The 72,089-nt window shown below is 40.8% G+C and overlaps 3 protein-coding genes across 7 annotated transcripts in view; all 3 read right to left on the bottom strand.

Moving 5' to 3' along the window:
• The window catches only part of LOC109933261 (myoneurin), a 41,553-nt gene extending 17,821 nt beyond the window's left edge, over positions 1 to 23,732 (bottom strand). The window contains exons 1-4 of one of the 2 annotated variants that reach the window (XM_020532235.2): positions 23,624 to 23,732; positions 21,483 to 21,782; positions 17,413 to 18,281; positions 8,294 to 8,453 (exon numbers count right to left, since the gene is read on the bottom strand). In XM_020532235.2, coding sequence (XP_020387824.1) covers positions 8,294 to 8,453; positions 17,413 to 18,281; positions 21,483 to 21,751 — 1,298 coding nt within the window. In that variant the 5' untranslated portion in view covers positions 21,752 to 21,782; positions 23,624 to 23,732. The remainder of the gene's footprint in view (positions 1 to 8,293; positions 8,454 to 17,412; positions 18,282 to 21,482; positions 21,783 to 23,623) is intronic. The other variant, XM_048604162.1, reaches the window with a different exon arrangement.
• Positions 23,733 to 34,768: 11,036 nt separating this feature from the next.
• LOC109933232 (mannan-binding lectin serine protease 1-like) lies at positions 34,769 to 60,675 on the bottom strand. 4 transcript variants are annotated; one of them, XM_048604165.1, is made up of 7 exons: positions 60,230 to 60,675; positions 53,897 to 53,972; positions 53,290 to 53,427; positions 47,941 to 48,054; positions 40,058 to 40,125; positions 36,174 to 36,273; positions 34,769 to 35,070 (listed from the first exon to the last, which is right to left on the bottom strand). In XM_048604165.1, exons 3-7 carry the CDS (start codon positions 53,333 to 53,335, stop codon positions 34,877 to 34,879), a joined length of 522 nt encoding a protein of 173 aa, XP_048460122.1. In that variant the 5' UTR covers positions 53,336 to 53,427; positions 53,897 to 53,972; positions 60,230 to 60,675; the 3' UTR covers positions 34,769 to 34,876. The 4 variants fall into 4 exon arrangements, with proteins under 4 accessions (XP_048460122.1, XP_048460123.1, XP_048460120.1 ...); XM_048604166.1 differs by lacking the exon at positions 53,897 to 53,972; XM_048604163.1 differs by lacking the exons at positions 53,897 to 53,972; positions 60,230 to 60,675 and having other exon boundaries at positions 53,290 to 53,728.
• An 8,136-nt stretch (positions 60,676 to 68,811) lies between these two features.
• masp1 (MBL associated serine protease 1) overlaps positions 68,812 to 72,089 on the bottom strand; it is a 97,121-nt gene continuing 93,843 nt past the window's right edge. The window contains exon 11 of the mRNA XM_048604548.1: positions 68,812 to 69,675. Within this exon, the coding sequence (XP_048460505.1) occupies positions 68,813 to 69,675 (863 nt within the window). The 3' untranslated portion in view covers position 68,812. The remainder of the gene's footprint in view (positions 69,676 to 72,089) is intronic.

Genomic DNA, 72,089 nt, shown 5'->3' with positions numbered 1-72,089 from the left:
CCAGTAAGGAGGGAATTTTAGGAGTTGACCCAGCAACAGTGAAGGAACGGCGATATATTTCCAAGTCAGGATGATGAGTGGCTTGGAGGGGAACTTTCAGTTGGTGGTATTGCCAGGCCCTTATACTTCTAGATGGAAGTGGTCACAGGTTTGAAAGATGTTGATCTTGCTGCCTAAGACTGTACCACAAGACCTGTGCCTTATGGATGGTAGACAGGCTTTGGGGAGACAGGAGGTGAGTCACTTGCTGTAGTATTGCTAGCCTCTGACATGCCCCTGAAGTCACTGTGTTTATGTGGCAAGTCCAGTTGAATTTCTGATCAATGGTAACTCCCAGGATGTTGACAGTGGGCGATTCAGTGATGATAACACCATTGAATGTTATGGGACAGCGGTACATTGTCTCTTATTGGTGATGGTCATAACCTGGCATTTGTGTGTCGTGAATGTTACTTGCCACTTGTTAGCAAAGCTGGGATATTGTGCAGAACTTGCTGCAGTTCACCATGGACTGCTTCAGTATCTGAGGAATTGTAAATGGTACCGAACATTGTGCAATCATTGGTGAACTTGCTCAATTCTGACCTTATGTTGCAGGGAAAGCCTTTGATGAAGCAGCTGAAGATTGATACGCCTAGAACACTACCGTGAGGAACTCCTGCAGAGATAGCCTGAAGCTGAGATGACTGACCGCCAACAATCATAACCATCTATCGTGCCAGGTATGACTCCAACTGATTGCAGAGCTTAGATCTGATCCATTGGTTGTGGGATCACTTTGCTGTGTTTACCACTGGCTGCTTATTCTGTTTGGTAGCTTCACCAGGTTGACACCTCACTTTTAGGTATGCTCGTGCTGCTCCTGGCATGCCTTCCTGCACTCACCATTGAACCAGGGTATATCCCCTGGCTTGATGGTAATAATTGAGTGGGGATATGCCAATGCATGAGGCTGCAGGTTGCGCTGGAGCTCAATTTTTGCTGCTGTTTATGGCACACAGTGCCTCCTGGATGCCCTGTCTTGAGCTGTTGGATCTATTTGAAGTCCATCCCATTTGAGCTGTTGGATCTATTTGAAGTCCATCCCAGTGATAGTGCTGCACAACAGGATGCTGGGTACTCTCAACACGAAGGGGAGACTTCGTCTTCACAAGGACTGTGCAGTGGTCACTCTTAACAATGCTATCATGGACAGATGCATCTGCTGCCGGCAGATTGGTAAAAATTATGTCAACATGAAGAGTTTGAGCAGCCCTCGAGTCCCTTAGCACAGGACTTCATTAATTCCTTTGCAGGAAAAGGGATTATCTTCATTTTAGACCAAACACTTTCATATCTCTCATTTACCCTATGTACTTCTTCTGCACTCACAATATTTACCTCTGGTCTCTTAGTTGTAGTTAAAGCTACAACATCATTTGTGGCCTTTTGTTTTGGACACATTCTTACAAACTCTGATAAGACAGTGTGGAGTTGGAGGAACACAGCAGGCCAGGCAGCATTAGAGGAGCAGGAAAGCTGAAGTTTCAGGTCGGAACCCTTCTTCACAGAAAAAAAATTCCTGCTCCTCTGATGCTGCCTGGCCTGCTGTGTTCCTCCAGCTCCACACTGTGGTATCTCTGACTCCAGCATTGGCAGTTCTTACTATCTCTTCTTACAAACTCTGTTGCACCTCACTGCAACTTTGCCCAATTCATCTGTTTAGCCATTTTCACACACGACATTTTCCTCAAATTTTGGTAGGGCCTATGCAAACTTAAACATTTCCTTACTGGACTTTAAATTATGACTCACAATGATACCAACAACATTGACAGGAGTAGAAAGGGTGTTCTGCAGAAAGGTTTTGAATAGTTAAGAACTAAATTACAAATCAGAACTTCAAAAAAGTGACTAACCTCATGTATACTACCTGAGAAGGGTGAAACTGGCATATGGTAAATAAAGTGACAGCATTAAATGGCTCAAAGAGTGGTGTGTGTAGAATGGGTTTCAGTTTGTGGGACACTGGCACCAGTAGTGGGGTAGAAATATGAGCAGCATGGTGGCTCAGTGGTTACCACTGCTGTCTCACAGAGCCAGGGACCTGGGTTCAGTTCCAGTCTCGGGTGACTGTCTGTGTGGTTTTATGCTGGGTTTGCCTGTAGTTCAAAGATATGCAGGTTAGGTGGATTGGCCATGCTAAAGATTGTCTGCAGTGTCCAGGGATGTGCAATGGTAAATTCAGGGTTATGGAGACAGCATAGGGATCTGGTTGGGATGCTGTTCGAAGGTATGGCACGGACTTCTTGGGGCAAATGGCTTCTTTCCACACTGTAGGAATACGTGATTCTATGAAGTGAACTGTTCTGGTGGGATGGGCTTAATCGAATAACTCGGACTGTAGAGAGGGCTTTGAACTAATTGGGAGTGGAAGATTTAGGAAATGTGGACTTACAAAGCAAGGGAATAGGGCAGCATTTTCAGCCATTTAGATGATGACAGGAAGGGACAGAGTATACAAGCACGGTATAACAGCATAAGTAGAGTCAAACAGGGAAGAAGTGGTGAAGAGGCAAAATTAATGGCTCTTTATTTGGATGTGCATAGTATTCAGAACAAAAGAAATTAATTAATTACTCAATTACTGGTTATTGGATATGATCTTAGTCAGTACAGAGACATGATCACAAAGACATCAAAGCTGGGAATTAAACATTAAGATATTTGACTGCATGAAAGGACAGGCAGGAAGTGTGGTGGTAGCATTGTTAGTAAGGGATTAAGTATGGTAGCAAGAAATGATCTTGGTTTGTAAGTTTAGAATTTATATGGGTGGAAACACGAAATAAAAACAGGAAGATGGCACTGGTAGCAGAAGTCTATTAGGCACTCTATAAGTAGATATACGTTGGGGCAGAGAATATATCGGGAGATAATCAGGGCATTTAACAAAAGGCAGTACCTTGTTAATCATGGGTGACTTTAATCATTGTGCAGATTTGAATAGTTAGGTTGGCAGAGGTAGCCACGAGGAAAAAACTCATTGAGTGTATTTGGGACAGTTTCCTGGAACAATGTGTTGTGGATCCACCACAAGTCAGGCTCTTTTGGATCTGGTAATGTGTAATGAGGCAGTTGTCAGAGTAAAAGATCCCCTCAAGAACAGTGACCATAACTTGGCAGAATTTAGCATTCAGTTGAAAGGGAGGAGCTTGGATTGCGACAATTGTCTAAATGCAAACAGGGTAATTACAAATGAATGAGGGTAGACCTAGCTGGAGTGGACAGGGAAAGGAGCTAAGCAGCAAAGACTTTTGAGGAATAATACAGATGTTTATGAAAATGGTTCATGGCTCACAACAAAGGTGTGTCGCATTGAGAAAGAAAGATTTGAGGCACTGGGTAAGTCAACCATTGTTAACCAGGGAAGTTAAGGTTGGCATCAAATTGAAAGAAAAAACATACAATGTGGCAAAGATTAGTGGTATGCTAGAGAATTGGGAATGCTTTAGAAATCAACAGAAGATGACCAAAAAAAAAAGATACACTTTAAGGCAAGGTAAACTTGCAAGTAATATCAAGACAGACAGCAAGAGCTTCTTTTAAATATAAAGAGAGAGACACCAAAGTTAATACAGGCCCCTCAGAGAATGGAAATGGGGAAATAAAGTTGCTAGAAGATAGTGCCAGTGGATCCAGTGGTAGCAATCTTTTAAGAATCCTGAGATTGCCAGAGAACTGGAAAACTGCCAATGTAACACCATTGTTTAAAATAGAAGGAAAAAAAATGTAGGCCAAATCAGATTAAGAAAATGCTAGAGCCTATTATAATGGATACAATAGTACAGCTTTAAGAAATACAAAATATGATTAAGTAGAGTCAGTATAGCTTCACGCAGGGGAAATCATGCCTAACAAATTTATTACAATTCTTTGAGGTAATGAGCTGGATAGATAAAAGGAAAGCAGTGGATGTCATTTATTTGGAATTCCAAAAAGCATTCACTAAATACCATACATTAGGCTACTTAATAACTGCCCTTGGTGTTGGAAGTAGTATATTCATAGAATTGGCAAACTAAAAGAAGACAGAGTTGGAATAAGGCAGGCATTTTCAGGGTAGCAAGCTGTAGAGGAATGCCCCAGGGATCGCTGCTGGGGCCACAACCATTTAAAATGTATATTAATGCCATGGCTGAAGAAAGTGAATGTATTATATCCAAATTTGCAGATGACACAGAAATGGATTGGAAGGGAAGTGGTGAGGATGACGAGTAATTTCTTCTCCGAAAGGGTAGTGAATCTGTGGAATTCTTCAACACAGAGAGATGTACAGACTGGATGGTTAAATTCATTATATTCAAATATATTGAAGGCTGAAATAGGTACACTTTTAATCAGTAAGACAATCAAGGGATAAGGCAGGGAAGTAGCGGTGAGGATTAGAATTAGAATTAGATTTTATTGTCATGTGTACTCAAGTACAGGGATATAGGAATACAGTAAAAAGTGTACAAAGTCGCCATTTTCCAGCATCATTAACAGATGAGCCATAATATCATTTAATTACAAGCAAATTCTGCTCCTGTGTCTAATGGTCTAACAGTCTAACATATCAGAAAACTTGGGACTGCTTGTTTACAAAAAAGCTAAAAGATTTTGTGAGAAACACTTAAAAGAAAAATAAAAAACTGTTGAATGACTTTAGTTTCCAGACAGACAAACTGAGATTTGGAAGGGGTCTGGAGCTGAAATTTGCTAAGTCACAATCTGCAGATTGCTTCCTGTTTTGCTGTTGATGCGACAGTTGTTCAATTGTGGTGAGCACTGCTTCCTTGCAAGCCTATCTATCCCTCTGAGTAACAGTACAATCCTTAAAGAAAACCAAAGCAACTGAAGAAAATATTTCATGAGAATCACAGAAAGCTCCAGGAATCAATATCTCTGATCTCCTCAACCTCTGAAAGCTGAATTGTTAATTCAATAGTGAATATATGTTTTACTGACCTGCTACCCAAACTGAATGTCTTCCATTGTTCTGCAGCTGGGTGGGAAGGTAAGTGGTGAGGATGACAAGTAATTACTTCTCTCAAGACAGTAGTGAATCTGCGGAATTCTTTAACGCAGAGGGCAAACTGAAGAAACTGAGAGAAAGTCACCCCATTATACCTTGAGCTCTTGATCAACAGGGTTTAACAATACTGCTGAGTTGTGCATCTCATCCTAATTCTGCACCATAGTTTAGTTGATCACCTGTTTGGAGTATATTTGGGAAACCATGGGAGTTGCTTTCTTTAGCAGGAAGAACGAAAAGCAGAGTTTTATTAAACAAAAATGACTGCAGAACTCTTGGGTAGCAAGAGTTATAGACGTTAAGGTGCTTGAAAAGTTAGTATGTAGGTACAGCATGCAACCAAGAAGGGTAACGGGCGCAACCCTTTGATACAAGAATTGAACACATTATGCTTCAGTTATACAGGTATTGGTGAGGCCACATCTCTCACACAGGAACTGCAGTAGGTCATCATAGAAATTAAATGCTGAAGGCTATTTGGCCCTTCAGCCCTGTTCTGCCATTCAACATAATCATGGCTGATCTTCTCTCTCAAAGCCATATTAGCACTTTGTCCCCATCCCCTTGATGCCTTTAAAACCTTAACATTTATCTCTCTTTTGAATATATTCATTGACTTGATCTCCAGAGCTTTCTGTGATAGAGAATTCTACAACTTCACTACCCTTTGAGTGAAGAAATTGCTCCTCACCTCAGTCCGAAATGGTCTAACCTGTATCCTGAGTCTGTGTCCCCTAGTTCTAGACTCCCCAACTCAAGACTCCTAGACTTAAGAGAAGGCTCATGCTCTTGTGCAGACGATGCACTGCACTGTGCAGGAGGTACTACCTCAAGTGAGACATTAAACTTCGGCTCTACAAGCCTGTTCAACTGGATGTAAGAAGATTGCACAGCATTACAGAATTCAATTACAGAAATTGAACAAATCAGAAACTGAACTGGACCTACAAGAGATCAGATGCTAGGAATTCTATGAGTAACTCACCTCCTGACTCCCAAAAGCCCGTCCACCATTTACAAGGCTAAGTACAGAGTGTGATGGAATACTGCATGCTTGCTTGGATGAGTGCAGCTCCAACAACACATAAAAAGCTGCTTCAGGACAAAGCAGCTCATTTGATTGGCACCACATTCACAAATATCGACTCACTCCGTCACCGATATTCAGTTTCAGCAGTGTGCACCACTACAAAATACAATGTAATAACTCAGCAAGGCTCCTCCAACCGTACTTTTCAAACACACAACCACTTCCGTATAGAGGGTAAAGAAAGGGAAGCAGATTCATGGGAAAATCACCTCTGCAAAGCTCTCCTCCAAGTCACGCCATCCTGGCTTGAATATTTATTGTCATTCGTTCAATGTTGCTGGGTCAAAATTCTACAACTCCCTTGCCAAAAACATGGGTGAGCAAAGGTTCAAGAAGACAGCTCACCACCACCTTCTTCAGGACAACTAGGGATAGGCAATAACTGGTGGCTTGTCCAAAGACACCCACACCCGACAATTAAAGAAATCATTCTGAACAGGATCAGAGAAGTTCTTTCCAGTGCCCTGGTCAATAACTATTCCTCAAATATCACAAAAACAAACTATGGTCATTTCTCTATCACTGCGTCATTATCCTGGAGTTTGCTCTCTAACAGCACTGTGAATGTACCTACACCATAAGGATTACAATGTCTCAAGAACACACAAACTTCTCAAAGCTGCTTTGGAATGGGCAACAAATACATGTGAGCAACACTCAAACAAAAATAATTTTATAAGGGCAGATTTTAGGAACTAAAGCACTAGCACATACACAAATAGGAAGATAAAGCAGATGAATGGGTTGTTGGAGAAATGATGCAAAATAAAATTCTTTAGTACATAGTCTAAAAGATTTGGGACTAATATATACACATGAACAGACTACATTTAAACAGAAGTATAAACTCTGTCCTCATGGGCATGTTTCCTCCTACCTTTGGAAGGATTTAAACTAACTTAGCAGGGTTGGGAACCAAGATGTCGCATTTGAAAGAGGAAACAATATGCACAAAGGATTGTGGGAAACAATACGCACAAGGGATTATGGGAAACAAAGCGCATTAGAATAAGAAATAGTGAACTATTAGGTAGTGTCAGAGGAAGATGAAATATAATAAGGCCTAAATTAGGTTTACAGCATATCTACGTGAATACACAAAGTTACATAGGAATATCATGTTGTGGGAATAAGAGACTTCTCTCAAACAGCAGATCTTCTACTCTTAACTCACTCTTTCTCTTGTGGATTTAAAGTTTAATAATCTAAATAATAATAATCAAAAATACCCAACAACAATTTAAAGGAGATGAACATTTGGGAATTTTTAGCTGGCCCCTTAAGATGATCTAATTGCAGGAAGTTGATTTTATGTAAAAGGTCAGTAAGAGATCATTGCCAGTCAGCTACCAATTGCAATTGAATAAGTGGATTTATTTTGTGTTGAGGAGAGAGGATGGAAAGCTAGATGATGTGATTCAAATCAGTAATAATAATAATAACAATAATAAGTAGAAAGGCAGCTTATCCCTGCAGCAATTCACCAAGTCTTGATTGGCACCCCATGTACCACCTACAACATACTGTCTCTTCAGCAGTGTTGCACAGTGGTAGCAGTGTGCACCATCTACACGGTCACCATAGTATCTCACTAAAGATGCTTCAACAGTACCTTCCGAGAAGGACAAGGACAGCAGATGCATGCTAACACCAGCACCTCTAAATTCCCTTCAAACTACACACCACCCTGATATAGAACTATATTTGATATTCTTTTGTTGTTGGGTAATGTACTACACAACGTGGACTGCAGAGATTCAAGAAGGAAACTCACCACCAATTTCTTCAGGGTAATTAGAGATGAGCAATAAACGCTGGCCTGGCCAGTGATACCTGCATCCCATGTATGAACTTTTTAAAAAATTGGTGATGGACAACAAATTGTGGTCTAGCCAGTGGTAACCACATCCTATTTTTGAATTTAAAAAAAATGGAATGGACACAAAATTCTGGTCTAGCCAGTGATGTCTACAAATAAATGAATGAAACAAGCAAAAATCTCAGACATACTTTAATAAAGGAAAGTAAGTTGTTCAGGTGAACAGAAACAGCTTACTGGTTGTAAAATAGCAAATCTTACTCAATGGAGGACAGTGATGGAATGTGCTCAAGGACGGACTTGACACAATGTGTGGTTTGTACGTTACCTGGCATGAATTTTCAGGTTACTGGAAGTTGCAAACTGAAGGCTGCAGACGTCACAAGCATATGGCTTCTCCTCACCATGGTGCATGCGATTGTGGAAGACTAGCTGACATTTCTGGGCAAAGCTTTTATCGCACATGTCACACTGATAGGGCTTCTCACCTGCAACAGGTTACAGCAGTACATCAGCTTGCAGCAAAAGACTGAAAGTGCAACTGTAACTCAGAATGTCTAACTGAAATTAGAAAAAGAGAGGATCTGTCTTTATCCAAGAGATTTTGGTTGCTCCAGCACTTTAGAATGAAAGGATGCAGTGAACATACACAGCATGGAAAAATACAGTGGCTAAAGTTGGGGAATTGAAGGCAAAGCTTAAGCTGAAGGTTTTGAAAGCCAGGATGTAAGGTATATGGCTGTGGAAACTCAACAGACAATTTCAGAGGGCAGGGCTGCAATAATTTAATGGGCATGGCTAAAGAGGATAAATGGTGAGGGACAGATCAGTTATCAGGTGGTGTTGGCTGATGTTTAATAGATTAAAGGAGATGGACTAATAGATAGTGGATGTATTTGAAGTTATCTTTCAAAATTCTATAGATTCTGGAAAGGTAGCAGATGTGAAAGCAGCAAATGTAAACCCACTGTTTAAGAAGGGAGGAAGAATGGAGATCTACATACCTGTTAGCATGGCTCCAATAGTAGGGAAAATGTTAGAGTCTATTATAAAGGATTTAATAACTGGATATTAAGGAAAGAACAGTAAAGTTGGGCAGAGGCAACATGGATTTATGAAAGCAAAAATATGCTTGATAAACTTGCGTGTATTTTGAGGATTATGTAACATTAACAACAGAACAAATGGATGTGGTGCATTTTGATTTTCAGAAGCTTTTTGTTAAGGTCCCATCAAATACAAATCCGAACACATGGGTTGGCAAAATATACTATGAACTGAGAACTGTTTAACAGTCAGAGGAGTAAATGGATCATTCTCAGGACAGCAGGCTCTTAGCAGTGGGATACCATAAGAGTCAATGCTAGGGCACAACTGTTCACTATCTATACAAATGATACAGAAGTGGGAAGCAATTGTAACATTTTAAAATTTGCAGATAGCATCAATCTGAGTGGGAATGCAAGTTGACAGGAGGATACAAGGAGCCTTCAGGGGAGAGTCTTGGGTGGCAGTGGTAGTGTTCCTACTTCTGAGTCAAAAGGCATGGGTTCAAGTCCCTTATGTTCCACCTGGGTCATAATATATCTGAACAGGTTGATTAAAAATATCTACAAGGAAGTTTCAACAAGTCCCACTGTGCTGGAGGTGTGTCATAACAATTAGCAAGGCAAACAGTATGTTGGCATTCATCATAAGGGAATTTGACTGCAGGAGCAAGAATGTCTCACTACAGTTGTATAAAGCTTTGGCAACATTGCACCTGGAGTACTGTGCATAGCTCCTGTCCCCTTATCGAAACAAGCACATTCTTGCCATAGAGGAGGTACGCCAGATTGATGCCTAGGAATGGCAGGTGTGTCTTCTGAGGACAGAATTAGGAGACTGGTTCTGCATTCTCCAGAGTTTTAAAGAATGAGGGATGACCACATTGAAACTTACAACATTCTTACAGGGTGCCATAGGGTGGACACAGAGAAGGCATTTCCCTAGTGGTAAATCAAAAGCTGGGGACATAATCTCAGGATGAAAGGTAAGCCATTTAGGACCGGGGTAAGGAAAAATTCCTTCACTCAGAGGGTTGTGGATCTTTGAAATTCTCTTCTGCTTCCAACAACCTTCAGATTTATCTTTCAGCTTTATATATTTGATTCATGATTGGAAAATTATTTTTATGAAAATATTGTGCTCTTGATCCACAATATGACAACCCATTTCAATCTTATTGTAATTAATTTCTTCCTCATGAGGATATCAACGGAATTCACTGAAAGACAGGCAGACCAGAAACTGATAGGAAAAACTGTAATTAAACAATAGATAGCATTTAAAGAAGAGACGTTTCAGTTACAAGCTAAGTACAACTGACAGGAGTGAAAGGCAGGGAACCCAAAACTAGAACTGCTCATATGATGAGGGAGATAGAGAATATGAAGAAACAGCAATGACAATAACAACAACAACAAAAAAAAAATGCCTGATGCATGGTGCTGAATTTTCAAGCGAGTAGGAGGCCAAATACTTTCCTTTTGGTTTCCATCAACTAATTGAGAGACTGGCAAAGACAGAATATGAGATTGGAACAGCAGCCAACATAAAAATGAACCCAGGAATAGCAAGTGGGTGGTAAGACATGGAGTGGATTATCTTCCAGATAAACAAGATAACATATGCTCTGAGATACACGGCAATGCTGGAATACTAAATGAGTACTTTTAACCCGTGTTTGCTAAGAGGATGCTGAGAAAATAACATCATGAACAAAAATGGTACATGTAAGATAGTTTGTACCCTAACAGGCAAATAGGGACAACTTAGTAGAGAGATCAGTCATGCCTATAGCAGATAAGTTACTTGGTCCAGATATCTTGCACCCCAGATTAAAGGAACTGGGGGTAGAGATAGCAAAAGGGCTTACCATAATCTCCCAAAAAAATTTCTCCTAAAACAATTCAGTGAATTTGTAGAGTTAAGCTGAACCTTTATAACGTTTTGTATAGGGTAGAACACAGTTAGTGTATGCAGTTCCAGTGACCACACTTAAAAGAATTAAAAGTTTGCAAAGGAATCAGAGAATCAGAAAATGGTTATAGCACAGGAGGAGGAGGAGGCCATTCAGCCCTGCATCTGTGCTGGCTGTCTGAAGTAGTGATTTATCAAGTAACATTCTGTGATTTCTCTGCATACTCTTCCTTTTCAAAACAATAATTCAAATTCTGCTTAACTGCCTCAACTGAACCTTTCTGTAACACACGCTCAGACAGTGCATTCCAGATTCAAAACTACACACTGCGGAAAACAAATTTTCTCATGTTGCCATTACCTCTTGAGTTAGTTGCTTAAATCTGTGTCTCCTCAACCTCAAGCATACTACCAACGTGAGGTTACTCCCTATCTACTTTGTGCAGACCTCCTCTCAGCCTTCCCTTCTGAAAGAACAGTTCCAACTTCTCAAATCTATCCATTAATTGAAGGTCTGTGCCCCAGAACTATTCTCAAATCTTTTCTGCAGCCTCTATAAATTTTTCACACCTTTTCAGAACAGAAACTTCAGGTTGGTGCTGTTCACACACATCGCTTGTCAACCTTCTAGATGGTAGATATCATGGGTCTAAAAAGTGCTGTCAGAGGAGTCTTGGTGACTTACCCGAAAGAATTCCTACAGTGATGTCCTTTGTCCTTTTTTTAAAAATCCAGTCATGGGAATGTTGGCACTGCTGGCTAAAACTTGAGAAGGTGTGGTGAGCTGCCTTTTTAAAACTGCTGTAGTCCCTTTGATATAAGTACACCTACAATGCTGTTAGGGAGGGAGTGCCACAAGTTTGATCCAGTGTCACAAAAGGAACAGCGATATATTCCCAAGCCAGGATTGTGATTGGTTTGAAGGGGAATAGGTGGTGTTCCCATGTATCTGTTGCCCTTGACCTTCGACATGTTAGCGGTCATGGTTGTGGAAGCTGATGTTTAAGGAGCCTTGGTGAATTTCTGCAGTGCATCTTGTAGATGGTATACACATCTGCTCCACAGTGATGGAGGGAGTGAATGGTTGCGGATGTGGTGCCAAGTGGTTCATTTCGGAAGGTGATTCATTTTGGAAAGAAAAACTTGAAAGCAGAATACAGGGTTAACGGAAAGATTCTTGGCAGCATAGAGGAGCAGAGGGATCTTAGGGTTCATGTCCACAGTTCCCTGAAAGCTGCCACCCAGGTGGATAGAGTTGTTAAAAAGGCGTATGGTGTGTTAGCTTTCATTAATAGAGGGATTGAGTTCAAGAGCCGTGAAGTTATGCTCCAGCTATACAAAAGCCTGGTTCGGCCACATCTGGAGTATTGTGTCCAGTTCTGGTCGCCTCATTACAGGAAAGATGTGGAAGCGTTGGAAAAGGTGCAGAGGAGATTTACCAGGATGTTGCCTGGAATGGAGGGAAGGTCTTATGAAGAAAGGTTGAGAGAGCTAGGGCTTTTCTCTTTAGAACGATGAAGGATGAGAGGTGACTTGATAGAGGTGTACAAAATGATCACAGGTATAGACAAAGTAGACAGTCAGAGTCTTTTTCCTGGGGTGGAGGTAGCGATTACGAGGGGGCATAGTTTTAAAGTGAGTGGAGGTAGATACAGGGAAGACGTCAGAGGTAGGTTCTTTACTCAGAGAGTGGTCGGGGCATGGAATGCATTGCCGGAGAGGGTAGTTTAGTCAGCCTCATTAGGGGCATTTAAGCAGCTATTAGATCGGCATATGGATGACAGTATAAGGTAGGGGTGTAGGTTAGATAGACCTTAGGATCATCATGGGCCGAAGGGCGTGTACTGCTGTACTATTCTATGTTCTATATGTTAAGTGGGCTGTTTTGTCCTGGATATTGTGACGCTTCTAGCATGTTTCTGGAGCTGAGCTCAGTGGAGAGTATTCCATCATACTCCTGACTTGTACCTTGTTGATGGTAGTCAAGCTTTGGGGAATCAGGAGCAAGTTACTCACTGAAAGATTCTGAGCCTCTGACCTACTTTTGTTGGCATTGTTTTTATGTGACTGGTCCAGTTCAGTTCAATTTTTGGGTCAATGGTAACCTCCAGGATGTTGATAATGGGAGATGAAGTTATGGTAACACCCACTGAATGTCAAGGGACAGTGGTTAGATCCCCTCTTGTTGGGGGTAGTCATTGCCTAGCATTTGTGAAGAACGAATGTTACTTGCAGCCTGTCAACCAGACTTGTATATTATCCAGGTGTTGCTGTATTTGGACTTGGACTACTTCAGAATCTGAGAAGTGACCAATGGTGCTGAACATTGTGCACTAGTCAGCAAGCATCTCCGCTTCTGGCCTTATGACGGAAGGACGGTCATTGATGAAGCAGCTAGATATAGCTGGATATGGGATACTGCCCTAAGAACTCCTAGAGTTATCCTGGAGCCGAGATGACTGACCTCAAACAGCCACAGCCATCTTCCATTGTGCCAGATCTCTAATCAGAGGAAAGATTGACTGAAGACTGGCACCCCATATGGTGAGGACCTCTGGAGGAGGTCGAGATGGATCATTCACTTGGCTCTTCTGGCTGAAGATTGTTGTAAATGCTTCAGCTTTATTGGCTGCATTGATGTGCTGGGCTCCTCCAATATCGAGGATTTGGATGTTTCTGGAGCTTCCACTTCACTGACTCAATTGTCCAGCACAACCGATGACTGGATGTGGCAGGACTGCAGAGCTTAGATTTGATCCATCCACTGACTGTGGAATCGTTTAGCTGTCTACCACTTGCTGCTTATGCTGTTTGGCTTGCAGGTTGTCTTGTTTTGTAGCTTCACCAGGTTGACACCTCTTTCTTAGGTTATGCCTGGTGCTGCTCCTGGCATGCCCTCCTGCACTCTTCACTGAGCCACGGTTGATCCCCTGGCTTAATGGTAATGGCAGAGCAGGGAATAAGCTGGACCATGAGGTTGTAGATTATATTGGAGTACAAGTCTGCTGCTGCTGCCACTGCCGCCGCCATCCCATAGCACCCTCTGGATGGCCGTCTGGTTCAAAATCCGTCCGATTTAACACAGTGATAATGCCACACAACACAAAGTAAAATATTTTCAATGTGAAGGAGGGACTTCACCTTCTTAAGGACTGCACAATAATCACTCTTACTGATACTATCATGGACAAATGCATCTGCAGCAGGCAGATTAGTGAAGATGAGGTTGAGTATGTTTCTCTTTCGTTAGTTCCTTCACTATTTGCTGCAGGCCCAGCTTAGTTGTAATATCCTTTAAGATTCAACCAGCCTGATCGGTAGCATTGCTGCCCAGCCAGCCATTCCTGGTAGGGGGCACTGAAATTCCCACCAAGAGAACCTTGCGCACCCTCAGTGTTTCCGTTAAGTGACATTCAACATACAGCAGTAGTGATTCATTAACTTCTTTTCGGCAGGGACGGCATGCGGTAACCAGTAGGTTCCCTTGCATACGTTTCACTCGATGCCATTCCACTTCGTGGGGTCCTGAGTCAATGTTGAGGACTGCCAGGCAAATCCCTCCCAATTGTATACCACTATGCTACCACCTTTGCTGGGTCTGTCTGCCACTGGGGTAGGACATATATAGGAATGGTGATGTTCATGTCTGGGACATTGAAAGTCAATCATCACATCCTTAATAAAAGATTCTAACATGTTCTCTGCTACTAACGTATAGCTAAGAGGTTCGTAGTTTCCTGTTTTCTCTATCACTCCCTTCTCAAATAGCGTGATGACATCTGCTTACTTACAATCTGCAGGAATCATCCTCACATCTATCGAATTTTGTTCGGTGATTACCAATGCACCAACATTCTCTATGGCCACCTCCTTCACCACTCTGGGATGAAGATTTATCAACTTCCAGTACCATTAATATAGAAGAATGTAGATTGGAGGCAGATGTTTGAGGGCAAATCAACATATGGTATGTGGGAGGCTTTCAAGTGTAAGTTGCTCAGAACTCACACACTCCTTTAAGGATGAAGGATAAGTATGGCAAGTTTAGGGAACCTTGGATAATGAGAGATATTGTGAGCCTAATCAAAAATAAAAAGGAAGCATTTATCAAGGCTAGGAGGCTGGGAATACATGAAGCAAGGGTGGAATACAAGGAAAGTTGAAAGAAACTTAAGCAGTGAGTCAGGATGGCTAGACGGAGTCATGAAAAGTCATTGGCCAACAGGATTAAGGAAAATCCCAAGGCTTTTTACACATATTTAAAGAGTAAGAGGGTAGCCAGGCAGAGGGTTGGCCCACTCAAGGACAGGGAAGGGAATTTATGTGTGGAGCCAGAGGAAATGGGCAAGGTATTAAATGAGTACTTTGCGTCAGTATTCATCATAGAGGAGGACTTGGTGGATGATGAGTCTGGGGAAGGGTGTGTAGATAGTTTGGGTCATGTTGAGATCAAAAGGGAGGAGGTATTGGGGGTCTTGAAAACATTAAGGTAGCAAGTCCCCAGGGCCTGATGGGATATACCCCAGAATACTGAGAGAGGTAAGGGAGGAAATTGCTGGGGCCTTGAGGGAACTCTTTGTATCCTCACTGGCCTCAGGGGAGGTCCCAGAGGAGTGGAGAATAGCCAATATTGTTCCTTTGTTTAATGAGATGGCAGATGGAGGTTAATCTGGAAAAATGTGAGGTAATGCATTTTGGAAGGTCTAATCCAGATGGAAAATAGACATAAATGGCAGAACGCTTAAGAGTACTGATAGGCAGAGGGATCTGGGTGTACAGGTACATAGGTCACTGAAAGTGGCAACGCAGGTGGAAAAGATAGTCAACAAGACATATGGCATGCTTGCCTTCATCGGCCAGAGCATTGAGTTTAAAAATTGGCAGGTAAGGTTGCAGCTTTATAGAACCTTGTTAGGCCGCATTTGGAATATTGTGTTCAATTCTGGTCGCCACACTACCAGAAAGGTGTGGTGGCTTTGGAGAGGGTACAGAAAAGATTTACCAGGATGTTGCCTAGTATGGAGGGCATTTGCTATGAGGAGAGGTTGGAGAAACTTGGGTGGTTCTCACTGGAACGACGGAAGTTGAGGGGGGACCTGATAGAGTTCTACAAGATTATGAAGGGCATGGATAGACTGGACAATCAGAAGCTTTTTCCCAGGGTGGAAGAGTCAGTTACTAGGGGCCATGGGTTTAAAGTGCGAGGGGCAAGGTTTAAAGGTGATGTACAAGGCAAGTTTTTTTTAAACACAGAGGGTGGTGGGTGCCTGGAACTCGCTGCCAGGAGAGGTAGTGGAAGGAGATACTATACGGACTTTTAAAGGGCGTCTTGACAAATATATGAATAGGATGGGAATAGAGGGATACGGTCCCCGGAAGGTAGGGGGTTTTAGTGGTGATGGGCAGCATGTTGGTGCAGGCTTGGAGGGCTGAAGGGCCTGTTCCTGTACTGTAATTTTCTTTGTTCTTTGTTCTTATTTAACTTCTCAGTACAGTACTTATTTCTCATTACCTAATACCAGATCTAAAATAGCCAGTTCTCCAGTTGGCTCAACATGCTGCTTTAGAAAGCCATCCTTAAGTCAGTTCATAACTTCATCCTTTACAGCTCATATGGTTTACCCAATCTATATCAGATTGAAGTCTTCCCTAAGGTCATGCTACAAGCTTCTCTCTCACCTCCTGATTTATATCACACCCCAAATTAACGCTATGTTTGGTAGCCAATAAATAACTCCAATATCTGCTGCCCCTCACTGTTTCTTAGCTCTATCTAAAAAATTGCATTCATTGTTTTTCTAATGTGAGATCCTATTACTAATGCACTGATGCCATCCCTTATCATCCCGTGCAACTCTACCTGCTTTCCAGTCTTGTCTGTCCTTCCTAAATGTGGAATGCCCTGGAATATTCAGTTACCAGTTCTGGTCACCAGTCATGGTTATGTAATGGCAATTGTGTCATAACAATTTACCTCTATTTTTGCATTTAAATCATTTAGCTTGCCACAAATGCTGTGTACATTCAGGCAGAGAGAGTGCTTAACATTATCTTTTTGACATCATTCTGCATTCGAGGCACACCTGATCAGTACTGTACCCCAGTGTAACACAGTGACAGACCTGTCCCCACCAATACTGTACTGTAGTGTAGTTATAAACTGACAGACCTGTCCCCACTGATGCTGTATTCCAGTATTATGACAACAGCACTTCCCCCACTAGTAAGGTACCTAAGTATTATTGCAGTGACAGGCCTGACCCAAACAGTACTGTACCTATCATACAGTGACAGGCATGTACTGGATCCCACCATTATATAGTGAGAGTAATGCAATTATCCCTATTCAGGTGGCTGCTCCTCTGTTCAAAATTTAGACAGTATAACATCTTTCACCATCCACCATTACACTTTCACCATAATCCCAGTGATAACATGGACAATAAATTAGGATTAGTCTCATTCGGTTGCTGTATTTGCAGATACCTGTGTGGGTCCTGATGTGTGTTTTTAGCTGGTTACACTGTGTGAAAGCCTTTGCACAAAGCTGGCAGACATAAGGTTTCAGTCCTTTGTGAATTCTCATGTGTCGGCGCAGGCTGCTAGCCTCTGAGAATACTTTGCCACAAATGTTACAAATTGGCTTCATCTTCAGCTGCTTCATGTCAGTATTTCCTGGCTCCACCAGTCTTACACCACTTCCTCCAGTTATCAGCTTTGATTTGCACCGTTCTGCTACAGATTCTTGCTGCTGAGAGCATCTCCGTCTCTGTTTCCCATTTGTTTTCTGAACAATCTTGTTCTCAGCCAAAGAAGTTTTATAGTTATTGAATAAAGCTGACTGAGAGTCTTTGTTAGGCTGGAGGTCAGTGCTGACTGTGTCTAACTGTGCTGTACTCTCACTGCATATTCTCCTCTCCATCCTTCTCACAGTGCAGCCACTCTTTCGTTTAATCTTAGTACACTTGAGCACGTTGTTGGGACTGATACCTCTCACTGGCAGCATAGAGTTGTGGTCAGCCTTTGGTTTCTGACCTCTGGTTCTTGACACGACGTTTATGTTTGCTGGCTGCGTTTGCAGTTTTTCCGATTTGAGATGAAGGCCAACATCTGGAGTATTAAGCAACTTTTCTTCACAGGTGACCATTCTTCCAGGTCCTTCCTGAACAATGTCGTTCTCTGTCTCTGAAGTGGTGAAGCAGCTACTCAGCTCTGTGTTCCCCTGTATTTCAGATGCTGCTTTCGGGACAGTGTTCAAATTAATTACAGGTGATTCCATTTTTGCTTTACATATTTTCACCACATCTTCCATCTGCAGGTAACCAGCAGCAGCCTCTATTGCAGCAACATTACATCTGTGGACATAACAGATCAGGTTATGACAGCAATAGTTACAATGACTATCTCATGCACCCAAATACAGGGGGCCTGACATTGTCTACTCAGGAAAATCTTTAATCTAGAACATCCAATTCAGTCACTGCTGTTGTTAAGTGGTTTTAGCCTTTCCAACTGGCTTGACAAAAAGCAATAGACGGAAACCAGAAATATCAAAGAACAGTGAGAACAGATAATATCCTGTTCTTGCAAAAAGTGTTTCAATTTGCAGTAACAAGGCAAAAACCATTAAACGAATTCCATCTAAACTGCCTTTCAAAATGATGGCCTTGGCACAAATACAAATTTTAACCCTGCTGAAAGTAAATCCCATGGAAAATTTCCAGCAATCATACCAGACACAGAGCACATTCAGACGGTTGAATGCAGCATATGGGATCATCAAAAAAATGATACTAGGCACTTTCTGGGAAATTGATGGATTCCATATATAACGCTCAATACATACCAAAATCAACACACAAATGTTTCAGCTAATATTAGGATAAGGTTGTGGTCAGTGGCAATGCCTTTATAACTCAACATCAATGCAAATAAATAAATGGTACATCAGTATTTACAGCAGAGGAAAAGATCAGCTTGCTTGATATTCTAAGAGGGCTAATGTTGAATTAGGCTTAAGGATTGACCAAAATTCATGAAACCAAAATAGCAGTTATAAAGAAAATAACAGAACAAACGAATGACAAATTCTGGACTAGATGACTTCCTACTTTTGGTTTTTAACAAAAATAGTGAGAAGATTGCAAATACTCTATAAACTTCAAAATTTCCCTCAAATGGAAAATTGTCCATTTCACTCTGCTTTTTATTAAAGGTGATAGAGGGAATCCAGGGACCTGTATTTCATTGGCCCAACATCTATTGTTGCAAAACTGCTGAAGTCCATAACTAACATCTGAAAATGCTCAGCTGAACCAGTGCCATTAATATTACTAACTAGGATGAGGGAAGTAATGTACTATCGCCAAGTTTGCAGATGGGGCAAAATTAGGTAAGGCAAAATGTAAGAGTAACACAAAGAGTCAGAGGAACATAGGCAAGTTAAGTGGGTGGGCAAAAATTTGGCAGATGGAACACAAAATGGGAAAATGCGAGGTTATGCACTTTGACAAGAAAAATAAAGAGCTGAATATAATTAAATGGGGAAAGACTACAGAAACTACAACACAAAAAGACTTATACATTTTTAAGGGTCCTGAGCCGAAACGTCAACTTTCCTGCTCCTCTGATGCTGCCTGGCCTGCTGTGTTCCTCCAGCTCCACACTGTTAAATCGACTCGAGCATCTGCAGTTCTTATTATTACACAAAAGAGTGAATTGGGTGCATGAATCATAAAAAGCTAATGTCCAAGTTTAGCTAGTAATAGGAAAAGCCAATACAATGTTGGCTTGTATTTCAATGGATATGGAATATAAAAATGGGGAGACAGGTTTTGTTAAAATTATACAAGGCAATAATCAGACCACAGCTGCAATAGAGAGAACAGTTTTGGTCCCGTACCTAAAGCAAGATATATTGGCAGTGGAGGCAGTCCAAAGGTTTACTAGCTTGATCCTAGGTATGAAAGCATTTTCTTATGAGAGGATGAGCAAGTTGGATTTGTACTTATTTGGTGTTTATTTAGATGAATGAGAACAGATCTTGTTGAAACATACAACATTGTTAGGGGGTTTGACAGGCTAGATGTTGTGAGGTTGTTTCCCCTTGTGCAAAAGTCTACGACCAAAGGATGTAACCTCACAGTCAGGGTCACCCACATAACTCATTGATAAAGATTTTTTTTTCTCTCAGAAAGTAGTGAATCTGTGAAATTCTTTACTGTAGAGGCTGAGATACACAAGCTTTAACCATTAAGGAAATCAAGGGTTAGCATAGAATCCCTACAGGAGGGAAGCAGGCCATTTGGCCCATCGAGTCCACACTGACCCTCTGAAGAACACCCCCCCACCCTATCCCTGTAACCCTGCACATCTCTGGACAGTGGGAGGAAACCTGAGCACTCAGGCAGACATACAGTTATGGGGGTAAGGCAGAAAAGTAGAGTTAACGGTCATCAGATTAGCCATAGTCTCACGAATGTTGGAGCAGTCTCGGTGGACCGAATGATTACTTCTGCTCCTATGAAGAATGGCCAGTGCGGCTATGTAAACAGTAGATGTTACCCGAGAATATGACTGAATGTTTATAAAACGCTGGCTAACATATTAGATAGGGAAATGTCTACCGAAGTTACTTAAATGGACTTCTAGAAGATATCTTCGTCAGAGTCTGTCAGCTAAAGCTGAAGTTAATGGAATTGAGGGCAAATTACTGATCTAATTAAGCAACTGGCTGCATGAGAGGAGACACAGCAGTGATAGTTGAGCTCTTTTACATAAACAGCAACTGATGCTTAGATCAATTGCTAAGCTTGTCAATCTCATTTAAAATTTTAAGGCAAGATATTAAGGATGCAACAAATACCGGTGCATGGAGTCAGGTCACAGATCAGCCAAACATGAAGTATAGGCTCAAGCAGAGAAATGATCTCCTGTTTCTAAACTGATGAATGAACACTCACCAGCTGTCTTCATGTGGGTATGAAGACCAAACATCATTCAGGGAGCTATTAGTTGAAATAGCAGACCAACAATTAAGTCTGGAATGTCCTGGCTCATTTAACCAATTGAAAATCTTCAGGTTCAACATTCCAACAATTTCTCCAGATCTCCAGGAATAATCACCCCACAGCCAAGATGGGAAACCACATCCCACACTCTCTTCACCAGACTTGGATATGCCTTGATCTTTTAAAGACCTGTTTGGATGTTAACTGGAGACTGATGTCAAATTTTGTCATGTAACTGACCTTCGCTTTGCTTTGTTTTCTAGAAGAAGCAGGTGAACAAAACATGGAAGTGAGATCCTCTTTCTATTAGACTCTTGGGACTGGAATAGTAGTGAACTGGGTCAGACTGGGGTGAAGGAATGGGTTGGAGGGAGGCAAAATTGTTCCTGAAAGTGGGGTGAAATGGGTCTGGGAAGGGGCAGTTGGTTACTAAAGAGTGCAGTGCTGAAGTGGCAGGTAGTAACTTGCATTCCATCACTGTTAGTCTGAAACTGAGTGAATAAATCTGCCTACAGCTAACAATTTAACAGAAAGACAAGTTCTCACCCATCAATATTAATGTTTCCAGTGTATACAAAATCCAGGATTTTTTGAAACCCATCAGAGCTGACATGGTTGTGATCAAGGAACACAACATTATTATCCAGACTGAGCCCGTAAACAGATCGGAAATAGTCACTGAACGCAGCTAAAACATTTCGGTGGGCTCGAAACTGCAACTGGCCAATGACAACAGTACAATCACACAAAAAGCCATCGAGGCGCTGCTGTTGGAGCTGGTCAAGGAGTTGCTTGCAGTGATGAACCTGCTGCATTCTGTGGCCGAAGGTGTTGGTCAGCTCTCAGCTGCAAATCATTGCAATAACACATTAGTGAAGGAAATCAAAGGTCATCTTAAAGTAACAGTAATCAGACTCAGTGAGATCCAGCTGACAGTTCAATCACCAAGCCCTTACACTTTCCCCAACTCTCTTCTTCCATCATCTGTGACCCTCTCCCCTCAACTCCCCATTTCTCTCCCCCTCCACCTCCCCGTGAGCCATTCTCTTCCCTCCTCCATTGCTGTCTCACTCTCCTCTCACCACCTCCCCACACCGTGTCTCTGTCTCTCTCTACCTCCCTCCCACCCCCCTCTATCTTTCTCCCTCTTCATGAGACCATAAAATATAGGAGCAGAATTGGGCCATTTCACTATCAAGTCTGCTCTGCCATTCGATCATGGGTGATATGTTTTCCAATCCCACTCTCCTGCCTTTTCCCTGTAACCCTTGATCCCCTGACTAACCAAGAACCAATTTATCTCTGCCTTACATACACCCAATGACTTGGCTCCACAGACCTCTGCAGCAATGAGTTCCACAGATTCACCACCCTCTGGCTGAAAAAATTCTTCATCTTAGTTCATAGGGTTGTCCCTTCACTTAGAGGCTGTGCCTTTGTGTCCTAGTCTCTCCTACTAGTGGAAGCATCATCTTCACGTCTACATGTGCAAAGTCCACACAGACAATTGCCCAAGGACGGAACTGAACCTGGGTCGCTGGTGCTGTGAAGAAGCAGTGCTAACCACTGCGATACCATGCTCTTCAACATCTGCAGTTCTTGCTATCTCCTTCTTCGTGTCCCCTCTATCCAGGCTTCTCAATATTCTGAAAGTTTCAATCAGATCCTCCCTCATCTTTCAAAACTCGATTGACTACAGACCCAGAGTCCTCAACGCTCCTTATATGACAAGCCCTTCATCCCAGGATCATTCTTGTAAACCTCCTCCAAGGCCAGCACATCCTTCCTTGCAGACAGGGCCAAAATTGCTCACAATATTCCAAATGCAATCTGACCACAGCCTTATACAGCCTCAGCAATACATCCATGATCTTGTATTCCAGCCCTCTCAAATTAAATGCATTTGCTTTCCTAACTGCCAGCTCAACTTGCACATTAACCTTAAGAGAATCCTGAACTAGGACTCCCAAATCCTTTTGTGCTTCAGATTTTCAAAGCCTCTCCACATTTAGAAAATAGTCTGCACCTCTGATCTTTCTACCAAAGTGCACAAGCTCACAGCTTCACATATTGAATTCCATCTGCCACTTCTTTGCCCACTTGCCTGACATGTCCAATTCCTCTGCAGCCTCCCACTTTCTCAGCACTACCTGTCCCTCCACCTGGCTTTGTGTGTCATCTACAAACTTGGCAACAACACCCTCAATTCTTTTGTCTGGATCTTTAATGTATAATGTAAATAGTTATGGTCCCAACACTGGGTCCTGCGGAACTCCATGAGTTACCTGGTTATCATTCCTGAAAAAGACCCCCTTTATCCCCACACTCTGTCATCTAACAGTCAGCCAATCCTCTATTGATACTAGTACCATGCCCACTAACACCATTGGCTCTTACCTTAGTTAGCAGCCTCCTGTGCAGCAGCTTGTCAAAGACCTTCTGGAAATCCAAATAGATCACGCCCACCGGCTCTCCCTAGTCTAACTTGCTCATTACCTTCTCGAAGAGTTCTAACTGATTTGTCAGGCATCCCTCCCCGTGCTGACTCAGTCCTATTTTTACCATCTCCGTAATCTTCTCTCTCTCGCCTTCCCCCTGTCTGTCCATCTCTCTCTCTCCACCTTGCTCCTCTTATCCCCTCTTCCCTTCTACCTCTTCCATCCTCTCTGATGTATTAGTATTTTTACCTGTTAATTTTCTCTCCCAATCGCTCGGCCGCCATCCCAGTGCCGTCACATCCGGTCACGTGCCTTCCGGGTCATAACCCGGAACCTCTTCCCACGGCTCATTACCCCGGTGACCGCCTTAACCAGAATAACCAGCTGTTTACCGAGTTAAGTGAGTTTCAGCGTCATTTGCTCGCAGTCGCGAAGTGGTTTGTTTGAGTTAGGATGCTTTGAAATAACTCCTACCCGCCACGTTCACCACTTCTCCAAAGCCCCTCCCCATGTCTCTGAACAACCTCCCGAATCTTTCGCCCCCAGCCCCATCCACACTCCGACATTCATCTGCAAGCGCTACCCATTCTCTGAACACCTTCATCCCTCAAACAATCCTCCATTCCTCCGTCCCTCCATCACCTACGCCTCTCAAACAACCCCACATTCACCCTCAAACACCTTTCGCATTCCCCAAATACTTCCTCCATTCAAACCCAAACACACCCATCCCTCAAACAACCCCACATTCACCCCCAAGCAATCCTCCATTCACCAAATACCCCTCATTCACCCCAAAACACTGCTGTCCCTCAAACACTACCCTGTTCACTGCGAAACACTATTCACTCGCACACGCTCTCCAATTTACTCCTAAACATACCCCAACCCTCAAACATTACCCCATTCACCCCCCGTCTCCTTATCCAATTTGCTCATTCCTTCCTCAAAGCATTTTAATAGATTTATCAGGTGTGACCTCCCCTTGATGAAGCTGTGCTGATTCTGCCCTATTTTACCGTGCACATCCAAGTATTCTGCAATCTCATCTTTAATAATGGACTCTTAATAATGGACTCCCTCCTTTCTTAAACAGGGGTGTAACGTTAGCCACTTTCCAGTCCTCTGGGACCCACCCTAGCTCGAGTTATTTGAGATCACCACCAATGCCGTTACAATCTTCTTCAGAACTCTGGGATGTAGTCCATCTGGTCTGGGTGATTTATCCACCTCCAAACCTTTCAATTTCCACAACAACTTCTCATTAGTGGTGGCCACTACGCTCACCATTGTCCCCAACTCTAGTGTAGTTCTGGTATTTTCCACTGTGAAAACTGATACAAATATCTATTCAGTTCCTCTGCTATTTCTTTGTTCCCTGTTACTACTTCTCCAGTGTTATTTCCAGCAATCAAGTGCCCACATTGCCTCTCTTATCCCTCAGATAACTGAAACAATTCTTGCATTTTTTGTATTACTAACTAGCTTACTCTCATACCCCAAACATTTCCCCATTCACCCCCAAACTCTGCCAGTCACCCCCAAACATCTGCAACTCTACCTGGAAAAACCCCAGAAACACCTCATATGTCTACTGCTTTACAATGACAGTCTTCAGGCAATGCACATAATTCCTGTCTGAGCCTCAAACTGCCAAAAACACTCAAAGAAGGAAACATTATCAGCTCCAACAGCTTCCCAGCTGTAGAACTGAAGACTCATGCTGCAGACAAAACTGTGCCCCTACCCAAATTGTAACAACACTGGCATCTATCAAAAATGGAAAATTTTTCAAATATTCCTGTTATTAAGACACATGGGAACATGAGGACAGGAGGAAGACGCTTAAATCTGGAGAGCCAATGTTCCAAATTTTTACAATCCAACGTGTGATGAAATTGTAGCTAATTTCACTCCTGAAAGCTCACCTCTCATTCCCTTAGTGGAAATGTTCAAGAATATAATGTATTCAGAAAAAATATAGAAGGAGAAAAAAGTGGGATGGAGTAGCAGTAACTGATCAGGAAAAACATAGTATTTGAAAGAAAAGACAAAGTCAGAATCTATTTGCTTAGAGTTGAGAAATAAAAGAGTTTGATCTGGCAATTGGATATACGCGATGGTTCTCCAAGTAGTGAAGGAGAGGAGAAAATCTGTAAAGAAAACTCACAAGAGCTATCGGGAGGACTTTAGCCCAATTGATATTGGATGAGTCATTTAGAGTAAAATGATTAAGACGTGAAGGAATTTCTAGGATATATCCAGGAAAAACTGACCTAAATATTTTCAAACCACCTAGGAAGAAGACGGCATAACTGGATGATCAGATGTTGAGGAGTACGTTGTGTTTGAATTTGGGGGCTTTGTGACCAGGATTATCTCATATAGGCAGTTGATTATTCCTAAGGAATTTTCAGATAGTTTATTCGTTTCTTAAGCGAAAGTCTAGATATGATACTATCGTTAAGGCAATAGGTATACAACCCAAGACAATTGAGGATGGTTCATTGATACCAGAGGGCAAAGAATCTTGGTGTTTGTCAGTCTCATTAAAATTGTGAAGGCAGTATTATCTGAAGCCAAAGTGATAGGGTGCTCTTTCTTAGGTCTTAGCCCTTCTCTCCTCTTCCATTTTCCATCTGAAGGAGAAAGCTGTCTGCTGAGCACCTCCACCTGACAAGCACTGTCCTTTGCTTTTGAGCATATTGAGACACTTTTCAGGAGTGGCAATCTACGCTTTGTCAATCACTTTTTTGGAATCCTTTTAATCAATGGGCAGGAAACAACCGCTCATGACATTAGAAGTAACGTTGTCCCTTGCTCACCTTCATTTGAAGATTAGTTTTCATGCTTTTTGGGAACACAACTTTTATTTTCCCCAAACACAGCATTGATAATGGGCTATGTATGGTGCCAAATAATGATATGCTAGTTTATGGTGGCCATTTTTGTCACCTTCTTTTTGTGTTGTTTATTAGCAACTGTTTTTGTTTGGGAAAGGTAAGTAGATCATAGACACCTACGGTGTGGAAACAGGCCCTTCGGCCCAACAAGTCCACACCGACCCTCAGAGCATCCCACCCAGACCCATCCCTCTAATCTCCACATCCTTGACCACTATGGGCAGTTTAGCATGGCCAATCCACCTAACCTGCACATCTTTGCACTGCGGGAGGAAACCCACGCAGACACAGGGAGAATGTGCAAACTCCACACAGACAGTCGCCCAAGGCTGGAATTGACCCCAGGTCCCTGGCGCTGTGAGGCAGCAGTGCTAACCACTGAGCCACCATGCCACCCTGATAGTTACTGTAACAGTTACATGAGATCTCAAACTGTAAAAGAAATACTAGAAAAACTCAGTTTTAAAGGAATGTTGATTTCCGATGGCCGTGACAAAGAGATCTAGTGTTTGAGAACAATTGTGAATTATTAATAAACAATTATTGTTTTACTATCAAAACAAAAAAATTAATCAATATAGATATAATCATTGGTTGTACACAGTCATCAATTGTGAATATTAAGCTTATGCCGCGAAATGACTACGAAATACCCACTTAAACACACACAGTCTTCAGGAATGGAGGAAACAAATGGATTTCTCTGCAGAGAAGGAGGGGAGGATCTTGTTGCTGTAGTTTACATTGATCCTAACAAGATTGATCAGACAGTAAAAGGGGTGCTGCTAGAAGATTTTGAACAGTTAGAAAGAAAACTAGAAGTAGAACCTCAAAAGCAATAACCTTAGGATTACTACCTGTGCCATGGGAAAACTAGCATAGAGGCAATAAAGTCAAGGGGGTATATATGTGGCTTAAAGATTGGTGGGGGAGGAATGGTTTCAGTTCATGGAGCACTGGCATGACTGCTAGGGTAGTCAGGAGGTTTTCCATTTGGAAGGGCTTCACTTAACCTGTGCTGGGACCAGTGTCCCAATGAAGTGAACAACTAGGACTTAAAGAAGGCTTTAAACTAATTAGAGGGTGCAACGTAAGCTTACAAAATGAAAGGATATAGTGCATTCTGAACACAGTGCCAAGAGTGCGGGCAGAAAGATTAACCCTACGGAGGGCAAAGAGTGGCTTCATCGTGAACACAGTGTAATGGAGGCTGAGTGAAAAATTCCAAGAGTGACTTTTCAGGAAATCTATAAGGTTATTGGTTGGTGAGAAGTTATTGTCAGGACTGAATCCAAATACATTTCAGCTAGGAACATTTGAAAAAGGGAGGTAAAATTAATTCAAGTCCAAATCTAAAAATTAGTTAAGTAAAACTGAAGGAAAACAAAGGGAATGTAAGTATTGTTGTTACCAGTATGATTTTATAGTTAGCTTATATTTATTCTAAGGATGAAAAATAGTTTTCAGAGTGATGGGATGGCAGGTCATTGGTGAGAAGTGTTATGTGTGAAGACATGCATGTACTGTGTCTCCCAGAGAAACACATCTGCAGGAAGTGTCACCAGCTGCACAAGCTTGAGCGCCAGCTTTTAGAACTTTACAGTAGCTGGAGTCAATCCATGAGGCCGATGTTATATATAGGGAGGCGGTCACACCGCAGCTGAGAAATATACAAGCAGAGATGGAATGGGTAACAGCCAGGCAGACATAGTAAAACAGGAAGTAGTGCTTGCCAATCTGTTTTCCATTTTGTAAACAAGTGAAGGTGATGGTTCCTCGGGGGAATGCAGCCCCTGTCCATGGCCCCCCAAGGTCATCTCATCTGTACAGTGGGGGAGAAAGAAGAATGAAGGGGCAACAATGATGGGGATTACATAGTCAAGGTATCAGATAGGTATTCTGCGGCATCAACCATGACTCCAGGATGGTATGTTGCCTTTCTGGTGCCAGAGTCAAGGATGTCAGAGAAGAAATTAAAAGGTAGGATCTCGAGAAAAATCTCAGGATTGTTCCCAGTGCCATGTGCTTGTGTGCATAAGAATCGGAGAATTGATCAATTGAACATGTGGCTGGAGAACTGTTATAAGAGGGAGGGCATCAGATTTTTGAGGCATTTGGATTGGTTCTGGGGAAGGAGGGACCTGTATAAGCTGGATGGAATACATTTTAGCAGGACTGAGACTGATTCCCTGAGACTCGTAGGGGGATTTGTGAGTGCTGTCAGGCTTGGATTAGCTTGTTAGGGCATAGGAAGCTGGGGGTAAACCACATTGGAAGGGAATTAATCTGGTAACATGAAGTTGAAACGTTGTGAGGGAGAAATAAACATTTGAGGAATTAATTGTGCATTGAATACACCTCAATGATGTAAAAAGAGACAAAGTTGAGGATATACCTGAATGCATGAAGCATTTGCAACTACATAGATAATCTAAAGGTTAAAATATTATTGCCAATAGAGACACATGGTAGCTTGGTGACCGGGACTGGGAACTGAATATTCAAAGATATTCTGTGTTTAGGAAGGAGCGATGTCATGTCTCACTGGGGTAGTAGACTGGAAATCAAGCTCTGCTACTCATGGAGTTGTCACAAAAATTAAAGATTTTATCAAATTATTCAAAGTATGTCTTTTAGACCCAGGTTTACAAAACATTGATCAGGTTTCTGTGCTTCACAAGAATAACCTTATTACAAATAAATATGTTCTAGCTACAGCTCAACAACTATAAAACATCAACATATAACTCTACGAGTTAAAACTCTAACCCTGTTATAAAACTCCCCTTACACATGCATACAGACAGGTACAAAAAGAAACACAGGTGCTTTGGGTGGAGGGAAAAACTGGGAAAGCAGTTCAACGGTCCATGTCCACAGGGCTCACTGAGATGATCCCTTTTGTTTACCAGGACTTGCAGCTCAATGATCTCTCTGCAGGTAGTTTCACTTGCTTGCAGGATGTACAGAGTAATTAGTTCACAACATGTAATATGTCTGATTTATTAGCTAAAAGCAGTAGCTCACAACACCAGGTAAGAGAAACAAACTGATTTACTTAAGGGTCTACAAATTTCTTACTAGAGAAAGAAAGAAAGCACTTGTCTCTCAGCGGTCCAAAGGGTTCTGGCTATCTTGTTCATTCAGCTATTTGGGAGCCAAGAACATCGTTAGTGGCAGACAAAATGTCTTGTCATCGACAGTTGGTTTGTATTCCATAAACCAGTCAGCTATTTGTTACTGGCTGAACATCATGTTGTATACACTGCCAGTTAAATTTTGTATCCTGTCCCACTGTTTGAACAAACAGCAGTGTAAAAAGCACTTACAATGAGTGCCGATAACCTGCTTTTAAAGCACCAAGTAATGAATCACTTCCACAGTTCTAACAGTCCTTTTTTCATTTCAGCATACAATCAAAAGTACAGAAAAAAAAGCATTTTATCTTTACTTGCCTCCACCCTTATAAGATGAAACACTATTTCAAAAATATGGTTTATCACAAAATATGTGTTACACAAACAACAACACATATCTATTTATCCTTTCTTAAAGGTCACAGTTTACAGGAATTGCTGAAGGGAAAATACACTCTTTCCTTTAGGGTTAATGTGGCTTTTACTGCAGAGAAAACAGAGCGCCTGAGCATTTGAGATTTGATGCCTTCTCCAAATATTGCTTACAGCCCCATCAACTACTTGTTGCCAACTGAATCTCTGTTTGTGGACATCCTTCGCTTTAGCTGGTCTGCACCTTCTCCTGCCGCTGCTTGAACTGTGCAAGCCGCTTCAGCTGTGCAAACAGTACCTACAATGAATGTCATTTACTTGCTTTCAAAAGCGTAATAATCCTTCAGCTTCTAAGGCTTTAAAGCAATTCCTTTCCCATTTCACAGAAACATAGAACATAGGGTCAGGAGTAGGCCATTCAGCCTTTTGAGTCTGCTGTATTATTCAAAATGATCATGTCTGATGATAGCCATTCAATCCACAATTAAAAATACAGAGCAATAAGAAAAGACATGGATTTACAACCCCAATCTTAGAAAGAAATGATACCCTGTCAAAACTACTATTCCTCTAACAGTGGAATAGGATTCAAATTTGTCTTCACAATTGAATTTACCTTTCTTTAATCCATACAGAATCAATGTGTTCCCTCCAGTTTAGGAACTAACTCAATAGGTAAACTCCAGCAGGTTAGAGTAGGTTCAATCAAGCGGCTTTTCAGTATGTATTGAAACTGTTTCCACCAGAGCTTACAGAGTTGTACAGCATGGAAACATGCCAACCAAGTTTCCCAAACTAGACTAGTCCCATTTACCCGTATTTTGCCCATATCCGTCTAAACCTTTCCTATTTGTGTAGCTATCAAATGTCTTTAACAGTTGTAACCCTACCTGCATCCACCACTTCTTCTGGCAGTTCATTCCACATAGAAACCACCCACTGTGTGAAAAAATTACCCCTCAGGTCCCCTTTAAATCTTTCTCTTCTCACCTTAGATATTTTCCCCCTAGTTTTGAACTCCCCCACCCGAGGGAAAAGACGTTTGCAATTCACCTTATCTATACCTCTTGTGCTTTTATAAACCTTTATAAGGTCACCCGTCAACATCCTACACTCCAGTAAGAAAAGTCCCAATCTATCCAGCCTCTCCTTATAACTCAAATCCTCCAGTCGCAGCAACATCCTGGTAAATCTTTTTGAACCCTCTCCAATTTAACATTATCTTTCCTATAGCAGGGCGACCAGAACTGTACACAGTACTCCAAAAGTGGCCTCACCAAAGTCCTGTACAACCTCAACATGACATTCTAACTCCTATACTCAATGGTCTAAGCAATGAAGACAGGCATGCTAAATGCTTTCTTAACCATCCTGTCTACCTGTGATGCAAATTTCAAAGAATTATGTACCTGACCCCCCAGGTCTGTCTGTTCAACAGCACTACCCAGGGCCTTAATATGAACTGTTTGTTTTACCAAAATGCAATACCTCATATTTATCCAAATTAACTCCACCTGCTGCTCCTCAGTCCATTGACCCAATTGATCAAGATCCCTTTGTATTCTTAGATAATCTTCTTTACTGTCAACTATACAACAAATTTTGGTGTCAACTGCAAACGGCCAGCCTTAACCAATAAAGATGTAGCTTTATCACTCCTGATTCTCCTACGTTCACTTCATGTCTACCTAATGTAGTACAGTCAGGTGTTTCTCTACAGATTGCCTTATACTTTCTAAGTAATCTTAGAACATATTTTTGTTTTCCTTTCTTTAAATATGCAACAGAGTATTTACCTGTCCTAGTACTTCTGTATTAGCAAGTCAAATTGTAGTTCACTTTGAGAACTGTTTACCTCTCCTTCTACCTCACTCTCATTATCTCCATGATCTTCCACTTCTGTTATCACCTGACACACATTTCTTATTCTTTTCCCTATGATGACACCTTTTCAACATATTTATGTGACATTAATTCTTCCTATGATCAGAGTATTTATCAGATAAGTCACTTTACTAGCTGTCCTAACTACTTTGTTTAGACTGCTTAATTTCATTTTCAGAGGTTCGCTTTGCAAAGGCAAAAAAAAATAATTTGTGTCCACTTGAATTGACCTAGTTGCTGAATGTTTATCTGCCCATTCTTTCATTTTCACCTATGAAACTTTCAGAAGCTCTTCTGCTAGCTTACATGCACATGGACAAGTAATCCAACATTGAACATCATCTTTTGTTTCAAGAACTTCTCCCTACTCAATTTTAATGGGCATCTAATCTCATGCCTATAAATTAATTCAAATGGATTAAACCCCATTTGAGGGAATCTCTGGAAGCAAATTGTAAGAAATCTGACCTCTGTCCCAGCCATGTGGATATTCATAACAATATGTCATTTTGGGCATAAATATATTTTTGAGAGCCTGATGGTATATTTCCAAAGCTCCGTGTGTTTGCAGATAATATGCAGTTGACCTCAATTGTTTGATATCAATGTTGCTAATAATGCCCTGTAAATCTTTAAACATAATGTTAGAACCCTGATCAGACTATATCTCAATTGATGATCCACAATTACCTAGAAAAGTGAGTTAGTCTTTCTACTGCCATCCTTAAAGGAAATCGGGTTGTGTTATCCATAATTGTAAAGATATACTGATGTCCCCCACTCTTGCTTTCAGGAATGGTCCTGCACAATCCACTGACACGTGACTGAATCCTTCTTCAAAAACTGATATGGCTACCAAAGATTCTGGTTTAATTGCATTTTGGGGTTTTCTTACCGCCTGACTTGTCTGACACCTTTCACCGAACTGCACTACGTCATTATGAAGTCTTATGTAAAATACCTGTTTATTGATGCTTGTGTTTTTTGTATTTCTTTATGTCCTAGCAAAGGAGTTTCATGTGCCCCTTGCTACATGTCCTTACGATACCTGGACAGTATTTGATAAAGAACCATCCAGCAGGCCTACGATGATGGCTGAATATACTCATCCGAACTCCATTTCTAAAATATTAGCTCTCTGGAACCATGTCAGCCTCAGCTTGTGTGGGCTGTGTTACTTTACTTAATTGTGAGTCTACTTCCTGAGCTTCAAGTAATGAAGATGTGCCAAGCACTTCTTTTAAATTATCCTTGTTCTTAAATAGAGTTTCAGCAATGCTACCAATCACTAGTGGTCTAACTGTAACATCTGGTAATAGACTGCCATTTCTCCGGTCACTACACTCAATGAAAAGATACCTGGAACGTGTTCTTGCAACTGTTCCATCTCTTTAGCTTCATATGGACTTTCTGTGAAGATAAAGCTATAACTTTTAGTCCAGCTAAATTATTTCCCAGGGGTAGATGATTTTGTGCGCAGGTAATTTCTTAAATATCTTGACAACTAACAGTCCAGTTAACAAGTCACACTTAAGAGTTCTGAAGAAAAATCATAACAGGTTCGAAACATTAACTCTGTTCCTCTTCTCACAGATGCTGCCAGACCTGCTGATTTTCTCCTGCCTTCTCTGTGTATTTTTTTTTCTCTTTATTCATTCACAGGATGAGGGCGTGGCTGACCAGGCAGCATTTATTGCCCGTCCCTAATTGCCCAGAGGGCAGTTAAGAGTCAACCACATTGCTGTGGGTCTGGAGTCACATATAGGCCAGACCAGGTAAGGATGGCAGTTTCCTTCCCTAAAGGCCATTAGTGAACCATACCTATATCCCTTTTCTCCCTCCTTGTTTGCTCGCCACAACTTAATTTCCTCCCCATCTTTGTCTCATAGCAAATTTAATGACTGCATTTTCTGTCTCTTCATCCAAGTCACTTAAAAAATTGTAAACAGTTGAAGTCCTAGTAACAATCCATGTGGCACCCCACTCACTACATTGTGCCAATGAGAAAAAGATCCTTTTATGCCTACTGTCTGGTTCCTATTTGCCAGTCAATCTTCTATCCATGCCGGCATGATACCTTCTATACCATGAGCTTTAATTTCACAATAACCTTTGATGTAGCTCCTTACAGATGTTTTCTGGAAATCTAAGGACAGGAAATGCACCAGTTCCTCTTTATCCATAGTACATGTTACTTGTTCAAAGAACACTAATAAAGTAAACATAATTTCCCTTTCATTGACTCAGCCTGATTACTTTGAACGTTTTTAAGTGCTCTGCCATAACGTCTTTAATAACAGCTTCTAGCATTTCCATATGACGGATATAAGCTAACTGCATTGTAGTTCTTACGAGGAAGAGATCTTGCAGAGTTGACTCAGCATCATGTGCCTTTGTTGTTTCTGGTGCCTTGATTAATGCCAGGTGTTGTATTTGTTTTGAATGTTCCCTGGCTTTTCTGTAGCAGGTCAATGCAACTGAGTGGCTTGACAGGGTATTTCAAAGTGCAGATCAGAGTCAACCACATTGCTGTGGGTTTGGAGTCACATATAGGTCAGACCAGGTAAGGAACGGCAGATTTCCTTCCCTAAAGGAGACTGGTGTATCAGATGTGTTTTATAATTATCCAGTAATATCATGCATGATCACCATTCTGATGACTAGCTGTCCTAATGGGATCTGGTTACCAGCCCGTTTCCATCATGACCATGCCATTGTTCCTCTTCTTGTGATGTGACTGCATTTCTCCAGATGAGTGACTTATCTGGGGCATGTGGGGGATTGGTGAGATGAGAAACTGAATAGCAGTATAGCCATCTCTTGTTCTTGTTGCTCTCTGGTTGATACGCTCCTTAATCCTAGATTTGTTGGTGGGAGCCCTCAATATTGACATAGAGAGGGCTGTGAAGGCTGGTGAAATTGATGTTGGTTGGGTGGTGGGGTTCATAAATGAAAATCAGAAAATATGGTACAGCTAAAATACTTCCTTTATTAAAAGAGCAGATTCATACCAAGGTGAATGTTTCTGATCACCTTCATGACTTACACAAAAATGTGTTGCTGATTTTCGGTGTTATAATTATATAATTTATCCAAAAGCATGAAATATTTACAATAGATTGTTCTACAGAATACTCATTCAAAGTTGCAGTAAAAATGATTGAAAACAACTTGATATTTTTGAGGTTCTCAGTCCCTAAAATTTATCAAAAGTTCTTGACTTTTGTTACGTTGTGGATCCACTCCAGGCTTTTCCTGACATCAGAATAAACTCCATATCTGTTGTCCTCTCCACAGCCATCTCCCCACGAGACTGTCCCTACCAGGAACCAGCGATTTGTTTCATTGTCCAGCGCCACCATTGGGCCCCCAGAATCTCCTTGGCAAGCATCACTCCCACCTGGAAACATCAGCAAAAGCAATTAAATTCACATTGAGAATCGCTGAATAGTTACAACAAAGGAAGAGGCCATTTGAATCTGTAAGGGATCTTGAAAAGGGTGATTTATCTGGTTTCATTACCCCCACATTTTCCCCAATTTTGTTATTGTCGTATCTTCAGGTGCTAATCCAATTCTCTTTCACAAACCACACCTAACTCTGCAACTATCACACTCTAAGGCAGGGTATACCTTTAGATTCATGCTGCTCACTACATAAAATAGTTTCTTCTTATGTAGTCTTTGGTTCTTTTGCCATTGCTTAAAATTTGTGCCCTCTGGTTCTCACCCCTACCCCAAATAGGAACAGCTTCTAAACCTGTTATGATTTTGAAGTCTACTCCCATCAATTGCTGATTACATGGGAATTCTAGATAACTGTATCGTAAAATATTCCGTATCTTCACACATGGACCTGGTTTCTCAGTGTTGGCAAAGATTACGTGTAATTAAATGAGTAACTTGCAAAGATGATGACAGGTGAAACGAAATATCTTCTAACAGAAATAGGAGTGAAAGATCAAGGTTCATAGTTTTGGAATCTATCAGGGTTGAAAGTGGAAGATATACCTTAAAGGTTTGTCAGGACATTTATTCAGGGTCATTCCTGACCCAATTCAACATCATAGAGGAGCTGCGGGAATTGGATGACTGAGGTCGATGTGAGGTGCCTAAACTGAATTGGGAGGTGGGGTTGCCATAGCTAACCAAAATTGTTATACATGCTGTAAGCTGTATGGCATATTGCTCTACTTCTACTTGATGATAATGTGGCACTGCTTTGCTGACTGTAGTCTGAATGGACACATGCACAGACTCAATGCTAAGGGATGCAAACACACACACAAATGCTGCTGTGAGATGGGCACCCTGGTATGCAACACGTAAACGTGTACACATAGAGCTGTGTGACACACACTGATGTAAGGCACACACACAGTGCTATGAGACACATACACAAGTGCACATTGCTGAGAGATGCACTCGAACAAACACGTCTGCATAACAATGAATGGTTGTGGCATCTGATGTCATCTGAATGGATGGAAGGAACAGTGCTTACCTTGCTTCAGACCTGCACAGATCATATCATCTGTCACTTGTCTCCCAAGCTGAGAGTAAACATTCTTGCATTTGTCATGGTCCACAATAGGAATCTCAATCTAAACAAAAGAAGGCAAGGAAAGTTTGAATTAATTGTTGAATTAGAGCTGATGGGGTGTTTACAAGTGAAGCTGATTGGTTTGTAAACTAGGGACCAATTATCAATGACAAAGGTTTGTATACAGAGAGAAGCTAGTGAGATCAGAAGAGGAACCAGCAGATCTGCACAAGCCACAATATACTGGCTGTCAGTTCTCTGCAGTAAACCACTTTAAACTGAAGGAAATTTGCATATCTTAAGTGGATTAGTGCTAGGGATGACAATTATTTATAAGACATAAGCGAACAGTTCTGTTGCTCTAACTTTACCAGAGGTAAGACAGAAACTCAGTTACTTTGCATGAAAATTTTCCGCCAAGTTGGATGAAGGACGTTAATGTACTATCACCAATCTTGCAGATGACACAAAAATAGACGGGAAAACAACTAGTGAGGATTACACAAAGAATCTGCAGAGGGATCTAGACATGTTAAGCTGGTGGGAAAAAGAACTTGGCACATGGAATATAATGTGGGAAAATGTGAGGTTATGCACTTTGAAGGGAAGAATATAAGAACTTAATTTTATTTAAATAGAGAACGACAACAGAAAGCTACAGAACAGAGGGATTTAGGAGTCCTCATCCATGAATCACAAAAAGTTAGCATCCAAGCTCAGCAGGTACAACGGAAGGGAAATTGAATGTTGGCCTCATTTCAAAGGGAATGGAGTATAAAAGTAGAAAGGTTTTGCTAAAACTGTATAAACCACTAATCAGATCACAGCTGGACTATTGTGAACAAATTTGGACCCCTTATCTAAGGAAAGATATACTAGCATAGGAGGCAGTCCAGAGAAGGTTCACTAGGTTGATACCAGGTATGAAGGGACTGTCTTATGAGGAGAGGTTGAGTAGATTGGGCCTGTACTTGTTGGAAAGTAGAAGAATGAGAGGCAACCTATCGAAACAACGAAAACTCTTAAGGGACTTATCAGGTTGGTGCAGAAATTTTGTTTCCTTGTAGGAGAATCTAATACCAGATAGCACAGTCTCAGAATAAAAGAGCACACAGTTAAAGCAGAGGTAAGGAAGGAATTTCTTCTCTCAGAGGTTAGTAAATCTGTGGAATTCCTTACTGCCGATGCTGCGTTATTAAGTATACTCAAGGCTGGGATACACAAATTTTTAATCAGTAAGGGAATCAAGGATTATAGGGAAATGTAGGAAAGTGGTTGAGAATTATCAGATCAGTCATGATCTCATTGAATGGCAGAGAAGACTCAATGGGCTGAAATGGCTTAATTTGGCTCCTACTTATTGTTAGCATATGCTATAAGTTGTAACTTGAATTGGATATGTCAGAGATATTTCACAAGTGAAACAGCCACCCTGTGCCTTTTGCAAACCAATAGAAGGATTTGGAATAAGGAAGTTTGAGAAGAAACCTTCAGATTAGCAAAAACCCAACAGATTTTATGAACAAAGATTATTGAAATGTTTTCCCAGTGTTCCCTCTGCCCACATTTTTCCCCTGTTTTTATTTGCATGTCTGTATGTGTGTAGGGAGGAGTTTATAAGAGATTTACAGTTTTAATTTGTAGACTTCGCTTAATTTACTTTAGTTATTTACAGTAGCAAATATAAAGACCTGTAATAAATAGTGATTTTGTATTAAGTACGGAAATCTGGACCATGCTTTCTATCAGTCTGGGTCTGCAAATCAAGTAGTTTATGAATTTTGCATATTTCTTTTAAAAACTTTTGCTTTTGTGAAGATTCTGGGAATAACAGGACTTGATTTCCAATGCAATACTCCAGAGAGTTGTGACAATTCGTGGCACCCCCATCCATCACCTTCAACGATTACTCCTTCCAAAGAAGACAACATTGAGCTTTTTACCGGTAGGCAGCAGTACCTGGAAATGGATGCAAGGGTGACAAAAACGAAATCTTTGTTTTGTTGGTTCTGGTGTAGTCCAGTTGTGATACACAAGGAATGAAAAAAATCAGGATTTCATCTGCAGTGATAAATGATGCAGCATGCTTCACAGAGGTTTTTGGCTTGTAGGAGGCCTGATTAGAACAGGTTTATGTTGCAGTAGGTTCACCCATATGTCTGACTCAATCCAGAAACATCTGCTAAATATTGATGAGGCAGTAATGTTCAAAAATTATTATAATAGTCTGGAAATTCACAGAAATCAAGTCAAGCCTGTTTGTTTCTCCAGCTGGTGAGAATGCAAGGAATGCAGAATTGTGTGTTCACAAGTTTAATTATAAAAATTACTATTTTGTATACAAATGATAGATGATTTATGGAAAAAATACTTTTATTCTTTGACTGTGCATTTAAAAATAGGAATAGATACAGCTTTAAACCAAGAAACTGTAGATGAAGACATAGCTTTGTTTAAAAATGAGTTACTGGAATTCAGAGTCAGTACAGTGTGGAGCTGCAGGAACACAGCAGGTCAGGCAGCATCAGAGGAGCAGGAGGTTTTGGGTCGGGACCCGTCTGCAGGACTGGTGAAGTCCTGAAGAAGAGTCCCAACCCGAAATGCAACTCTCCTGCTCCTCTGATGCTGCCTGACCTACTGTGTCCCTTCAGCTGTACACTATATTGTCTCTGACTCCAGCATCTGCAATTCTTGCTATCTCCCTTACTGGAATTCATTGCGCGTTGTATTTACAAGGTGGTCTTATTTAAGCACAGGGAGTGTTTGTTGTATTCTTCAGCTCTGTGAGTGTGTGTCCAGGGGCATTTCTGCCCTGTGTCAAAATTTTGACTTGTTTTTCAACACGATCAGTTGTGTGTGGTAAGGAGTACTGAGTATAGTAACAACTTCTTGATTGGTTCTTGGAGATCAGGCTACAGTATTGTGTTTGGACAATACAACAGCAGCATCCAGCCTGCGAAGGAGAAAACATCTATTTCTTCTTCCTGTAAGTGGAGAAGTAAAACAAAATCCCGAGCAGCTAGCTACTGTCCATTTCCGTCTACAAATTACCTTCTTAAACTAAAAAAGGGAAAAAATGCTTTCAGAGATACTGAAAGGTTAAAACCCCAAACATTGAGTGGAAAGTCATGAATTAGTGGCTGTGTCACCTCATGACCTCATCAAAGAGTTAAAAGCAACTGAAAAACTAAAGGAAAACATCTTATTGATGCCTGCAATTTGGACCGTGCTTGATACTGGATACTTCACTGGCTATTATTTTTGTTTCTTTCCCACCCATAATATTTGTGTCTTGCCTCTTTTTGCAAATGGGAACTTTTTAAAACTGGTTGGAATTTAGTTTATAGTGAGTTGTAAGTTAACAATTTGTGCTAGCCACGCTTTCTAGAACGGGGAGGCGATGGCCTAGTGGTATTATCGCTGGACTGTTAATCCAGAGACCCAGATAATGTTCTGAGGATCCAGGCTCAAATCCTTACCTGTTCTGGACTACATGTGACTCCAGACCTGTAGCAGTGTAGTTGACTCTTAACTGTCCTCTGGGCGATAAGGGATGGGCAATAAATGCTGCCTGGCCAATGACCCCCTCATCCCGTGAATGAATAAAAAAATGTCTGTTTAATGTAGTTGGATCCACAACACTATCAGAGAGGGAGTTCCAGGACTTTGACCCAGTGACACTGAAGGAAGGTGACACATTTCCAAGTCAGGATAGTGAGTGACTTGGACAGGAATTTGCAATTGACGGTCACACACGACAAGGGTCAAATAATGAGAGCTGCACAAAGTTGGAGTGCTGCAGAGAATTTTCTGCGTGTTTAGTAACTTGTCAATGGCAAACTTACCTCCATCAGAGTTTCGGGAATTGAATGCAGGAACTGTTTTCCCCATCCACTGACTATCACCATATCATCTTTAAAACAAAACAATGGAAAATGTTAGTATTCAAAACACAACAACGTCAAGGACATTTCCTATTAGACCATACAAGTTGGGACAGTTTCAGCATTAATCCCGAATGAGAGTTGAGAACATTTTAACAAATGCAGTACTAGGACTGCAGTAGGTCCTTTATAGTCTTTGGGTGCTGTGAAGAATGTTGGCCACAGTTCAGAGTGGCATATAATCCCCAGAAGGTCATATTTGGTGGAATGAATGAATGATGGGAGGGTAGACCAGCTAGTTGCTCAATGCTTGATGTTCGGAGTATCAGGCTGAGTTGTTTGGAATTGTCAGTAATGGCTCAATACGCTGGGGAGACCACTAGCAAACTGCCTCCAGGCTCTGCAGCCAAATTCTAATCCCACATATCTGGGAGCATCTTTGGCTCAGTGGTAGTGTCCTTACCTATGAGCAAAGATGCTTGGGTTCAAGTCCCACTTGCTCCAGAATGTGCTCTAATAACTGAGCAGGTTGATTAGATAATTTCTCCACCATAGCTGGACTGGATTATTGCATTAACAACAATCAAAAAGCCCAGAACCATTTACATCAAAGCAGACCACTTGATTGGCTTTTTATCCACCACCACTGATGGTCGCAGCAGCAGTGTGGACTATCTACAAGATGCACTGCAGAAATTCACCAAAGTTCCTTCGACAGCAACTTCCAAACATATGGCCACTACCATCTAGAAGGACAAGAGCTGAAGATACATGGGAACACCACCACTGTAAAGTTACCTCTCCAAGTCATGCACTGTCTAGCCTTGGAAATATATCACCGTTCCTTTAGTGTCGCTGAATCAAAATCTTTTAACTCCCTCCCCAACAGCGTTGTCAGGTACCTTCACCAAATGGTGTGCAACAGTTCATGAAGACACCTCACCATCACCTTCTCTAGGGCAGTGAGGAATCGGGAATGAACCCTGGTCCAGCCAATGATGCTTACATCTCATGAATAAATGCAAAAAACAAATGGCCTCTTATATCAAATTTGGGGACATAAGCTAAATGACGGTTTAGTCCACATTTAGTTCAAGATGTTATCTTGAGAAAGAACGGAAGCTTGTGCGTAGAATGGCTGTCCGGACAAGCTTTAAGGAACTGATTGGCACTTCTTTGAGGTGCTAGTGCTCATAAGTGCTGCATGACGTATTGCTCACTCCATCTTGTGCTAATGCTGTCTCCCAGCAGTAAACGCCTGATTGAGAAGGAAATACATCTGAGTATACAAACAAGGAGCAAGAGTAAGCCAATCAGCCACTCGAGCCTGTTGCATCATTTGATATGATCATGGCTGAACTGATTGTAACTTAAAATCAGAAATTCCCCCTCCCTGATAATCTTATACCCCTTTGCTTACTCAGAATCTATTCACCTCTACTTTGAAAATATACAACAACTCTGCTTCCACTGTACATTTTAATTTTTGCCAATAATCAGGAAGGAATGTCATGAGTGAAGTCATACTGGACTCGAAACCTTAACTCTGTTTCTGTCTCCACAAATGCTGCCAGACCTGATGAGTCTCCCTGGTGAGTCTCTCCAGCACTTTATGTTTTTATTTTATACAAATGCAGTAAAAAAATCTTTATTCCTTTATCAAATCTTCTTGCAAGAAAGCCTATTGTGGCATTTGCCTTCTTAATTGCTTGTTTACCTCATGTTAACTTTCTGTGACTCATCAACTTATCAAGTACGTTTAAAGTTCAACACTCATGATTTCAGAAATACTTTGTATTTCTGATTTTTTCCTTACCAAAGTGGAAAACGTCACATTTTTCCACCTTGTATTCCATCTTCCATATTTATATTCTCCGGCTTAGTCTCTCCAAATCCCATTGAAGCATCCTCCACAACTGATGCTTCTGCCTAATTCTGTACCATCAACAAACTAGGAAGTACATTTTAATCTCCACATTAAAAGGTAGTTAAAGGCTGCCACTATTTGTTAAGAAAAGGATAATCTATCCAGTCTGGGCAAGGAAACTTGGCTGCAATAAGGCACCTGACTGTATCACTGTAGAAAGATACGATAAAACATTTCTTGTTCAGGAGTTAATGAAATTCCTTGACTCATTGTGAGAATGAGAATTTTAAGTTCAATAGAGCAAAGCCATTGGTGGGAGCTGAGCTGTGTCCAGGATGCCAATGCTTTACATGGAACAATACTTAGTTTATTGCATGGGTCACCTGGTTACAGTGGCCATTAAGAATGATTTAAACGACAAGCTGCTTAAACAAAGAACATTTTTGCATATTGTACCATCAGGAAGAATACACCTCTCTAGGCAGACAGAAAAGGCAAGACAGAGAACAAGATCTTGAAACACTTGTTGGTCTTCTGTAAAGTAAATGTGCAGCTTACAGACCTGAAGCCAGGAATTTTCTTCTGTCCTATAGATCTACTTTTACAAGGAAACATCAACTAACCCAACTACATAAACCATCACAGCTGCTGGATCTGACTTCAAGCTTTGATCCATTTGCTTCAGGGATGGGGAGCACAAGCAACAAGCCCCAGGGTTATACCACGGAAACTTATTCAGAGGTTTTTCTTCTAACTATTCTTTTGTCTTCTTGCTACTTTTCCAATCTTGATAACAGTAATTTCTTGTTCTCACTTTATCTCTTTATCCTTAACGTACCTTCAGTAATGACTTATAATAAACAAACTTTTAACCTGTTAAACAAATGATTGATTGCTGATCTGCTTCAAATTAATCATTGCAAATTAAAAGGGAGCTACATAAGCCATATTAATCACTTGTTCACTCACCACGTGCTGGACACACCTGGCAGTTGTGATACACGTCGATTGTTAGACAACTAATGCAAAAGTATCTTTTCTTTGGTTAGGTGTATTATGTGTCCATTTAGTGTTTGTCTTATATTGATTTTAGTTTGTTAGAATAAAAGTCGTAAAACATGAGATCTTATCCTTCAGTAATTCCCATATGTGACTAGGAAATTTGTATATTTGTTTTAAAATGTTAGATTCTGTATGGGGGTCATAATAGGCTACACATAAACTGGTCAGGGAAGCCTGGATCTATTCAGCACCCAGTATAACACGTGCAGGTCATCGAATAAGACAACCTGAGGCAGGTTCAAACTATGGTAATCAGCAGTTAGGACCAAAATAGCAAATAAATCCAAACTTTCAAATACACGGATCACATTAACACAGCACTCATTTTCCTTTTATCCATTAATTCACAGGATGTTGGTGTCACTGACTCAATATTTGTCACCCATCTCTAATTGCTAATAGCTGCCTTCTTAACTGCTTCAGCCCATGTGGTGTAGGTACAGTCACAGTGCTGTTAGGGAGGGAGTTCTAGATTTTGACTCAGCAGCCAGAAGGAACAGCTGATATAGTTCCAGGGCAGTATTGTTACAGTCCTGTGGATTAATCGCTTGTGCCGCAACTCTAAATAATCTAAATTCAAACACATTCACAGAATACCCGCTCTGAAGAAGGGTCACTGGACCCAAAACATTAACTCTGCTTTCTCTCTATAGATACTGCCAGATGTGCTGAGTTTTCCCAACAATTTCTGTTTTTGTTACATCCACAGAATTATCTGTTTCTTGAACATGCTTAACAAGGTCTCCCTCCCCTAATTCCATACCCCATTAACCCTCTGTATAAATAAACCTTATCATCTAGGTTTGCACAGCCTCAGTGACAACTTTAAATCAATGATCCATTTTCATTAACTTCTTGAAGGTAATAACGGCAGAGTGGCAGCCCTGTGTTTCATGAGATGATGGTTTGTGCCATTGTGGTCAACCCTGGGTTCTGAGGAAGGGTCACTGGACCCGAAATGTTAACTCGGTTTTCTCCTTCACAGATGCTGCCAGACCTGCTGAGCTTTTTCAGCAACATTGTTTGTGTTTCTGGGTTCAGCATCATCTGGTGTGGTTCAGGAGCCCCAATCTGGCATGGCAGTCTCTGAGGGAGACAGTGGGCTGAGAGGGTACATAACTCACCTCTGGCCTCTGTTTTCTCTGAGCCCTCTTCTCAGCTAGCTGAGCTTTCCGTTTCTGTTTGCCTCCAGCAATGCCCTTCCAGACAGTCAGCCTCCAAAGGGTCACAGCCACCAGCGACTGTCGCCCAGGAGAGGGACATAGTGGGTTGGCTGTCCCAACTATATGTGGTCTAAAATTTGACCTCCAGAAGTTTACTGGTTGTCCCCCGTCCCTGCTAAATTAGATGGAACAGGATAGGGGCCCTCCCATACAGGCCAGGATGAGTTCCCTCCTGATCACTATCCCAACTGTTGGACATCAGACAATTGTGCCAAGAGGGAATTGAACACAACTGCAATGGTGTTGGGTTTATTTCTAAGATATTCCCAATGTACCTGTATGTAAAGTTGAGAAGGAGTTCTCTGGTAGACAGATTGGCATCACATAGTCTGTTATTGTCACTTTATGTGGGAGTTCCAACAACGCAATGTCAAATTCAAAGGTTGAGCCATTGTAACAGGGGTGAGAGATAATTCTTTTAGCACGAAACACTTGTTCTGTTTCTTCTTTTCTCAACGTTTTCTGCCTCCCTGAAACAGAGAGGCCGGGAGGTCAGAGAAAATAAGCACAATCCATGGGTCCCAATCTGAAGTAAGTCACGTTCTGAAATTTCCACTTGATTGTGCTGGTTTTTCCTACTACAATTCTCCCAATCTCAGCAAAATCAGCAAATTGATCACAGAACATGAAGCACAAATTGATTTTGGAATCATTTGTGCTACAAGGAAGCCCCAGTCAGAAACCTGACAAAACTTCCAACGCAAATGCTCACCAAGGTGAATTTCCACTAATTATTCTCATTTATGGGCTTTTGAGGAGGCTCCAAAAAATTAAACTAACCTGGAATTTTTGGTTGTAGAGGGATTAATAGAAAAATTTTGAATGGTTTTGAATAACTCTTTTCTTAAATCTTACTATTTATTAAACTGAATACTGCTTAGTATTCTAAAAAAACCAAATGGTGAAGGATAGACCTTCAGCTAATCTTTACACAATTTTATAAGTATTTATTACTTAGCACAAGAATACACCTAGCCCAGCAACTACTTTTTTTGTTTGATTCCCAGTTATTGGACCACAAGTGAATCCCTAGTTAATTCCCATATCAGCATACGATTTAACACAATTAATGTGCAATATTCCCTACTCTCTCTAAAAGAAAATTATAGTTTATATGTAAATCAAAATTTCAGAACAAATTTTTTCAAGATCTGGTTCATTAATGTCCTTTATGAAAGGAAATCTGCTGTCCTTACCTGGCCTGGCCTTCAAGTGTTTCCAGACCCACAACAATGGTGGTTGACTCTTAACTACCCTCTGAAATGGCCTAGCAAATAACTTCGTTGAGTAAAACCACTACAAAGTCTAAAGAAAGGAAGGGAATAGGATGGATCACCTGGCATCCAATTAGGCAATGGAAATGACAAATGTTTTTCCCCAATCCTTCTGATCCTGAACCATCTGGAAGGTTGTGACAAAACTGGGAGAGCTCTCTCAAAGACTTATGGAATTGTACCTTGCAGACAATGTTCCAGACATCACCATTACTATCCTTGAATATGTTCTGTTCTGCCAATAGTACAGAACCAGTAGAGGTTGTGGCACAGTGGTATTCAGTTGGTTGGTAGATGCCCTGGGAAACCTCAACATTGACTCCAGACCCAATGAAGGCTCATTACATCAGATCAAACATGGGCAAGGAAACCTTCTCCTGATTATTATGAACAGCCTTCATGAACTGATGAACCAGTGTTCCTTCATGTTGAACAACACTTCAGGAAGCACTGAATGTGGCATGATTGCAGAATGCATTCTGGGTGGGGCCTTCAATATCCATCACCAAGAGTGGCCGGGCAGCATTACAACTGACCAAGCTGATTGAGTCCTAAAGGTCACAGCTGCTAGAGTGGGTCTACGGCAGGTGCTGAGACAACCAACAACAGAGAAAAACATACTGGACCTCGTTCTCACCAGTCTACTGTCCATGACAGTATGAGTGACCACCGCACAATTCTTTCAAAGACAAAGTTCTGTCTTCACATCGAGGATATCACTGTGCTAAACGGACAGACATTGTACAGATCTAGTAACTCAGTACTGAGCAAAATCATAAGTTGCTGTTGGCCATCAGAAGCAGTGAAATTGTATTCTACTACAGAATGTAATATTGACGTCTGGTATATTTTCCAATCCACTATTACCATCAAGTAAGGGTTTCAACCCTGGATCAATGGAGAATGCACGACGGCATGCTAGAAACAGCACCAGTCAGACTGAAATATATGTAGTTAACTGCCTTTGCTTTTGTATGCTATGCCCATTTTCATAAAACCTCGGATGTTGCATACTTTCAACCTGTCCTATCATCTTCAATGACCTATCCAAGGTCGCAGATACCATAGGCACGCCATGTGGTCAGTGATTTTGATTCACATTGTTTATTAAGCCTCCTCTTTTATTTGTATGATTCAAGTTAAAGCAGATCAGCAGTCAAACATTTGTTTAACCGGATTAAAGGTTAGTTTACTCAAGTTATTATTGAAGGCTCCTTAAGAATAAAGAGATAAAGTTTTGACCAAAGTACTTAACCGTTCCTCATAAGAAAATCTTTCCATTTCGAGGATCAACCTAGTGAACCTTCTCTGGAGTGCTTCCAATGCCAGTATATCTTTCCTTTGAAAAGGAGACCAAAAATGTTCACAGTATTCTAGGTGTGGTCTAACTAGTGCCTTTTAGTTAGAACGCATATATGCTTCTGAAAGGATTAATACCGAGGAGCACTATAAGCAGTGCCTATCTCTTGAAACTACAAGCTCACATTTATAAGTATATAAGTATGTCATCACCTGTTAGATTGTCTGACACTGTAATGGTTTAAGGTATTGTGAGCTAAACAGCTTAGGATCTCATGATAGTGGCACGGTGGCTCAGTGATTAGCACTGCTGCCTCACCGCACCAGGGACCCAGGTTCGATTCCCACCTCGGGTGACTGTCTATGTGGAGTTTGCACGTTCTCCCCGTGTCTGTGTGGGTTTCCTCCGGGTGCTCCAGTTTCTTCCCACAGTCCAAAGATATGCAGGGTAGGTGGACTGGCTATGCTAAATTGCCCATAGTGCCCAGGAATGTTTAGATTAGGTGGGTTAGACATGGGAAATGTAGGGGAATGGGTCTGGGTGGGATGCACTTCAGAGGGGCGGTGTGGGCTTGTTGGGCTGAATGGCCTGTTTCCACTCTGTAGGGATTCTAAGATTCAAAGGAGGGACAATTGACATCTGATCCTCCTTAAAGTCTATGTAACAATGTCTATCAGATCAAAGTAACTTGTAACTAGTTGTTAACTATAAGAAACTGTTCTAGTTAAACCAGGAAGTGGCTTTCCTGTACCACACAGGACCAAGCAGGCACTGTCGTTTCCAAAATGAAGAGAGGACGCTGGCAGCAACATCCATCATGAGCAGCAGCTGGTATCGTGCCTTGATCTGGCATGCCCAATTAATATGCCAATGCAGAAAATCTGTCTCCAGATGATTCAATATTTCTTTGCTGTTATTTCACCAAATTCCTGAAACATTTAATATTTGTTATAATTTAGAATAACCTACTCAAACTGTGTAAGAATATTAAAATTATCTCTCTTCCTCACTTTACTGCAGATAACACTAGGCAGTAGCCCATGACGCTCACTGGTGCTCGTCTGAGCCACCTTGTCATATAGAGATAGGATTAGGCCTTACAATGTGTAAATACTAACCTAAAATAACTTTAAACGATGTGACGTTAATGTGTTGGAAGTTGCTCAGATTTGGATTGTCAGGGTCATATGGAGGATGAAGACAATGGGCTGCAGTTATGATCCACTTCTGCCCTACAGAACAAGCAGAAATAGAGGATTAGGTGCGACAAATATAAGGAATTACTTATATTTTTGTTATTGTGAAAAATATCAAACTTTTTATCCTGGCACACAGTACCATGCAGCAACAAAATGCTCAGCAAAACTCATTGCCTCATTCTGACACCATCAAGCTGCTTCTAATTCTCCATCCTTATAGATATGTATGAGAATATCAACTGATTTATACCAAAAAAATGGCTGTCAATTTTGGGAGTGTCATAGAGTGTCATTTTCTCTCCTTGGGCTCTAGCAAGTCTTCTCACAAAATTATCTGCTGTTCTGTTTGGCGTGAATGCACCATGTTCCTGTGGAGCCATGACCATGACATTATCATGCACTCACCAGTAACAGAAGTAGTTGACACTTCCACGACACTCCGGGATTTCTATTGCTAATACCATATTTAAAGCCCACCTGTGTACCAGGTCAATCACTGCCAGCCACAAATAGCCCTTCATAGTCCATATTGTGGGAGGGAAGTGGAAAAGAGAAGCTTCTGAGGGTACATAGATGGCACAGGTCACACTTCACTGGAAGTGCAAGCTCACATTTGTCATTATATTGCCATTTTACATCAGCTCCTGTCTAAGCAACTATCACAGGAACAGCAGCTACTAAAATCAAACTACACAGACTACTAGTTCTTAGCGACATCCATGTTAGAACCCTGTCTAAGCGAGTACTATTCTCCTAATGTCCAGTGTAGTATAACGTCTTGTCATTGTTCAGGATTGACAATAACCAATTCTTCTGACCAACATGTGAGGTCAGCCTCAGCTGATGGGTGACCAAACCCTGACAGACAGTTCATACTGAGGCTAAGACTGAGGGAGCTCCAAAGTGATGTTATATTAAAAGTAGAGTTCTGATGAGGAAGTGGAGACATTCTCAAAGACCTGCAGATGAAGATTGGATGGTTATTCATCATATAGTGATATCACCCAGGTATCATAAGGAGAAATTAAGGATAGCGTGTGAAGTACCTGTAGCAGGGCATATAGGAATATGGAAAGTACTGGCATCAATAAACAGGCATGGCCAAGACTTCATAGCAGGTAGTGCCATTTAGTAAAATGTGTTATACATATCAGGAAGTAGGAAAACCTCAGCATATAGTTAACCAACTTTGAAACCCATACTGGTTTTTGAAGAACCATTTAGTTGAGTACTAATGGATTGTGCAGGACAATTACCAAAATAAAAGCAGGACATCACTATATCCTTATAATTATGAATAAGACAACTCAATTCTCAGAAACTATTTCTGTAGGGTAAGGTAGTAGTTGAAAAGTTAATAGCTTTTTTTTTCCAATTGAGATATTGTTTGATCAGGGTTCCAGCCTTATGTCTGAAGCTTTCCAGGAAATCATTAGTACTTTGGGTTTAAATCAATTGTAATCATCCGTGTATCATCTGCAAACACAGGGGAGCTTTGGAGTGATACCATCAGACTGTCAGAACCATGATAATAAAACAAAAAACTGCAAAAACTGAGGATCTGAAACAAAACCATCTCAAAACCATGATTATGGTATACTGTCATGAATATCCACAAGATTGGGATAAAGGACTAGATATCTTATTATTTATTTCCAGAGATTCCCCAAATAAATCTACTGGATTTAGTCTATTTGAATTTGCTTATAGTCATGTGATTAGAAATCCATTAAAATTGATTAGGGAGAAGTTCTTGGATGGAAAAGATGCATCCTCAATGTTGGAATACCTGTCCGTATTTGTAAAGAGACTCACAGGAGCATGTAGGAAGCACAAGAACGTTTGAAAGTTTCAGAGACAAAAATGAAACTACATATAAATATTCATCAACCAGAACATTTCAATCAGGAGATGAAGTATTAGTGTTCCTGCCATTACAAAATGAACTTCTGACAATGAAATTTAGTGGCCCATATTAAGTAACGTAGAGTGGTTAGTAATGTAGCTGATGTGATGAATACTTCTGATCGTGGGAAAAACAATCGGTTATCTCACATAAATTTATTGAAAAGGTATCATCCTAGGGAAGATAAGGGGAAGCAAATGTGTCAGGTGTTAAGAGTAGGGGAGGGTGACAGACACAATAGAAGTGAAGCAGAAAGAGAGGTAGACACGTTCAAAGTGAACCTCCTACAATTCCATTAGCTATACAGAAATATTGAGACAGTTAGAAACTGTGCTCTTATATTTAGAGAAAAGACAGTGGGAGAATCTTGTAAGACTGCTGAGAAAGTATGAGTAATCTGTAGAGATACACCTGGATGTGCTACATTAGCTAAAGATGATGTGCACAGGGGAGTCAGGACTGATAAAACAAGTTGTGGTGATTACAGAGATTCAGTACATTTAAGAGAAGTACCCTACCATGGAAAAAGAGACTTTGGAAATGTTGTTGGCTCTTCAAGACTCTGAAGACTATATCAGACACAAAAACAAGGAAAACCTAATGCACACTATTATAATCCACCAAACTTCATTGAGAAGTTTAAAAGTTGGAATGTGAGAGTATTCATATGGAGTCTTTTGTTACTATCGCTTAATGTAAATATTATTTATGTTATTGGAAAAGACAAAGTAATTGCAGATGCATTGTCCTGAATGTAAAATGTTGGAACAAATTAAAGATTTAAGAAATACTACTATGACATGGTTCAATAATGTAATGTGAATACACTTTTTGGTGTACACAGCTGCCAGGACTCATGCTCTTTGTTACAGAGAATGGTGTCAATTCCTCCTACTGTATGTCTCCTAAACCAACACATTCCCTCTGTACCCTCACCTGAGTGACTTCCTTAACCATGGTGCCATTGTCGTTCAGTTCATTTCCCCCGCAGCCCCCACTCTCATCTAGACAAGCCTAGAGAACCTCACACATGTTGGATAATTGCAAAGGCTAAGGGTCCTGCCTCCTTACCCATCTCTCTGACAATAAAACCCTCTCATCCCTGAACACTGACCAAATTTGAAGACCCTACGTTATGAGATGTGACTGCCTCCTGGGACAAAGAATCCAGGTAAGATTTCCCCTGCCTGATGTGTCACAGTGTATGCAATTCAGCCTCCAGTTCATAAAATTGAAGCCAAATCTGCTTGAACTTCAAACACTTACTGCAGACATGTTTGCTCCAGATAATGGTAATGTAATGTGAATACATTCTGTACCAAGGAGCTCTCACATGCTGCAGCCTTGATATATCACCTGTCCTACCATACTTAACGTGCTCACAGTAACTATTTAATTGTCTCACTTTGAAATACACCTATGTGCTAATATATTTTAATAAGCTTATCACTTACTAGATTTTCAACAAGTAACTCTTCTTCTTCTGAAGTAGAGTAAGAATCAATTGCTCGAGGCTACCAACTGCCAGCTGTCCTCCTCCCACCTTCACCTGTAGGTGCTGCTGACTGCCTGTTGTGGTGCCCTCCTTTTACCTTCTCCTCTACGTACGAATGACTGCCTGTTGTGGTGCCCTCCTCTCACCTTCTCCTGTAGCTGCTGTTGACTGCTTGGCTCATTCCTCCATTCACTCGCTATCAACTGTCTGTCTCGGGGTTCACCACACACACATGCTTCACTAAGTGCTGATGACTGCCTGAATCAGGGTTCTCCACACACACATGCTCCTCTGGGTGCTGTCGATTGCCTGTTTTAGGGTTGTCCACACACACACTCCTTTGGGTGCTGCTGACTTCCTGTCTCAGGGCAATCCTCATGCTTGTTTATCTTTCTGGACAGTTTTCTGCAGGTTTTGAGAAGTTGGACTCTTCCAGAGCGTTTGTGCACCCTTTACACACCAGTCGCTCTCACTGGTCACTCTCACACAATTGTCTCCACATTTAGTAGTCTCAAAGGTCACCAGATCTCCCTCCCCAAAGGATCCCTGACAATCTCTCATCCAACATATTTTGGGATCTATCCTAGGGGGTTGGGGGCAATCTTCAACTCTCCAGACAGATTACCATGGCCATCCAAAAGAAATGCAATGAGAACAGACATGTTTTTATCAGTTCTAACCTCTATATTCCAGGTTTTAGACCCCAAGAACTCCAAACTTCCATTTCAATGAAGAATGTTGGACACATATATGACCATCTGCATTCAGGAACCACACAAAATGAATCACAGCCCTTTCCCAATCCCAGTCCACAGAAATGTGAATTGCTGGGTCCAGGGATGTGACTTGGGATTTCTGACATCTTGCAACATTTTCATTGTAATGGAATCACTCTCCAATATGGAGAAAATCTCAGCCAAATAATCTGCAAAGGAATGTAGACAGGTTAAGTGAGTTGGCAAACATTTGCCAAATGGAATATGATGAAGGAATATGTGAATATGTTCATTTGGCAGGAAGAATATGAAAGCAGTGTACTATTTAAATAAGGAGTAATATCAGAATCCTGTTTTACAGAGGGATCTGGTGTCCTGGTACATGAATAAGTTGCTAAACATGGAAAGAAAGTAATTTGGAAAGCAAATGTAATGTTGTCCTTTATTTCAAGAAGAATGGAATATAAAAGCAGGAATGTGTGCTGCAGTTGTGTACAGATGAACCATATCTTAAGAACAGCATACAATTTTGGTCTCCTAATTTAAGATATAAATGTGATAGAAGCAGTTCAGAGAATGTTCTCCTGCCTGATTCCTGGCATTAGGGAGGTTATCTTACGAGGAAAGGTTGGACAGGTTTGGCCCTGTGTCTGTTGGAGTTTAGGAGGATGCAAGATGATCTTATTTAAGCATATAAGATGCTGAGAGGCTTCAACAGAGTGGAGGCTGAAAGAATGTTTCTCCTTGTGGGAGAAGCTAGAACTCAGAGACAATTTAAAAATAAAGGGTCTCTCATTTAACATGAAGGAGAACATTTTTTTTTCTCAGAAAGTTGTGAATCTTCAGAATTCTCTTCGCCAGGTAGCAGTGGAGTTGAGGTTATTGAATACTTTTAAGGCAGAGGTTGATAGAGTCTTGACTAACAAGGGAGTTCAAAGGGTTTTGGGGTAGGCAGGAAAGAGGAGTTGAGGCCAAATTCAGATCAGCCATGATCTTATTGAATGCAGAGCAAACATGAGGGTCTGTACACATTCAGGAGACTCTAGGGTCAGGTTACTGAATGGCAATCTATGTCCATTGATTTGTGTCTGACCAGTCTGTTCCTGCAGAGAGAATGCTCAAAATAATGCAACAAAGTTTGTTTCACTCACCAATTAATGACCCACCACAGAAAGGAATGCCAGTTTTCGACAACATTGTGATCCATGGTAAGGCTCCTTTTGATACAGCTCTGCCCTGTGCTATTTTAGGTTGGATTGATGATGGTTTTATTCTCGGCTTCCCACACACTGGAATGTTTTGCAAAAAAGAAGTTTCATTCAAAATGAGCAGAAAAATAATGTGTTGAGACTGACGAACATTCAAGACAAGATTAATCACGAGAGTATTAGCTTCACCGAACAGATTTGAGGTCCCTTGCTCTGGCATGCACATGCAGTGAGAGGTGAAAGATGTTAGGTGCCATTACATGCACTGAATTGCAAACCTACAGTTTAAACATTTTCCCCGTCAAATCCTGTTTCAGAGCAGAAATTAAATAGACATACCATGGGAGCATGTGTAAGTGTGTTACTGAGGAGGGAAACACACAATTATTAAAGCATAAAGGAGGCCATTCGGCCAAGCATTAATAGATAGAGGTATTAGGTAGCTCAATGTTACTGGTGCTCCACACCAAAGGTGAGGATTGAACTCATCTGAATGGTGGACTCTAACACGGAATTGTTTATTCACCATGCACTTAAAAATGGGCAATACCTTCTGAGTAGAAATGTTCATGAATCCTGATCACTAATCCCTTTCAGAATTCTCACGTTCACACATCCTTTTGCAGCTGACAAAATTGAGAGATCATTTATCACTTGGCTGATGATCTGCCTAAGGTGACATGTCCTTGTTTCCTTTGACACCAGTTGTTGATTAATTACCTGCTGTTCAAAAATTAACTCTCTGGACATGAAATTCTCTGGATGATTCTGACAGAATTTAGACAGACATATGAACAGGCAAGGAATATAGGGCTACGGACGATGTGCAGATTAGTATAGAATGGCATCATAGTTGGCACAGCCATGGTGGACCAAAGGGCCTGTTCCTATTGTTACACCTGTTCTATGTTTTGTGTTTAAATAATGAAGCTCTAGATAAATCTTTATTTTTCTTCTTAATAGTTCATAGAGACAAGGTGTCAGAGATTTCGGCTGCTGAATGAGAGAGCTAACTGATAAGTAGGCTTTGTCAGGTCAATGTGGGACCAAGTGACTTGGCATGAATTTTATTATTTGCATCAACTTATTTCCATTATCATGTATAAATTCATTGTGTTTCAGTCGAGCCAGATACTGGCTGACAGCCTTCCTTAACTATTAGAAAGGTATTCTCATAAATCACTCGCACTGATCACCCTCACTGGTCACTTGCAACAATCACACTCAGAACTCTTCAAACTACAAATTCTTCCATCTAAAAGGATATGGACAGTAGATACATGGGAGTACCACCATGTCCAAATTCCCCTCCAAATCACACACCATCCTTACTTGGAAATATGTCACCATTCCTTCAGTGTCATTGGGTCAAAATGTTGAAACATGCTCCCTAACTGCACTATGGGTGTCCATTCAGTAAATGGGCAGCAGCAATTCAAAAAGGCACAACCACCTCCTCAAGGACATCTAGGGATTGGCAATAAATGCTGGCCTCATCAACCAAGTTCATATCCTTTGCATGAATAAATTTAACAAAATTTACATTTCACATGTTCTGAACTCGACTGCTCTTTGATTGCTTTAGACTCACCACATCATCTACTGAAAGGCCTGAATGTTAAGATTGAGATGTGTAAAACAGTGTGGCACAGTCACGAAGCAGTTGGCTTGAGAGTCCTCAATATTGACTCTCAACTCCATGAAGTCTCATCGCATTGGGTCAAACACTGGCAACAAAATCTCCTGCTGATTACCATGTACCAGCCCACTCTCAGCTAGTGACTCAGTAGACCTTCATGTTGAATACCACTTCAAGAAATCACTGAGGGTGGCAAAAATGCTGAATGGGATGTACTTCGAACAGATCTATCAATTCAAGTCTGGGCATCAATGAGGTACTGTGGGCCATCAGCAATAGCAGAACTGTACTGCAACACAATCTGTAACCTCATGACCTGGTGTAGCTCGGACTCAGGGAGTATAAAGACATGAATCTTGTGCCTTTAAAGTATAAATGTGTCACAAGATGTTTCAGTGGAGGGTGAAGATAAACTGGGGGTGTGAACAAAGCATGTGAGAGTCAGAGCAGTAAGAAGCTGAAGGAGTGGCCTTTAAGAATGATCTTCACGAAATTGGAGATGGAGGGTTTCACAGAAAATTTCAGAGAATGGGATTAAGTTGTTGAGGGCTGCTCCTCGCAAATGTTGGACACACAATTTTTTAGCCTTCAAAACCTGCAAAGGGTATGGGTCTGTGATGTTTGATTAGACATTGATTGTAGATCTGCAGGTTGATGTGTGGTTTGACTAGTTTCCCATTCCAGGTTCCTAGAGTTAATTTGGCAAATTAACCAGAGAACCAATGCATATCAACCAAAACAAATGTTTATTATTTAGAGTCTGCTATTGCCACAAATATTTTAACTGGGTTACAAAATGTTCCAGTATATCATGCATACATTATGAAATAAATTCTGCAATAGATGTTCTGATCATGTGTTCTGATTTACACTGCAGTTCAGGATTAAATATGGTTCAAAACACAACTTTATCATTACGCCTGACCTTTAACTAATGAGGGTTTAGAGGTGGAAATATGATTAGTTTTAGTATTGTAGGTAGAAATTGTGTTGAGATTCAATATGGAATATGTTTTTCATTGGAAATACCTAAATGTATAAACATTTCACCAATCAAACCATCTAATAATTTGAAAAGACAGCCTTGGTTGTATGGAACTTGAATACTTCTTAAAACAGAGACATATTATTGAAGATGTTAATCTTGCCCTCAACAGAACAAACACATGGATGACAAATTCCAGGCTGGTTGGCTGGTTGTGGGATAGGCAGAGCACCTTTTCTTTTATGTCTTCTGGTTAATGGGAAATACCATTCACACAGCCAGCATAACACTTTTGCTTAACCTGTTGTTCAAATATTTGCATTGCTTGACCTTTTTGAGGTGATTTGAGGTAGCTTGGACACCTCAGGGCTGCATATGGTACCACTTTGATCAAATGTAAATTTGTACAATATTACGCTTAAAGTTCAAGAATGAATAAAACAGTCTTTACAAATTGAGTTTTGGAAAAGTGTCGGATTGGGACAAAAGGTTTGATGCAAATGAACTCAATATCCTAGGGATAGACAGAAAGACGCACCATCCTGATTCCTGAAACAGACTGAATCTACTATCCCAACTCATACTGTGCGCCATCCTGATTACTGAACCTCGACATTTTTATCTATCCCAATTACTCAACCCTGATACTGTACACCATCCCTATTACTGAACATAAAACTGTACACCATTCCCATAGATGAACTCAAAACTGTACAACATCCTGATTATTCAATGCCGATAATATACACCATCCCGATTACTGAACCCAGATACTGTACACAATCCCAATTCATCACACCTGATACTGTACATCTTCCCAATTACTGAACATAAAACTGTTCACCAGCCCCATTACTGAACCCTAATACTCCACACCAACCCAATTCCTGAGCTCTGATGCGGAACTCCATTCCAATTCCTGAATCCCAATAATAGACACCATCCCAATTTCTGGACATAAAACAGTACACCATCTGACTATGGAACTCTGATATTGTATCCTATTCCAGTTACTGAAAACTATACTGTACGCCTTCTGATTACTGAACATAAAAAAAACCATACCAATTACTGAACCCAAAACCATACACTGTTCTAATTACTGAAGTCAGATTCAGTACACCATCATGATTATTGAATCTTGATTCTATACCTCATCACAATTATTGAACCCTGATACTGTACTCCATCCCGATTACTGAACCCTAATACTGTACACCATCCCAATTACTGAACTCCGATATGGTACAACCTGTCGATTACTGAACTCTGATTCTGCACACCATCTTGATTACCTAACCATGATACAGTACAGCATCCCATTACTGAACCCCAATATCCTAACCATCCTGATTCCTGATAAAATATAGCATCCCGATTTTGCACATCATCCCAGTTCCTGAACCCTGGTTCTGTACACCATCCTGATTACTAAACATAAAACTATACCATTTCCCCAGATGAACCCAAAACTGTACAATGTCCCAATTATCAACATTGATACTTTGCACCATCCCGATTACTAAACCCTGACACTGTACAACATCTCAATTTCTCAAACTTCATACTGTACACGAACTCGATTACTGAACATAAAATTGTTGACCATCCCAATTACTGAACCTCGATACTGTACACAATCCTGATTACTGAACCCAATATGGTACACCATCCCGATTATTGAACCCTGATACCATACACGATCTCAATTTGTCAAACTTGATACTGTACACCACCCGATTACTGAATATAAAACTGTTCACCATCTCAATTACTGAACCTCAATACTGTACACAATTTCAATTACTGAACCTCAATACTGTATATAATCCTGATTACTGAACCCTGATACTGTATACCATCCCATTTACTGACCTGATACAGTCACCATTCTGATTGCTGAATCCTGATACTGTACACCATCCCAATTACCAAACATAAAACTGTACACCATCTGACTACTGAACCCCTATATAGTACACTATCCCAATTACTGAACCCCGATACTGTATCCCATTATGATTACTGAAAACTGATACTGTACACCTTTCCGATTACTGAACATAAAACTATACACCATCCCAACTGCTGAACTCAGTTACAGTACACCATACCTATTACTGAATACTGATACTATACATCAACCCAAGTCTTGAACTTCGATACAATATACCTTTCTGATTATCCGGATATGGTAAAACATCTTGATATATAAAACCAAAACTGTACATCATACTAATTACTGAAATCCCATTCAGTACAGCATCAGCCCTGTAACTGAACCTTGATACTGTACACAAACCTGAGTCTTGAACTTCGATATAATGCACCTGAACCTGGATACTGTACAACATCCTGATACATGAAACCAAAACTGTACACCATGCCAATTGCTGAACCCAAAACTATACACCATTCTAATTACTGAAACTCACTACTGTACACCATCCCAATTCCTGAAACCTGGTACTGTACACCATCCAGTCTAGTCAACATGAATACTGTTCACTATCCCTATTACTGAACCCTGATACTGTACACAATCTCGATTACAGATCCCCAATATTAGACAATTACTGAATTACTGAACCTAAAACTACATACCATCTGACTACTGAACCCTTATGCTGTACACCATCCCAGTTACGGAACTCTGAGACTGTAACCCATTCCAATTACTCAAAACTGATACCGTGCACCATCTTGATTACTAAACATAAAACTATTACACCATCCTGATTCCTGAAACCTGACACAGTACATCATCCAGACTACCGACCTCCAATACTGTACACTATCCCAGTTACTGAACCCAGATATAGTACACAATCGCAACTACAAAATCCCGACACTGCACTCCATCCTGATTACTGAATCCTGATACTGTACACTTTTGGCATTTCTGAACCCAAATACTATACACCTTCCCAATTCCTGAACCTTAATATTTTATATCATCCCAATTACTGAACTAAGATACTGTACACCATCCTGATTATTGAACTTGATACTGTACACCATACCAGTTCCTGAACCTCAATTCTGTATGCAAATCCAAACACTGAACAACAGTGAATCCTGATACAATACACCGTCCTGATTACTGAACCTAGATACTGCACAACATTCTAATACTTGAAACCAAAACTGTACACTATACCCCTTACTGTACCCTGATACTGCAGACCATTGATCAGTGAACCCAGATACTGTACAACATCCTAATTTTTGAACACCCATACCGTATATCATCCCCATTTCTGAACCCTGATACCGTATACCATCCTGATTATTGAACTGGATACTGTACGTCATACCAATCCTGAGCCTCAATTCTGTACACCAATCGATCATTGAATCCTGACGTAGTGACTCCAGGTGGTGGCCTGACACAGTGAGACAGAGAAATGGGAGATCTCATTGCCATCTGCTGATCAACCCTGGAAGGATCCTGTGGCAAGAAAGGTTAAGGGTCAGAGGGGCCCTTAAGTAAGATGGTAGCATAGTGGTGATGATATTGGATTAGTAATTTAAAGACCTAATCTAATGGTCTGGGAAAGACAGGTTCAAAGCCCACTGCAGGAGCTGGTAGGATTTATTGTCAATACACAATATCTGGAATTGAAAGCTAGCCCCAGTGATGGTGACCATGAAACTATCTTTGATTGTTGTGGAAAGCCATTTGGTTCATTAATGTTGATTAGGAAAGGAAATCTATCATCCATATCCAGACTGGCCAACACGTGACTCCAAATCCAGAGCCATGTGATTGACTTTTAATTGCCCTCTAAAATGAACTGGAGAGCCACTCAATTCGAGAGCAGTTAAGGATGGGCAAGAAATTTTGGTCTTGCCAATGATGCCAACATCTCATGAAAGAAGCAAAAAAAAAGACAGGAAGTGCTGTGGATAATGTGTTGCAAGGCTTGAGATGGCTCAATGATCTCCAATTCAATAACTGCCGCTCTGCTGGGTGTCTGCCACTGAACACAACGTATTCTATATCTACGGCTTCATCCAGCTCCATTCCTCTTTAACAGGCCTGTCCTGTTCTCTTCTGCTATCTCCATGCTGTTATCTGCTCCCTCGTCATACACCCCTGTCATTGCCCATCCGGTATGCAATCCCATTTCCCCAGCCTGAGAAACAAAACCTGCAACACCAACAGAATTATAAAGTGAATTTTCCAAAATCTGAAACCAAACCAAGAAACACCCAGAAATTAACAGGCAGCCGGAAAGAACAAACCAGCAACTGACCTGGGAGCTCGGGGTGATCCCTTCCTGCCGCTTAGCGCCAGCTGTTGTTGGGTCAGATCATCAGAATCAGGAAGGGTCCTGCAAGAAGCACAGGACCCCGATTTAAATCACATGCAAACTTTGAAATCCTGATTAAGGAACCCTGGCATTTTACAAATTCCAATTACAGAACGCCAATAGTCTACCCCATCCCAATACCGAATCCTGATACTGTACAGCACTCTGATTACCGTAATTTAATACTGGGCACATTCCTGATTACAGAACCCCGTAATGTACACAATCCAAATTACTAAACTTGATACAGTACACAATCCTGATTGCGATCCCCAATATTTTTGTAGATACCATCCTGAGTACAAGAGTCTGATAGTGCACATCGTCCCGTTTATAGATGCCTCAATACTGTACACAATCATGACGACAGAACCCCGATAATATGCTCCATGACAACTGCTGAACACAATATTGTACACATTCTGGTTTCTGAACCCCAATACTGTACAATGAACCCTGTTCACGTGGTCTTGGTGGGCTTTTTCGGATGTAGCAGTCTCGCATCCCACCACTGGAACAGCCAGCTGGGAATAGAGACTCGATACCCGCTGTCCTGCAGCCATTTAATGTTTGGCATGCACAGATGAGGGACTTCCTGCTTTAGGGATCTTGCAGCCAAACTTCCTTCGGCAAAAGGGACATACAACCTTCTTAATCCAGGAACCAGTCCAGTTAACCTTTGCAGTATGACCTCCAGTACAAGTTAATCCTTCCAAGAGAATGAATTTATAGTCAGTATTCCAGGTGTGGTCTCATCAAAGTCCCGTAGCAAAACTTCTTCATTCCTGTACTCCCAATTCCCTGACAATAATTTCCTACCTAACTACTTGCTGGAGCTGCATGTTGACTTTCTGTGTTCCTTATATGAGTTTACCCAAGTCTCTCCTAGCATCAACATTCATTACAAGTTTCACATTTTCTGTTTTTAAGATCAAGGCATATACTTTTTCACATTATAGCCCATCTGCTAGTTTGCTTCTTACTTAAACTGGAGGGTTTGAGTTATAAGGAGAAGCTGGATCGGCTGGGACATTTTCCACAGAAGGTTGAAGGTTGACCTTATAGACGTTTATAAAATCATGAAGGACAAAGATAAGGTGAACATCAAACGTCTTTTCCCTAGAATAGGGGAATTCAAAACCAGAGGGCATATTTTTAAGAAAGATTTAAAATGAATCTGAGGGGCAACTTTTCCATACAGAGAGTGGTTTATATGTCGAATGAGCTGCCAGAGGAAGTAGTAGATGCAGGTACAGTTACAGCATTTAAAAGACATTTGGACAGGTGCATGAAAGGAAAGGTTTAGAGGGATATTGGCCAAACATAGGTAAGTGGGACTAGTTTAATTTGGGAAAATTGGTCAGCATGGACAAGTTGGACCAAAGAGTCTGGTTCTGTGCTGTGTTGATTCTATGACCTCTGTGCAAGCTCTTTGTGATCTCCCCACAGCTTACATTCCCACCAGCTTTGTGTTGCCAGCAAATTTAGATATGTTACCTTTTCTGAGTCATTCATGTGGATTGTAAATAGCTGTGGCCTGAGTGCTCCGTTTGCTAAAATCTGCCAGCTTGAAAATGCTTTAAGTCCACTCTTAGTTTCCTGTTGCAGTACTAATGTGTCACCCAAATCCATGAGCCATTATCTTATCTCATAACATTTTATGTGACAACTTATCAAATGCCTTGCAGGAATTGAAATACACAGCATTTACTGCTTCCCATTTATTAACCACAATAAAACAGAAATAAATTTATCAAACACAATATAACTTTGAGAAAATAAGCTGACTGCCAAATCACTTGACTATCATCAACATGCCCTGTTAACACCCTTCTTAACAGCAGATTCCAACAATTTCCTGATTCCTGTTCTCACATTAACTGAACTATTAGTCTCTGTTTCCTAGCCCTGTTGAGCTACATTTACTGCTAGCGTATCAGTCGAAACTTTTTCAGAAAGTGGGAAACTTTGGAAGATCACAGCACTGGACCCAATATCATTTAAGCCATCTCCTTCAGAACCTTAAGATGTTGGTCTTCAGGTCCACGGATTTCAGTCAGTGATCAATCTATGGGCCAGTATCTCAGTGAATGGACATTCTGTGAGAGTATTTCAGTCAGTGGTCACTCTTTGGGACAATATTTCAGTCAGTGGTCACTCTGTAGGATAGTATTTCAATCAAAAGAGTCAGTTGAACTGTATTTCAGTCAGTCGTAACTTTGTGTGACAGTATTTCAGTTAGTGGTCATTCTATGGGACAATACTTCAGTCAGCAGTCTCTCTGTGAGACTGTATTACAGTTAGTGGCTACGCTGTGGAACAGTATTTCAGTCAGTGGATCAGTTGAACAGTGTTTTTAGTTAGTGGTCACTCTGCAGAAAAGTAGTGAATTTTATTGGGAGTGCAGATTATCTGGTTCCCCCACCTTCCCAACTTAACAAAGTCAACATCTTGTAGTCGACTGTGTTTGGCATCAAGGATCCCTAACAAAACTAGAGACAATGGGAATCAAGGGAGAAACAGTTCACTGCTTGGTGTTATACCAGACATAAAGGAAGATGTTTGTGGTTTTGGAGGTAAGTCACCTGAGCTGCAGGATATTACTGCAGGAGTTCCTCAGGGTCATGTCCTAGGCCTAACCATCTTCAGCTCCTTAATCAATGACCTTCCCTCCTTCAGGAGGTCAGAATTGGGCATGTCTGCTGATGATTGCACAATGTTCAGCACCATTCATTTTTCTCGGATACTGAAGCAGTCCATAACCAAATGCAGCAAGACCAGGGCAATATCCCAACTTGGGCTGAAAAGTAGCAAGTAGTATTCATTGCCACACAAGTACCAGGCAATGATAATCTCCAACAAGTGAAAATCCAACCATTGCTCCTTGACATTTCATGGCATTATAACTAAATAACTATAACTAAATCCCCCCAGAGTTTTCTCCTGAATTCACAATTAGATTTGTGTGATTATTTTACATTCATAGCTCCTAATTCTTTTCTCCCACAAGGAGAAACATTTTCCCTATGTCCACCCTATTGAATCTTTTCATCACTTCAACAGGCTAGAGAGTAAAATGAGATAGAAAAGGTGGTTTGTGGTAATTGTCAGTCTCATTATGCAGGAAACCCAAGGATAAAGATGGATAGAGAGAACAAGTTAAAATCTAACATAAAAGAAAACCCAAAGTTCATTCTCTTGAACTGTGCAAAGAATAATTTCAAAATTTTCACCTCACAAAAATATCAGAAATGTAGTAAAAGTACGACAGTGACAGACTTCAGGCCACTTCAATTGGTTAAATGGGCACAAGAGAGATGAAATTGAATGTGGAGAAATGAAAAACAATATATTTGTGCAGGAAGAATGGACGGTTAAATGATCTGGTTTTCCAGGGGGTGGTACTCGAAAAGTGAGAGCTGGGGTGTATATAGATTGATCTTTGTAGGTGGCAGGGCAGGTTCAGAAGGTGAGTTAATAAAATAAAACCTACAGGATCCTTGCTTTTGATCACTGAGGCCCACATAAGAAACTAGGAGTGGCACAGGCCATTTGGCCCTTTGAGCCTGCTGTGCCATTCAACATGATCATGGCTAATCCGCTATCTTGATTTCATATTTCTGCTTTCTCCCCACAATCCTTGATGCGTTTAAAATGTATAAGTCAACCTATGTCTTTCCTAATGTAGGTATGAAAGGAGCCATAGTTTACAAAGGACCATCAACACCTTTATACATCTGAGAGAGAAAATTGGTTGAGTACATTGATTATGTATATCTTGAGGGTAATCATTCCACAAGCATGAGCAATGTGAAGAGGCAGGTCACTGTGAATTGCTACAGGCAGTATGGGGATTGAACCTACGCAGCTACCTTTATTTTGCACCACACTGCATCCATTTAACCAACTGAGCTAACTGATTCCCTTCACACAGTTCAAAAGGAAGGAAGTTATGCGGAACTTTTAAAAATCGCTTATTAGGCATTTTGCTTCATTCAGGCACTTCAGGGAAGATGTCAACAAATTAGAGAGGTTACAGAGGAGATTTATTAGAATAGGACCAGGGATGAGAGATTTCACGAATGAGGAGAGTCTGGATAAGTTGGGATTGTTCTCCTTAGGGCAGTGCAGGCAAATGGGAGATTGAACAGTGTGTCCAAAATGTTAAGGAATTCGACAGAGTAAATAAGAAGAAACTGTTTCTAATGGCAAGTAGGTCAAAAGACATAAGTCTATTGTCATTATAGGTCTAGATGTGACATTGAGTTATTGGGATCTGGAATGTATTTCTTCCAAGGGTAGCACAGTTGATTATAAGATAACAATATAAAACAATGGAGCGGGTATTGGCCATTCAGCCCCTCAGGTCTGTTCTAATGAGCATTAAGATCATCACTAACCTGATTATGGCCTTAACTCCCCCTTTCTGTATGCTCCTCTACAGCCTTTCACTGTCTTGCAGAATAAAAAGGCCTTGAGCTCAACTCTGAGTATATTCAATGAGCCAGCCTGCACTCTTTTCAGAAGAAAATTTAGAATATCTAAGGATCTCTGAGAGGATAATTTCTTCTTAATTTCCATCCTAAGTGAGAGACCTCAGATTCAAAGTCTCCCTCTCTGTTTTCTACACGTACGTTGTCCTTCTCTCTAGTGGATACAGGTTGAAAGTACTCATCTAAAATCTCGACATTCTCTTTGGCTTACATGCAGATTGCAACTATGATCCCTAATGGGCCGTTTTCTCCCCTGTTTATTCTCTTGCCCCTAACATTCTAATGCTCTCTAGTTCTAATTCTTCCCATGAGGAAAACTATTCTCCCACCATCCACCATGTCAAACACACTCAAAATCCTACATATTTCAACAGGAAACAACTTTTTGAAATTCCAATGAGTGTAGGTGCAGGCTGCTTTCCTCATAAGTAATGCCTTCATCTCAAGGATCAGCCTTGGACACATTTTCTGAACTGCCTCAAGTACAAATATATTCCTGCTTAAAAATAAAGGTGCCAAAATTCCGTTTAGGATTTCACAAATTCCCCGTTCAGTTGGAGTAAGATTTCCCCACTTGTATACTTATCATTTTTCCAATATTTTCACTACCACAGATATCAGACTGACAGGCCTGTAATTTTCTAGCTTATCCTTACCACATTTCTTGAATAATATTACCACATTAGCTACTGTCCAATCGTCTGGCACCCATCCTGTAACCAGAGAGAATTTGAAAATTAATGGCAGAATCCCTGCAATCTCCTCCTTTGCTTCCCACAGCAGCTTGAGATGCACCTCATCTGGGCTTGGGGATTTGTCTACTTTCAAGCTTGACAAATAAACTAATACCTCCTCTCTCGCAATACTAATTCATCCAAATATATTAAAGACCCCTCTCTGGTTTCTAATCCTACGTTGTCCTTCTCTCTAGTGAATAAACGTTCAAAGTACTCATCTAAAACCTCAGCATTGTCTTTGGCTTACACACAGATTGCTGCTATGATCCCTAATGGGCCTTTTTTCTCTCCTCTTTATTCTCTTGCCTCCAATATTCTTATAAAACACCTTTGGATTTTCCTTAATGTTAATGAGGTATCATGTCCTTTCTTCACTCTCCTAATTTTTTTTAAGCAATCCCTTGCATTTTCCACACTCCTCTAGGACATCTCTGAACAAGGGTCCAGACCCGAAACATCAGCTTTCCTGCTTCTCTCATGCTGCCTGGCCTGCTGTGTTCATCCAGCTCTACACTTTGTTATCTAGGACATCTGCTGTTTTGTGACCTTAGTACTTAGGTTCACGTTTTGATCCTTTAGTATCTAGAGGTTCATGTTGGGCCTTGTTTTACTGCTGCACATTCTATGTTTATCACTCAATGTTGGAATATTTTGAATACATCTCACCCTCAACTCAAATCAAAATTTTAAAATTTCATAGCACATAAGAAGGTCATTTAGATTGCCATTCCTGTCATGGCTCTTTTACATTTGGGGGGTCAGTTAGCTTATTTGGATGGACAGCTGGTTTGTGATGCAGAGTGATGCCAACAGCACATATTCAATTTTCGTGTTGACTGAAGTTACCATGAAGGTCCCTCCTTCTCAATCTCTCTCCTTGCCTGACGCATGGTGACCTTGAGGTTAAACCACCACCAGATGTCTCTCTCTAATCAGAGGGTGGGGCAGTGATGATTTTACCTTTAGTACTGTTTAAATCGGCCTGGTGTTTTTGCCAAACTCTGTTGTCTTCCTCAAATTTCTTTTGAATGTTGCTATGGCATCTTATGTAACCATCCCTATCATTCCAGATTTTAAAAACCTTCTGTATGAAATAACTTCACCAATTATTTTAAGTTTATAACCTTATTACTGACCCATTTGGCTCCATCAAGATCTCTCATCATTTTGAAGAATTTTGTTTAGTCTGTTCTAAGGGAACCCATCCTAGTTTCTTATAACCTCTGCACGTAACTGAACGTTGGGACATTTGCCAGTACAGTGGAGGAGGATTTAAACTAGGATGGGCAAAAAAAACTAAGCAGGTAGACAAGAGTAAGTAGAAATCAAAACTAGAAAGTGGAGCAAATAAGGGCCATACCAGCAAATAAGACCATCGACCACAACATATGTTAAAATATCAAAAAAAGGTCTAAGGATACTATGTCTGAATAATGAAACATTCACAACAAGGCAAATGAACTAACAGGACAATTAGTTGTGAATGATTATGATATGATTTTGATTACAAAGACATGGCTGCACAGTGACCAAAGCTGAGAAATGAGCTTCCAAGTGTATTCAATCTTCAGGAAGGACAGGCAAAAAGGAAAAGGAGGTGGGTTGGTGTTGTTAGTGAAAGATGAAATCAGTGCAAAAATGCAAAAGAATAATGGCATGGGAAATTCAGATGTGGAATCAGTCTGGATGGAGCTAAAATGCAACAAGGGGTGGAATGTAGGAGTTGTCTGTAGCTCTCCAAGCAGTTACAGTGAGTTAAGAGATGGAATTAAACAGGAAATTAGAGATGCATGCAACTTTAATCAAGGGTGATTTTAATGTAAAGATAGACTGGGCAAACCACATTGATAATGTTACTGAAGCAAATTAATTCCTACAGTGTGTACAAGATTTCTTTTACACCAGATGTTGACAAACCAACTTAGGGGCTGGCTTTTCTAAATTTGATTTTATGCAATATGAAAGGATAACTAAATAATCTTGCTGTGAGAAGGTGATCATAACATGATAGAATTCTTCATTAAGGTAGAAAGTAAAGTAGCATGATCGAAAACAGGGCCCTAAAGCTAAACAGAGGAAACTATGAAGACATGAGGGGTGAGTTGGCTGTAATAGATTGGGTAATGTCATTAAAGGGCTTAACAGTGGTAGGTAATGGTTAATATTTTAGGAACAAATGCATGCATTGAATCAGTTATATATCCCGTTGGTAAAATAACACTGTAGGCAAAGTGGCCTAACCATAGTTACCAAAAGAAATTAATGATAACACTGGTTTCAAAAAGTGTCATTAAAAGTTGCTACTACACCAGTCACTGAAAGCAAGTATGTGGGTGCAGCAAGCAGGGAAAGAAGATGCCTTCATTCCAAGAGGGTTTGAATGCAGGAGCGAGGATGTCTTACTGCAGCTATACAGGGCCTTGGTGAAACCACACCTGGAATACATTGTTCAGCAATCTCCTTAGCTAAGAAAATATGTCTTATCATAGAGGGAGCGTAGCAAAGTTTCACTAGACTGATTCCTGGGATGGCAATTTTGTTGTATGGGGAAAGAGTAGGTTGAGTGGGTCTATTTTCAGTGGAATTTATAAGAACGAGAGAGGATCTCGGTGAAACATATAAAATTCTGACAGGTGTGGACAGCTGGAGTAGGCCATTTAGTCCACGTTTCTAGGTGATATCTCTTATTCCTGATAAATCTCCTTCGTACCTTCTGCAAGAACTTAACATCCATCCTCAAGTCCAATGCCCAGGATTGGACATAGTATTCTTGATGGGTCTATCCAGACATTTGCAAAGTTTACTAAGCTCAGTACCTCTACCACAACCTCACTTAACCACCTTGTCCTGCCACATTCAATATAATGTGAATATAAATAATAAAGCACCTAGATCCAGTCCATAAAACTTACACAGTGCCAAGACACAGTCCATAGCAAAATGACACAGAGCCCAGTCAAAGTCCATGTAAATCTCACAGAGCTCAGGCTCAGTCTATGTATATCCCATACAATCCTGTTCCAGTCCCTTTAAATCACACAGAGCCTAGATCTAATCCGTATAGTTCATACAGAGTCCAGTCAAAATTCATATGAAACACTCTTAGCCCAGATGCAGTCCCTATAGATCAGACAGAGCCCAGACCCAAAGCCCAGTCAAAGCGCATAATAATCACACAGAGCCCTGACACAGTCCATATAAATCACACAAACTCAGTCCACGTTAATGTAGCAGATTCCTTCTTTGAAAAGGAAATGTTTGATTTTTCTGAGGGTGCAATTCACATGCACTCTGCATTAATCTGAGGAATTGTTCATTTTGTCAGCCAGCCACCTTGCATACTTGGAAATCTTGGTGTAAACTCCATAAACTCGTTTACTGCCACATTTCTCAGGCCCGCCCCAAGACACCAGTCCTTGAGCAACCCAGCTCTGTGTGACTGAGTTGTATGTAATGAACGCTCCTCCACTGTCACCTAAACATGTGTCCTTTCCACCTTCATAAAAGCCAGCGCAGAACATGTTATCTGTCACGTTGTAGCTGTCAGAACGTGACTCATAGCTGCTCTTACACTCAGCCTGGAGTGTGACTGGAAGCTTCACATACTGTAAGATATTTGACAGTGTTGCATGGTCACCACCAGTGGCATCGTCCATAGTCAAGTTCGGGTTGGTAATGCCCCAGCCAGCCACTAATCCCAGAGTATTTGGCTGTGGTTCTTCCACCTCCTGATGAAGACTGGGAAGACATAAAGGCATCACAAAGACATTCATAGTGACCTTGTCCTTCATCTTTACTAATGCAATGTCATTGTTGTAAGTTCTGGGATCAAACGCTTTGTGAAGAATGATTTTTTCTACAGTTCTTTTCACAGCAGCTTCCTTCTCCCGAACATCATGAAGCCCCAGGTAGATAGTGACATATTCACTAGGTACCATGGTGATGGTGTCCCGTCTCTGTGATCGTAATACATGAGCTGCCGTCAATACCCACGACCTGGAGAGCAAAGCTCCGCTGCCAAACCACTTGTCCTTTGGGACTCGGCTCATGTCCTCCACCACCATCAATAATTGCCAGGGGAAGAGGCCTGGGAGTGCAGTCCGCCCTCCAATAATTCGCTTGTTGAGTGGTGGCAGGGATCGAACTGGCCTTCCACAGACTATCATTAACAAATAAAAACACAACAGTAAGTGTAGTTAAATAAATCGTGCAGATAGATGCCAACAGAAGTTCATTTCTGTGAAATTGTCAGATGTAGGTTACAGTCCAGTCAATAATTTCTCATTCAGCATTTTAGGGTACGCAACAAGAAATAGCTTCCATTCTCATGTGCAAAATCACAGCAAGCAAAGTGTTCAACCATGACTAACAAAAAAAAAAGATTGTATTATATGGAAGGAAGAGACATATAAAATTGAGAAGGAAAAGTGTTTAAATTGAAGATTTGGAGCATTTTAGAATTCTGTGAATGATGACCAAGAGAAAGATTAAGAAAGCAAAAATAGAATATGACAGTAAATTAACAAGTGATGTAAAATGGACTGTAAAAGCTTCTAAAGCTTTGTAAGAAGGGAAAAAAAAAGGAAAAACAAATTTGGATATATTACAAGCAGAATCGAGAGTTTATAATGGAGAATAAGGAAATGACAGAAAAAAACTAAAGAAATAATTTGTATTTATCCTCATTAAGCAAAATATTATAATCTCCCAGAAATAATGGAGATTTTCAAGATTAGTTTAAAAGAGGAACTGCAAGATATTATTGTTAGCAAAGAAGTAGTGCAAGATAAATTACGGGAACTAAAGAGGATAAATCTTCTGGACCCAATTATCTAATCCCAGAGTGTTAAAGAAGGGGCTGTGGAGATAGTGGATAAATTGATGATCGTCTTACAAAATTCAATACACTTTGTATAAGGACCATGTCTTTTTACTTTGTATGCTTTTCTAAAGAAAACTATGGACTGAAATAAGAAAGAACTGTTTTAAAACCAGTGTTTGAAAGGATGGCTGCAGTTTTGTAAAACAAGTAACCTGACATCTGTGGCAAGTATTGTAAACAATAGTTTGAACAAGCAATAATTGAAGTTTGAGTTGCAGACTTGAGCAGAGGGGTGTACAGATGCAGCTTTTACAGGCAACAAGAAGTTCATTGTTGTATGGATTAGTGCCCAGTTATCAATGACAGGGACCTTCTTTCCTACTGAGTGATTGGGTCCGAGGTAACTGAAAAGGTTGGAGCTCAGAACAAGTTACAGAGAGAGAGAGCGATGATCCATTTCTCCCCATCTTGTGAGTAGTCTCTCTATTTTGTGCAGTCAAAACTTACCGTAAACCTGAAGAAAACCAGTTTACATTTCCTGCAACAGTTGTAGTAAGCAATGAATTTTAACTGAAGTCAGAAACTTTTTACGAGTGAATTGACAACATTGTGTGGCTTCCTAAGCATTGGAATCATCCAGAGAAATACAAGTGAACTACATGCTGGCTAGCAGAACAGTTGTAAGCATCAGAACCTGGTAACAAAGACTACTGAATTGTCTTTCTCGTTTTTAATGCCCTGTCCATAATCTTTCTTGCCTTGATTGTGCACGCGCACCAGAGGAAGATTATCAGAGAGTTAATATTTTAATTAGTAGTCTTAAATGCTGGCAGTCTATAACTATTCACCTGTAGCTATAGTCTTATTACTTATAATAAATATTAATTCAAATTCTTGTTAAGTACAGAAATCTAGTCCATGCTTTCCATGAAACAAGGTCTGAACATCAGGTATATTGAAGAACTTTGAGTACCTTAAAATATACCTTCAACCTTTGTGATGACTCCAGGAATAGTAAGACTTGATTTCTGTTGCATTACCTGAGTGAGTAGTTATATCTGGAATGTACACAGCAGATTAAATGATGATAAATGTAACCCCACCTACCTAAGAAGGGAGGAAGAGAGAAAATCAGGAACTGCGAGCCTGTTGACATAGCATCAGTTGCAGTGAAAACTTTAGAATATAATGCTGACAGGATACTTTGAAAATAATGGTAGGACTGGGCAGGGTCAACATGGATTATGAAATAGAAATCATTTTTGACAAGCCTGTTGGAAATTTTTGTGGATGTTACTTGAAGAATAAATAAGGAAGAGCCAGTGGATTTCTTTTGTTTTTCATTTGTTCAGATGATATAGGTGTTATTGGCTACTCCAGGATTTATTGTCCATCTGTAATGACCCCCGAGGCAGTGTTCCCTCTAATTTTCTTACTGGCTACTCAGGCCTCTGAGCATCATGCATGACAGTGACTTCCATATCTGCAAGTCAGTGCTGTAATTGGGGTTGAAACTGATCACCATGTATGGACCATCAGAGTGGCTGCTGTGCAAGCGGCCAAGCAACTCAGAGGAAAAGTTGCCTGGAGAGGGTGTGGAAAATGTGAGGTTACTCACTTTGGGAGGAAGAACAGAGGAGCTGAATATTATTTAAATAGAGAAGGACTGCAGAAATGTTCAGACAGAAGACTTTGGGGGCCCTTGTGCATCAATCAGCAGTTAATAGAGAAGACATATGGAATATTGGTAA

This window comes from Rhincodon typus, chromosome 13 (genome assembly GCF_021869965.1).
Source record: "Rhincodon typus isolate 14 chromosome 13, sRhiTyp1.1, whole genome shotgun sequence".
Taxonomy (NCBI): domain Eukaryota; kingdom Metazoa; phylum Chordata; class Chondrichthyes; order Orectolobiformes; family Rhincodontidae; genus Rhincodon; species Rhincodon typus.
Note: the sequence above shows the minus strand (reverse complement) of the source record. Positions and strands in the feature narration are given on the sequence as shown.

Bases quoted from the DNA above. Each gene is read 5' to 3' on its own strand.
- LOC109933232 (XM_048604163.1), bottom strand. From the start codon at position 53,572: ATGTGCATGCCAGAGCAAGGGACCTCAAATCTGTTCGGTGAAGCTAAT. The intron at 48,055-53,289 runs GTGAGTGAAACA...CTTGTTCTGTAG, and splicing joins CTGTGGTGGGTCATTAATTG to GGCAGAAGTGGATCATAACT. The intron at 35,071-36,173 runs GTAAGCACTGTT...TGATGTTTCCAG, and splicing joins CTGTGCAGGTCTGAAGCAAG to GTGGGAGTGATGCTTGCCAA.